The following is a 70,764-nucleotide window of genomic DNA, read 5'->3' on the forward strand; positions in this document are numbered from 1 at the left end:
ACACGATGACCAAAAAGCAAGTCAGAGAGAAAAGGGTTTATTTCCCTTACATTTCAGCATTGCCATACATCACTGAAGAAAGTCAAGACAGGAACTCAAATGGCACATATTGATGAAATTGAACATCTAATGATAGTAAATGTGCTGGAAGCCTCAAATTTTCATTAAAAAAACACCATGTTAACAGCAAAAGTTTGAAGAAGATTTTTCTACTCTTGGCAACAAGGCAAAGAAATTATCAGGAATTGTGCTACATTTTCTTTGTATAACTATGCTCCACTAGCTGCAGAAGTAACCCAAAAGGTAACCAAAGAAATGAAATTTGGAAATGGATGTGTTTACTTTTGCAGATTTTGGAAAATTAAAGTATGTGCACCATACCATAGATATAGATTCAGGATGTCAATGAACAACTGCCTTAAGTTTTGAAAAATGATTCTATAATTACACATTAATTATAACCTATTACTATTTTGGGGTACCTGTACAAATTAAGACTGACATTGCTCCAGAATTTGTCTCTAATAAAATTTAACAGGTTTTTCATATTACAACATAAAACATACTACAGGTATACAACCTAATTGTACAGGATGAGCAGTTATAGAAAGATCTAATCACACTCTAAAAGAAATGCTTCAAAAGCAGAAAGAGGTAAGTAAGACCCCTCATGTAGGAGGAGGACCTGCTTGTTCATCCCGGCTAGCTTAGCCCTGAAATAACCACAAAGAAATTGTATTCATTAAAACACTGTATGGCCCATTAGCTCTAGTTTCTTATTGGCTAACTCTTATATTAATTTAACCCATTCCAATTCATTTGTATAGTGCCACGTGGCTTACCAGCAAAGATTCTAACCCACATCTGTCTCAAGCAGAAGATCCATGGCTTCTCTCTGACTCTGTCCTTCTTCCTCTCAGAATTCATTTCCATCTTCCTCGCCTACCTAAGTTCTGCCCTATCAACAGGCCAAGGCAGTTTCTTTATTCATTAAACAATGAAAGCAATACATAGACGGAAGGACCTCCTATATCATTTCCCCTTTTTCTGTTTAAACAAAAAGGAAGGCTTTAACTTTAACATAGCAAAACTATATATAACAAAACAGGTATCAAGCAAGACCTACAATTACAATATTTATATCTACTTTATCTTTTATCATAACTAAAGAAAACTATAACTATAAATTCTTCAACTCCATCAAAGACTCCAGAAGGATATAGTATTACCTAAGTAAACAGGAAGTGCATTGTAAGCAACTTCTAAAACTCTAGAATGACAGAGATATCTTGCCACCTGGATAGTCACCCAAAGTTTTTCTGTACGATTGTGACATTCATCTTCAGCCTATAGGCCCATAGTATCCAGCAGACTCTTTTATGAAGCAGGAACCTTGAAGGATCATCTCACCTTTAGGCAAGTTCAGCCATCATTTCTCTGCAGGTCCTACACGTCCACTGAAGCAATCTAGGCATGAGTAGTCTCTTGCCCATGGCTATCAAACTCCATAGGAAGTCTCTTCAATGCCCATCTTCCTCTTGAAGAAATTGGTGCTGCCAGGAGTAGACATATCTCACTGACATGAAAAGTTGTAAGTTCTTAAACATTTTAAATGCCATATTCTGAAGGTCTCTGAAAGATTTGAATACCTATTTAGCTGAAATATATCTCTATACATCTAGAAAACCTAACTAACATGACTACAAGCTTGACTATTGTAGATGATTATCTATTAACCTATATTTCTTAATTATACATTACAATTTTAAATGAGCTACACAAACACGATACCTTAATCAAGAGCAGAAATATACATATAACAAAATTGACCATAAATTTATATCAATAAACCAAGATCCATACCAATGCAAATTATTCTTATCTATATTATATCCCCCCCTTAAATGTAAACAAACAATTATAAACAATAGTTGGGAATATGAGCATAGTTCTATCCATACTACTTCCTACTGTTTGGGGGCACTGTTAATCAGATCTTTTATGCTGTATCTTGTGTGATAGTTTCTTCTCAGTCAGTAGTTGGGCAAAGTAATTTTTTGAGACTGTTCACAGCAACCTTTCAGAGGGACATGCTCTATCAAACCATATTGATCTAGAAGCAATCTACAGGTTCTCATCTTCTGTGAAAACAAAAGAAGAACCTCTTTTCCAAAGCACCATATTTTTAAACCCAAATTTTGAAGTCAAGATACCTATATAATATACATGCTGGTTTAGCTTAGCAGCCCATACAATAAAATGTCTCTCTCTGTACTTAGCTCATTCAAAGTCAAAAAATTCAAAGAAAACACAATAAGGGAGTGAGAGGGAAATGGGAGGAGGGAAGAAAGTGGAAATTTTGAATGGTATTGTTTATAAAGCAATAAAAATAAAAAAGAAAAAGGAAAAATAGAAAAAGGAATTTTTCTTTGGTACCATGACCTCTGACATCAACATGGAAAGATTCTGCCAACAGTATATATTGTCACTAGTTTTATTTACATAGTCACAGGTACATCATGACAAAATGGTTTTTGGCAAGTTGGAGAGGATGAGAAATAAGTAACTAGTGGCTTCCAAATCCAAAAAACCTGAAAGTCTTGAGATAAAGACTTATGATGCATATTGTGCTTGAATACCTGAAAGTCTCCTGCAGAGATGGAGAGAGCTGGGGTGTGATGGTCATGAATAGAGAGAATAACACAGTCACAGGTGCTCAGGAAGTCTCAGGCTTACCAAGTTCCAAGAGTCGACCAAATGGATGCTATCAACTCTGTTCAGGACAGGTCTTTCTTCTCAGTTCAATGAACCACATGCCAGTTATCTCTGAAATGACTTTCACAGACAGACTTTGATTTTGTAGACATCTCTCAGTCAAGATGCTCACTGACTTGGCTATTGTTCTGTTGCTATGAAGACACACAATCATCAAGGCAACTATTATTTATTTATTTAGTATTCATTTTAGATTCCAATCACAGTTTTTCCCCCCACTCCTCCTCCCCGCCTCGCATCACTTCCCCCACAGCACACCCCTCTTTGACACCTCCCAAAAGATAAGACCTTCCATGTGGAGTCAACAAAGCCTAACACATTAAGTTGAAGCAGGATCATGTCCCCTCCCTCACTGTATCACTTGACCCTAGGTACACCAAAAGTCAGCTGACAAAGTAACTTCTGTTTTTGTCCTTCAGTAAAGAGAGCTAGCCTGGGAGAAAAATTGGCCAGGTCTGAGCTATTCATTTTCTTCACTGCTCTTATGCAAAAATTTACCTTCAAGCCCCCAGTCAATGAGAAACTGAGCCTGATATTCAGAATGGATCTCACCCTGACACCAGTCAATCACCGCATCTGTGCTATACCCAGACTATGATTCTGGAGAAAGAAACAGTAAAGAAAAGAAGAAAGAGTGGCATGCACCTCAAATTCACTGATGCTTACATACACAATAGGACAAAGGCAACTGAGAAAAGACGGATGGAATCAAATTGATACTGGTTATGGGACTGATGAGCTCATAAAGGTTCCTAAAGTAATAATGACTGTTAGGAATCACGCATTATGCTGGCCTGCCCTGTCTTCTGGAAGGATGTACTCAGGCAATGCCCTGGCCAGACAAAGGCCTTAGTTTGTATGCAGATGTGGAGGTCTTTTTAAGAGACAAGTTCTGGGGGCTGGAGAGATAGCTCAGAGGTTAAGAGCACCACACTGGCTACTTTTCCTAAGGTCCTGAGTTCAATTCCCAGCGCCCACATGGTAGCTCACAGCCATTGGTAATGATATCTGGTATTTTCTTCTGGTGTGCAGACATACATGCAAACAGACAACTGTATACATAATAAATAAGTTTGAGAGAGAGAGAGAGAGAGAGAAAGAAAGAGAGAGAGAGAGAAGCTCTGAAGTCAGAGACTTCAGGGGCTCCCTGAGACACAAATAGTTACAGTACAGAACAGACCAAGGACAGTTCCCAAAGACACAGATAGCAACTGCAAGGATTGTAACAAGAGGCAAAGGTACTGCCAGCACCAATTGGAGGAAGAGATGGCTAGGCATCAATGCAAGAATTCATTCAACAACCTAAAAAGCAACAAGGTAACACCAAAACCCGGTGGTCATTCAACAGGAAGGCTATACAATCCTATCCCAGAAGAAGCAGAAAAAAAAATTTTTGAATGCAATTTTATGAGGATGATGGAGATCTTTAATGAAAACATAAAAAATTCCCTTAAATGGAGGAATAGACAAACAAAAAATTGAAAGAAATCAATAAATATTTTAAAGAAACTTCCCCAAAAGGAAAAACAATCAAACAGCTGAAGAAAACAGTTTAAATATTTCAAGATTTGAAGACTGAAATAAAGGCAATAAAGAAAACACACACCAAAGAAAATTCTAGAAATGGAAAATCTGGGTCAATGAATGGGAACTACAGAGGCACACATAACCAACACAATGCAAAGGATGGAAACGAGAATTTCAGGTGTTGAAGATACTATAGAGGACATAGAATCATTGGTCAAAAAAACCATTAAATCCAACAAATTCTTAACACAAAATATCCAGAAAATCTGGGAAACCATGAGGGGACCAAACCTAAGAATCATGGGGATAGGAAGAGAAAAACTACATCTCAAAGGCTTGGAAAATATATTCAACAAATATAGAAGAAAACTCTCCCAATCTAAAGAAGAACATACCTATGAAAGTACAAGAAGTTTACAGAACACCAAATAAACTAAACCAAAAAAAAGCGCCCTTGCAATATAATAATGAAAACACAAAACATACAGACTAAAGAAAGAATATTAAGAGCAGCAAAGTAAAAAGGTCAAGTTACATATAAAGGCAAACCTATCAGAATTACGCCTGACTTCGTAGTAGAAACAATGAAAGCCAGAAGGTACTGGACAGATGGGCTGCAGACACTAAGAGACCACAGATGCAAGCCCAGACTATTATAACCCAGCAAAGATTTCAATCATCATCGATGGAGAAAGCAAGACATTTCATAACAAAACCAAATTTAAACACTACCTATCCACAAATCCAGCCATGCAGAAAGTACTAGAAGGAAAACTCCAACCCAAGAAAACTAACTGCACCCATAAAAACACAGGTAACAGATAACATCACACCAGCAAACCCCAAAGACAGAAACACACAAACACTACCACCAAAATAATAATAAGAAGAATTAACAATCACTGATCATTAATATCCCTTAAATTCACTGGACTCAATTCACCTATAAAAAGACACAGGCCAAGATAATGGATGTGAAAGCAGGATTCATCCTTCTGCTGTATACAAGAAACACACCTCAACCTCAAAAATAGACATCACCTCAGAGTAAAGGGTAGAGAAAAGATTCTCCAATCAAATGGACCTAAGAAACAAGCAGATGTAGCTGTTCTAATATCTAATAAAACAGACTCGAAACTAAAATAAATCAGAAGAGATGGAGAAGGACACTTTGTACTCATCACAGGAACAAACTGTCAAGCTGAAGTATCAATCCTGAACATCTATGCCAAAAATACAAGAACACCCACATATGTAAAAGAAACATTACTAAAGCTTAAATCACACATCAAACCCCACACACTAATAGTAGGAGACTTCAACACTCCCCTCTCTCCGATGGACAGGTCACAGAAAGAAGCTTAACAGAGAAAAAAGAGAACTAACAGATGTCATGACTCAAATGGACTACAGAACATTTCACCCAAACACAAAAGAATATACCTTTCTCTCAGTGCCTCATGGAACCTTCTCTAAAATTAACCACATACTCAGTAACAAAGCAAACCTTAACAGATACAAAAGCATTGAAATTATCCCTGTATCTTGTTCAATTACCATCGTTGAAAGTTAGAATTTAACAACAACACTAATTGCAGAAAGCCTATGAATTCATGAAAATTGAACAGTGCTCAATTGAATCACCACTGGGTCATTGAAGAAATAAAGAAATAAATTAAACTTCCTAGAATTCAACAAAAATTAAAGGCACAATGTAACCAAAACCTATGGGGCACTATGAAAGCAGTGCTAAGAGGAAAGTTTATAGCACTAAGTGCCCACATAAAGAAAGTGGAAAAATCTCATACTAGCAACTTAACAGCACACCTGAAAGCTCTAGAACAAAAAGAAGCAAAGTCACCCAGGAGGACTAGATGACAGGAAATAATCAAATTGAAGGCTGAAATCAATAAAATAGAAACAAAGAAAAGAATACAAAGAATCAATGAAACAAAGAGCTGGTTCTTAGGGAAACTCAACAAAATAGACAAGCCCATATCCAAACTAATCAAAAGGCAAAGAGAAAACATCCAAATTAACAAAATAAGAAATGAAAAGAGAGACATAACACAGACACTGAGGAAAACCAGAGACTCATTAGGTCATACTACAAAAACCTGTATTTTACAAAATCAGAAAATGGACAATTTTCTGGATAGTTACCACATACCAAAATTAAATCAAGGCCCGGTGAACAGTTTAAATAGACCTATAACCTACAAGGAAATAGAAGCGGCCATCAAAATCCTCCCAACCAAGATAGCTTCAGGGCCAAATGGTTTTAATGCAGAATTCTACCAGAACTTCAAGAACTAAAACCTATACTCCTCAAAGTGTTCCACATAGTAGAAACAGAAGGAACATTGTCAAACCCTGTGTATGAGGCTACAGTTACCCTGATAATGAAACCACACAAAGACTTAGCCAAGAAAGATAATTATAGATCAGTCTCCCTCATAAATATTGATGCAAAAATACTAAATAAAATACTGGCAAACTGAATTCAAGAACACATCCAAAAAATTATCCACCATGATCAAGTCAGCTTCATCCCAGAGATGCAGGAATGGTTCAACATAGAGAAATCTTTCAATGTAAACCACCATATAAACAAATTGGAAAAAAAAATACATCCTTCTCAATAGATGCTGAAAAAGTCTTCAACAAAATAGAAATTCCATGATACAGATCTTGGAGAGAGCAGGTTACAAGGAACATACCTAAATATAATAAAGGCAATACACAACAAGGCAACAGACAGTATTTAACTAAATGCAGAGAAATTCAAAGTGATCCCACTGAAATCAGGAACAAGACAAGGTTGTCCACTCTCTCCATATCTATTCAATATAGTACTTGAGGGCCTAGCTACAGCAATAAAACAACAACCTAAAAAAAAGGATATACCTATGAAGATACAAGACACATACAGAACAACAAACAGACTGGATAACAAAAAAAAGTCTCCTTGCCACATAATAATCAAAATATTAAACATACAGAGTAAAAAAAAAAAGAGTATTAAGAGCTGCAAAGGAAAAAGGCCAAATAACATATAAAGGCAGACCTATCAGAATTAGGCCTGACTTCTCACTGGAGACAATAAAAGCCAGAAGGTCATGGTCTAGCATTATGCAGACATTAAAAGACCATGGATGCCAGCGCAGACTACTATACTCAGCAAAACTTTCAATCACTGTAGACAAAGAAAACAAGCTATTCCATGACAGAATTAGATTTAGCCAATACCTAGCCACAAACACAGCCCTACACAAAGTGCTAGAAGGAAAACTCCAACTCAAGGAAATTAACTACATCCACAAAAACACAGACAATAGATCATCTCACAGGAGCAAATTCCAAAGAAGGGAAAAACACACACAATAGCATCACCAAATGAAAACAAAAATAATAGGAACTAGCAATCACTGGTCATTAATATCTTTTAATGTAAATGGACTCGACTCACCTATAAGAAGACACAGGCTAGCAGATTCGATAGGAAAACGGAATCCATCCTCTGCTGCATACAAGAAACACGTCTCAACCTCAAAGACAGACATTGCCCCAGGGTAAAGGGTTGGGGAAAAAATTCTAATCCAATGGACCTTAGAAATAAGCTGGTGCAGCTATTCTAATATCTAACAAAATCAACTTAAAACTAAAATCAATCAAAAGAGACAAAGAAGGATATTTCACATTAGTCACAGGAAAAATCCATCAAGATGAAATCTCAATACTGAACATCTATGCCCCAAATACAAGGGCACCCTCATATGTAAAAGAAACACTACTAAAGCTTAAATAACACATTAAACTGCAACTGCAAATGCCAATAGTGGGAGACTTTAGCACCCCACTCTCAACATTGGACAGGTCTACCAAACAGAAACTTAACAGAGAAATAAGGAATTAACAGATGTTATGACTCAAATGGTGTTAACAGACATATATAGAACATTCCATCCAAACATAAATAAATATTCCTTCTTCTCAGCACCTCAAGGAACATTTTCAAAAATTGACTACATACTAGGTAATGAAACAAACTTCAACAGATTAAAAAAATATTGGAATAACCCCATGTAGCCTATCAGATCACAGTGGATTGAAATTAGAATTCAACAGCAACACCAATTTCAGAAAGCCCAAAAACACTTTGAAATTAAACAATATTCACCTGAATCACCAATGGGTCAAGGAAGAAAGAAAGAAAGAAATTAAAGACTTCCTAAAATTCAATGAAAATGGCCACACAACATACAAAATTTATGGAACACAATGGACACAATGTTAAGAGGAAAGTTCACAGCACTAAATGCCTACAAAAAAAAGCTGGGGAAATCCCACACTAGTGAGTTAACAGAACACCTGAAACCTCTTAAACAAAAAAAGCAAACTCACCCAGGAGGGCCACACAACAGGAAATAATCAAATTGAGAGCTGAAATAAACAAAATAGAAATAAAACAATAGAAAGAATCAAGGAGACAAAGAGTTGGTTCTTTGAGAAAAATTAACAAAATAAACAAATATTTATCCAAATTAACCAAAAGGCAGAGAGAGAATATTCAAATTAACATAATCAGAAATGAAAAGGGAGACACAACATCATACAAAGAACTCAAGAAATTGATGGTCAAAAGAAAAATATTCCAATAAAAAATGGGGTACAGACTTAAACAGAGAACTCTCAACAGTTAAGTATTAAATGGCTGAAAGACACTTAAGGAAATGCTCAACTTTGTTAGCCATCAGAAAAAAGCAAATCAAAACAACTCTGAGATTCTATTTTACACCTGTAAAAATGACCAAGATCAAAAACACTAATGACAACTTGTGCTGGAGAGGACCTGGGGTAAAGGGCACGCTCCTCCATTACTGGTGGGATTGCAAACTGGTACAACTGTTTTGGAAATCAGTATGGCAATTTCTCAGAAAATAGTAAATAACGTACCTCAAATCCCAGAAATTCCACTTTTAGGTATATACCCAAAGGATGTTCAATCATACCACAAGGACAAGTGCTCAACTATGTTCACAGCAGCATTATTTGTCATAGCCAGTACCTGGAAACAACCTAAATGACCCTCAATGAAAGAATTGATAAGGAAGATGTGGTACACTTACACAGTGGAGTACTACATATTAGAAAAAAATGGTATCTTGAAATTTGCAGGCAAAGGGATGGATCTAGAAAACATCATATTGAGTGAGGTAACCCAGATGCAGAAAGACAAATATAATATTTACACACACATAAGTGGCTTTTAGACAAGAAGCAAAGAAAAACTAGCCTATAATTCACAATTTCAAAGAACCTAGACAGCAAAAAGGACCCTAAGAGAGACATACATGGATCTAATCTACATGGGAAGTAGAAAAAGATAAGATCTTCTGAGTAAATAGAAAGCATATGGAACATGAAAGAGGGTAAAAGATGATGGGGGTAGGGGGAAGAGGGAGAGAGAAGAAAAATATATAGTTCAATAAAAGCAATTAAAAAGGAACATATCAAAACATAATAAAAGCAGTAAACAGCAAGCCGACAACCAACATCAAATTATATGGAGAGAAACTCAAAGTGATTCCACTAAAATCAGAAACAAGACAAGGCTGTCCACCAATTCAGTATCTGTTTAACATAGTTCTTGAAGTTTTGACTAGAGCAATAAGACAACAAAAGGAGATCAAGGGAATACTAATCGGAAAGGAAGAAGTTAAACTTTTGCTCTTTGCAGATGATATGATAGTATACAAATGTAATCCCCAAAACTCTACCAGGGAACTTCTACAGCTGATGAATACCTTCAGTAATATGTCACAGTACAAGATCAACTCAAAACAATCAGTAGTCTTCCTATATACAAATGATAAAGAAGCTGAAGAAGAAATCAGTGAAACACCACCCTTCACAATAACCACAATAACATAAAATATCTTGTGGTAACCCTAACCAAAGAATAGAAGACCAGTTCTACCAGAACTTTCAATCTTTGAAGAAAGAAATTGAAGAAGATACCAGAAAATGAAAAGATCTCCCAAGCTCTTGGATAGGAAGGATCATCATAATAAAAATGGCGATGCTATTAAAAGCAATCTATAGATTCAATGCAATCCCCATCAACATATCAACACCATTCTTCACAGACCTTGAAAGAAAAATACTCAACCTCACATGGAAAAATAAAAACCCAAGATAGCCAAAACATTCCTGTCTGTTATCTTTGCTATGGGCGACCACATTACCTACTGCCCCTGATCAAATCAGCCCCAGGTGACAACTGGGACTTGGATGGGGAGGAGCTGCGGACTCATGTGGTTCCACTCCTAATCAAGTGCCACAGCAGTCTACCCCCACACAGGGATCCTGCTCGCCTGTAACAGCTTCCTCACACCTACAACAAGTCTTTTCCTTTTATTCAGTGCTGGCAGCTGGGTCTGCAACATGGAAATCAGAAATGGAAAAGCCAAGCGCCCTCACTCTTACTGTTCATATGAGTTTTCAGCAACTTTATCACGGTATGTGTGTGTATTCATATGAAACTTAAATTCAACTGCTGTATGTGCACATTCAGCTAGAGTTTAGAAAAATGCTTTAAATAGCCGCAGTGGTTTCTTAATGCTAAGGAACTCTGTTCAATGTGTCTTCTTCTACTAAGGGAGCAAAAGTCTCAAATATTTTAAATTAGTATAAACTTTTAAATGATGATAAATATATGGTTAGATCTGTTCCAACACTCTTTGTGATTCAACCAAGCTTTAAAATATATTCTACATAATAATAAAAATTTAAGGTTATAAAGACCTATTTCAGATTAACAAAAGCTAACCTAGAAATTTCCTATAAGCTGTTCTTCATTGTTGTCAGTTTTACTGTTAAGTTTCTATTAAAAAGCAATTTTCTTTTTCTTTGTCCTTGGCAAATATAAATCTCACCTGTTAAGCTAAATCCAGTTACAGTCAAGCTGGAAGACTCTGGGCAAAACGTTCCTCCACAATCTCTCAACTTGTATGTACTTCTCCAGGCAGATCCTATACTATAGTCATAACTCATATATACCCAATAGACATCCCTCAAATGCTCAGAGAACTTGGAAATATGGCATTTAAATGTTTAATTAAAAAGGCTTTTTGTAACAGAGAAACAAGTTGGCTCCTGGCAACAACTCCTCCTTCCTTCAAAGAAGATGAGAGAGCAAAGAACTTCCATCTGTAACTCACTTCATCAAGAGAAAGCACTAGGCACTGAAATAAACCACCTTTCACCTCAACTCCTGAAAAGCTCTTCAGACTGGGGACAGCAGGACACTGAGGAATTAACTGACAAATTGCCCAGGGCTCGCCTTCCTACAAACTCCTAATTCATAGGATCTCCGAAGTCTGTCAGGCCCCGCGCTTCCAGTCAGAAGATGGAAGCTGCCCTAAGACTTGCCTTCAATGACCACGGACGTCCCCAGGGTGGCTGCTTAGGCATCCAGTCAAGTAAGTTCTCTGTCATTTTATCCTTCTTGAAAACTCTGGTTCATTTTGAAGGCTGGGAGGTTTGCCAGTTTAAAAAAAAAAAAAAAAAAAAAAAAAACTTACAAAATAGATTTCAGCCTAACTTCCTACCATGTTTAAATAAAAGGTGTTTTCCCGTACAAAGCTGAAGATGTGAGGATCTAAGAATTTTTAGGGTCTAATAAGGTAGGTTTTAAGGCATGTAAGGCATATTAAGGTGTGTACATGCAAGTTATAAAGGTCTGCGGATCAGAATGTTTCAGAGTACAAGAAAGTGACTTAAGGTGCATACAGGCAAGTTAAAAAAAAAAAAGACTAAGACTAAGAATAAGAAGCTTAAGTAACGACAAATGTGATTTTAGATGTCTGAAAGAATAAAAAATGTTCCGGATTTCTCTTTCATTACGCTACTGCTATATTAGGACTTCAAGGGTCCATAATGTTAATATTAATCAATAAAATTCTGATAAGCTATTAATCTAGCCCTGGAAGAGTACTCTAACTATCGTAACTGTAAGATCAAGATTTTAAATTCTCTTTGATTGTTTTCTAACTCCAAACAAAAAGGATACTTTTCATTGTGCAGAAAACATTTTTCACCATTATTTCTGCCATGAATATACTGCCATTTCTAGAAAACAAATTTCAATGCAAATTATAAACAGTGGAAATGCTAATGGGTCTACAGCTTATGTTTTCACAAACTCAAAGAATTCCTGTAAGTTCCAGGGAGCCAACCTGGAGGATTCACTTCGAACAAGTCAGAACCCTCCCTCAATTACAAGGCTCTAAGAACCCAAGTCTCCCCGCTTCACTGTGGTCCTGACATGGTCCCCAATCACCAGACCCTAAAGAAAAAAATATTTGTCCTACACTTAACCTTGTCCTCTACTCTGCCAGAACTCTCCCAGGTTCAAGAGACACTGGACAGTCCCATATAGCCTGGATAGCAGTGAGGCAACCAGATACTCCAGGACATGGTCAGCAACCCAGCTTTCTCAGGCCCAAGGTTTCAATGCCCACAAATTAGCAGGAAACAGTTCTGAGAACCTGACTTCCTTATCCCTGTCCACCTGCAACCCCCTTTAATTTCTCTACCTTTTATCATAAAGAAAAGATTGGAATGTTAGGACTCAGGCATTATTCTACCCTGCCCTGTTATCTGGCAGGATGTACCCAGGCAGTACCCTGGCCAGTCCAGTGTCCTGGTTTGTACACAGTTGCAAATGTCCCTTTAAGAGAGACAAGCTCTGTTTACTTCTGTTCTCTTTCCCACTGTTCCTGCTTCTTCTTCTGTTCTCTCTCTCTCTCTCTCTCTCTCTCTCTCTCTCTCTCTCTCTCTCTCTCTTTCTCTCTGTCATTTTATCTTCTCATCCCATTTCCTTTATATCAGTAGACTCCGCACTCAAAGTCTGTCTGCATGGCGTATTTGTCTCTCTCAGTTCCTACTCTCCATGGTACCTGCCAAGGTCTCTCTAGTGCCTTTTTATGACAATGATTATTTCTATTATTTAATTATATGTAAAATGAAATAATTATTAAAATGCTGTTTAAGTCATAACTCACAGTTCAAGAGTGTACCTTCAAGGCTTTTTCCTTCCTGCTGTTGTAGACACAGATTTTCTTTTGGACTGTTTAAATGGTTCATTTGTAAATGGTACCAACAATGCATAAAAATTAGAACTGGACTTCTGGGGGCAGCCACAGAAACGTGACTTGAAGACTCTTCTTTTTGCTTTATCTTGCTCTACCTCTGAGTATTCCTCCTGGGAGTCAGGTCGAAAAGGATGATTCACTGGTCTCAAATAAAAAAAGGCAAACAGCAGTGAAGTAGTTTATATGACTTATTTATTATAGCTGGATCATGACCTCTGACCTAGCACCAGGTCATAGCTACCAGAAAGCAACCCCTAGAAGTGAATTTTTGTGGAAAATGCTGAACATTTTCTGTCTTCCGATACATGAGCCAACCTGAGGTCTTTGGGATTGTTGAAAGTTATCTGTCTGTTGGTCCTTGATGCTGTCTGTTGAACTGGGTGTAAAAATCATGGCTCTCATCTTAAAGGGACTAAGAAATGATTTATTATGGATCCATTTTGAGTGATCATGGCCCAGGAACACAGGTTTGCATTACCACAAATTCCATGATCTAATTCAGAAGCAGTTGTGTCGAGTTTTATGGTTTTACAAAACAAAAATGGCTTGTGTCAAGACAAGTTTAAAATACTTCAGTGGCACATCAGAGAAGTGATTATAGCAAGATGGTTTCTCTATAGGCCTTAGAAGCTTTTTGATGACATCTTAGCTTTTAAGTTGGTGGAAACCAGTGGCTCTGAAAAATCCATAAACCCCAAATATTTTATCTATTCATCAGGATGTGTTGGTTTGACTTGCTGGATCTTGTATGCTTCCATAGAATTTTATGATTTTTCCCCTATAACAATATGGCCATTATTGGAAGTTTCAGGGAGATCACACAGAATGATTTTTGTAATATAACCAATTTCAAAATACTAATTATTCTAGTTCATCAACATGAAGGATCTTTCCAATGTCTAGTATCTTCTTTAATTTCTTCCTTCTTGATATTGAAGCATCTTTACTCCATTCCATAATTGACTTATTCCTAGGTCTGTTGTTTCTGGTGTTATTGTGGTTGGAATTATTTCCCTAAAATTAGCACCAGCCTTCCTTGTTAAGCAATTGCCTTTTGGGGACAAACAATCTCTTGGACTTTCTCCTTCCACAGGTTGGTCACTTTCTAGGTGGCTATTGTTCTTCAACACCCTTCCTGCTGTTACAGCACAGAGCAACAAGCCTCTTTTAAGAGTGGTAACCATCTTAACTATTACAGCCTCTCTTTCAGCACATGCCTTAACCTAACATTCAGCCTCCTAATGTTCTTTTGCTCTCCAAATTATTTTTTGTGCTTATTTCTGGGCTACTTCATCCTTTTTATGGTAGACCTATATAAGAGTTATCAGTAATATCCACAGACTTAATATCATGCTGTTTTGAAATCTTTTCTGTCAGAAAAATGAATACACTGCTTTTAAATTTAGCTTCACACAAGTTCTTTTTTTTTTTAGTAATTTTATTAAATTATAAAAAGTTTCCATTTACGCCCCTCCTCCCAACGCCCTCCCACTCCCCCCCTCCCTCTCCTCCTCCCTCTTTGTCCCCAAGGGAAGTCAGGGTCTCCTGCCCTGTGGGAAGTCCAAGTTCCTCCCCCCTCACTCCAGGTCCAGGAAGGTGAGCATCCAAACAGACTGGATCCCAAAAATCGAGTATATGCAAGTTCTTATGACAAGGACATATGGCAGTCAGACTCTTTCAAAAAATATCATACAATGGTCTCTACCCCAGTAGTTACACACACTGCTTCTCTATGAAAGCTCATGAGCTGCAGCCTCACTGTGTATTATACTCAGTACTACAGTCTTCTAGGCTACTGCTTGACTGGCTTCTTAAGCTCTAAGTACAATAATGAATCAATTTAATATTAATAACATCCGATATCTTCTGCACTTCTCCAAAAAGAAATGTATGTTTTTCTTATCAAAAGTTCAATTCCAGTATCAATATCAGTTACTTTCCTTTGTTGTAACAGAACTCTGTGACCAAAGATAACTTAAGAATTAAAGAGTCTATTTTGGCTATGTTTCCAAAGGGAGACTCCAATACTGTAGGGAAAGCATGGCAGCAGAGACCAGAGCAAGAAACTGAGAAATCATAGTTTTATCAACATGAAGAAGGAAAGAGAGAAAACTGGGGTGGACTGAGGCTATAAACTTACTCAAAGCCCATCCCCAGAAACATTCATCCCTCACCTTCCTAAATGTTTCATTACTTCACAATCAGCACTATCAAATGATGTGGGATTCCCCTCTGTATGCTATGAATATATTTTATTACCATTGGTTATTAAAGAAGCTGTATTGGCCAATGGCTTAGTAGCGTAAAGCCAGGCAGGAAATCTGAACAGAGATATAGAAAGAAAGTAGGAGGAGTCGAGGAGACACCATGTAGCTGTCAAAGGTAAAAGTGGCCATCTACCATCCAGAACCTTACCGATAGGCCACAGCCTCGTGATGACTCACAGATTAATAGAAATAGGTTAATGGAAGAGTTAACTAGAAATATGCTTAAGCTATGGTCAAACAGTGTTGTAATTCATATAGTTTCTGTGTTATAGTTTGGGTCTAGGTGGCCATGAAATGAACAAGCAGTCTCTGCTTAAAATCAACCAGAGACTAAATATTCAAATATGTAAGGCTATAAGAGATATTTCTCATCTAAAACACTACAGATACCAGTAATGCCCAAGTATTCTCAGCCTGCCATCCTCTGATAATATTTCTACTCTGCATGTTTCTTCAGATATTAGATGACACAGAGTATCCTTGGGAACTCCTGATCTGCATGTAGTCCGAGAATTGAGCCAAGAAAGCTGGAGAGTGGGCTCTGCCTTGCCCAACCATCCAGGTGTCTATATCATCTTACAACCCTCAATTCAGGTTGTCTCAGCCACTGTTTCTGGTCAGGGTGGTGACCCTGATCTCTGCTAGACAAATTTAGACTTCAGCTTCTGGGTCCATCTATGTAACTTAACATTCCATGATCAATCTGATCTGATCAATCAAGCTCAGATTGGTCCCAGAATTGTGGGAGTCAGAAGATGATACCCAGCAACTCCTAGCAAGATCTTGTCCACCCTCTTCCTCAACCAGCTATATAAATAAGACTTCATAAAAAGAAAGGAAAGGTTTTCAATGTAGACACATTAAGAGGAGGATTAAAGAGGTCCATTGTCCCCAGCTCCAAATCCATCATTAGAGTCCTAACATGAGGTTTGATTTAAAGATGAACGCAGAGATATGAATAGCTGGGTAACAATGGGATCCCACTGCTAGTTCATTTTTGTAGCTTCAGTATCTATCTAAGGTGGCTAGACAAGCTGTGAAATAACTTTCTGAGAGCAAACCCCTTCTCTCCTTACATTTAGCACCTACTCTTTTCCTTCCTGGAGAAGGTTCAATTCCTTAGAATGCATTATCTCAGTGATTTGATAATGGATGGAGAGTCGCAACTGTCTCTTGAATTTCTTCATTTTGACCAGGATAGTTCCATTTCCCTACTCTTGGTTCTTACAACTCAGCCTTGTGAAATATACCTCACCAATAAATATTGCAAATAACACAAGCAAGAACGCGGTTAGAGCATATTCAGTTAGTGTTTGATTTTCATGGACAAAATTTACATGCCTTTAATTCTGGTAATTTTTACATAATACAAAAAGTTTATACACACAGATTTATATATTTCTATAGAGATTGGAAGATACATAGATAAAAAGTACTGAATCATTTTTAAAAACATTTCTTTTTAATCTTATGTATATGTCTCTGTATGGGCATATGCATGTTCAGGGAACTGCAGAGGCCAAGGCATCAATATCTCTTGCAGCTGGAGGTACAGGTGGTTGAGCCACCTGATATGGGCTATCAGAACCAAAGTTTCGCCTTCTGTAAAAATAATCAATGCTCTTGACCACTTAGTCACCATCCATCCCCCAAATTACTTTACAATACTTGCTTATTAATCATTATTTCAACCACTTGCAAAGGAAAAGTCAGATTTCTTCAATAGAGTCTCACTGGATATATAAATCATACTTAAAGCCAGGTCCTATACCCAGTAGTATATGGCCAACACCAAATGAGCTTAATGTGTTTTTATAGGACTTTTAGTCTCATAATGCTTTCTTGAGGCTTTGTTGTTGTTGTTGTTGTTGTTACTAGTGTTTTGCTTGTATATTAGTGTCTGATTGTGTTTTTATGGAGTGTGTGTATTTCTTAAGCTTTGCTTAAGTTTAAAAATTCTCACTTGTTTTCTTTTTATATTTCTGTTTGTTTTTATAAAGATTTAAAATAAAGGCATAGATTCGGATGGGTGGGAAGTCAGGAGGACCTAGGAGTAGATGGATGGGGGAAACTACCACCAGGGTGTGTTTTATGAATTTTCAATATAAAACATGTGAATGTATTTAAAATTACTGAACTGTATCTTCTGAAGTGCTTAAGATGGTTTACTTCATGATTCATATATACATCATAAAGCACTTAAAATGGTCATTTACAATACTGTAATATAAGCTAACACTTAAATAAGCCTTGACTCTGTCCAATGTCTGATAAAATTAGTATTACACATAGAGTATTAAATAGATTTTATTACTTTTAATTTGTTGAATGGTATGTGTATAGGTGTGTGTGTGTGTGTGTGTGTGTGTGTGTGTGTGTGTGCATGTACCCATTTCTGTAAATAACTTCTACCACTGAGATCTCAGGGATCCAGTTTAGGTTGTCAAACTTGGAGGCAAGTGCCTTTACCATAGAGCCAACATCCTAACCTCTAAAGTCTCTTTTAAAGATAACCCTTCTCAGCTAGGTGGTGGTGACACGTGCCTTTAATCCCAGCACTCAGGGAGGCAGAGACAGGTGGATCTCTTTGAGTTCGAGGACAACCTAGTCTACAGAGTGAGTTCCAGGACAGCCAGAGATACACAGAGAAATCTTGTCTTGGGGAAAAAAAATACATAACTCTTTTCCTATCTAATTAAAGAAAACCAATATTCTAAGTCTAATTGCTTTAAATATAAAGCAGAAAAAAATCTTAAAAAAGCACTTTTATTATGGTCAACCTAATTACATATAATCCTTTTAAGATTTAGTTTTCTGTAGTTTCTATTTTTCAGACAAATAGTGAATGGCATTTATAGATATAGCTACTGTACATTCAGTAGAAGTTTATCTGAAAACTGAAAAATAAACAATCTTTTTACATTTTGTCATGTTATATCTGTCACCATTATGGAGATTATTTTGTATGTTATTTTATATGTGTATATTTCATGTGTGTATATCTGTATATGTGTGTATATACATATATACATACATACATACATACACATACAATTCTATGCATATTACAAGAACATTTTCTGTTGCAAACACAAATATTCTTTTTAGAGATACAATGAAACAGAGATCCTAAAACCTAACATTGCACTTTTGTAATCCAAGTTTTATCTCTGTAATCTTACAATTTTTACACCAAGATAAATGTTAAAATATTGATTCATAAATTTACTTACAACAAAATATATTATCAATTAAACAATTATCTCATGTAATATGGACAAAACACATATCAATACAGACAAGATGTATGTCCACCTCAATAGACAAAAGCCCAGAAATCACATAAAGGTAGTGTAGAAGGTAGTTCAATTCGGGAAATAACCAGGCTAGCTAAAAGATAAAACAATTATATTTTTAATTATTATAAGAGGAAAACTCATGAAACAGGAATGAGAAGTCCAAGCTCAGCTGACCTACAAGGGAATCACACAGAATGAGGGCACCTGGGCTGTGTACTTTTTCTCCAGGTCCCAGAAAGCCGCACCCTAACTTGGTCCCACCTCTTAAAGATAATTGGTTGGCAAAGATTCCCCATCACCTCCCCCTTTTGTCTAAACAAGAACAATCCAAACCAAATACAAAACTATATACAATAGGAACAGATATCAAGTATAAAATTACAACTAACATAAACAATATTAAGCAAGGAACACATAATAAATGTTGTAGGAAGGTCTTCTTTCTATACGTTGCTTTCATTGGTTAAATAAAGAGACAGCCTTGGTCTTTTGATAGGACAGAAGTTTAGATAGGCAGAGTAGACAGAACAGAATGCTGGGAGAAAGGAGGCGGAGACAGAGAGCTGCCCGCCATGAAGCTGCCAGGTCAGACATGCTGAATCTTTCCCTGTAAACCATGAGCTCGTGGTAACATACAGATTATTAGAAATGGATTAATTAAGATGTGAGAGTTAGCCAATATGAGGCTAGAACTAAAGGGCCAGGCAGTGTTTAAATGAATACAGTTTCTGTATAATTATTTCGGGTGTAAAGCTAACCGGGAGCAAGATGGCGGGAAGCGGACCGCCACTCTCCTTTTACTACAAAATATTTTAATAGACATTCTATCCCAAAGAGTCTAAGTCTTACAAGAGAAATAGGCTTGACTAAATCATAAGAGGATGATAACTGTGACTATCTAATCTTCAACCCCGTCAAAGGCATGAGAATGGAGATAATATTACTTGAGTAGGCAGGAAGTGCAATCAAGCAGCTTCCAAAGTGAACAGTATATGTCAGAGACAATTGGCTACCTGAGCAATCACCTAAAGTCTCATTTGCAATGTTGTAGCAACCAACTTTGGCTAAGGCCTAGAATAACTAACAGACCATTTTCAGAGGCAGGAAATTTTTAAAATCCATCTTACCCTGTCTTGGCAAGGTTTGGTGATCTTTTTCCTTGTGTCCTGCTTGTCCAGTCCAGATACCATGTACTTTGTCAGTGATTGAGGCATGGGCAGTTTCTTGCCCAAAGATCAACTGTGCCAAGAAGGGAACAAACTCCAAGTAGATTGTCTTTGGTGCTCAACATTCTCTCTGGAATAGATTGATGCTGTCAGGAGCAATCATGTCTCACTTCAACAGAACCCTAAGCTATTTAAATGTCATGTTCCATAGATCCCTGAAGTGATTGACGATTACCTATATATGCAGAATACAATCTCTATGTATCTAAAGACCCTAATTAATCTGACTATATGTATAACAAACATGAACAACTATTGACCTATAATATTTAATACCTGTGTAACTTAAAGACTAAGACTTCATATCAGAATATTAAATAATCTGCAAACAAATGTGCAGGAAATGAGGACAATAACCTCAAAATATAAACAATGTGTAAGTATCTTGATCAAAGATAAGAATAATATATAGTGCAATGCAAAAGTATATCCTTAAAGTTGTATCAATATACAAAATATCCTAAACAGATGTAAAAACAGGCTTGTATACAATCTGAAAAAATAACCTTGCATAGGTGTACAAATATTGTAAACAGAAATAACAAATATAATTTGAACTTGTATCAATATACAAAAAAACTATACCAATGTAAATTATCCATGAATAATACCTCACAAGTATTCATTCTATTGCCCACTATTATTATTAGTGTGAATAAGTTCACCCTAAATTATCTATTATCCCATTCAATTTTTTCTTTTTTCTTTTTTTTTTTGAGCCTACATAGTGTACATCCCAACCTTCTACCTTATACAACTAATAATCAACAACCCCTAAGCAGTGTTCCCAACCCTGAGGATAAACTTTGTTGGGAGAGGGGATGCCGTCTTCTAGAATTGCTTCCAGCTGTCATGGGGGTAATGTTCTTTTTATGGGATCCTTTAAATGTAAGATAACGGTTAAGTTTCAAGATCACTATCTACTATAGCTGCAAACCATTTCTGAGCAGTTGATAGGGCTTTTTCCAAAGTTCTCATTTGGAATTCTGGCCAGAATGTCATGAGAAGGTGTACCATTTCAGCAGCTGGTACCCAAAAAACAATCTTGTAGTAGCACTATCAGGATCATGAAAATTCATTAGTACCATAAGAAAAGCATATAATTCTGTCTTCTTGACAGAAAATGATAAGGGCTTTGTTTCACCTTACTTATTTCTTCTGATTTGTAGCCTGCCTTCCCTGATTTATTTGCATCAATATAAAATGTATGGACTCCAGTTATTGATGTGTCACATACAATTTGGAGAAGAATCCAAGAAATTCTCTTTATAAGACTAAGTCTATTGCTTTTGGGATAAATGCTATTAATTTCTCCCAAAAAATTTAGCACAAGCTCTTTCCATGGTTTATTATCTTTCCATATCTTTTTTTATTTCATCAGAAGTAAAAGGCACTATAATCTCTGCTGGGTCTATACATTGGTGCTGATCTGACCTTTAAAGGCCCAAGGATCTTTGTGTGTTCTAAGTTGGCATTCTCAAAAACCAAAGATTCGATTGGTACATGTCTATATTCTGGGTCTGTTACTCCTATTTGTACAGCCTGAGTTAATCTTTGTAAAAAGTCACTAAAGGGTTCCCTCTGACCCTGTTTAACTCTAATGTAGGATTCAATTCTCTTTCCTAGTTTCTGAATTCTGTCCCAAACATTTAAAGCTGCTGTGCTACATAGGGACAGGTGTGTTCATTATAAAGTGCCTGATCTTGAGGAGCAGAGTAATGTCCACCACTCAGAATTTGATCTTGGGAAATCTCAAGTCCTTTTGTTTTTTTTCCCTGTTGCTCTAAAATTTTTGCTTCTTCTCTCACAGTAGCACTTTCAAAGCAGCTGAGGTCCATTTTCTAGGACCGCTTAGATTAACTGAATCTAATCTTGTGGCATTGCCTTGTAACTTGAAGTCCACGTTTTGACCATTTCCCTAATGAAGAACGAATGTATTTCATAATATACATTTGCTGTTTTAATTTCCTTTAGATCAGTCATATGTAGGAGCTCCCATGTATATTTTTTGACTACCTTAGGGTATTGGTGCCAGATGCTCTTTTTGATGATATCACCAGAAAGGCAGGTAGAACTCTGGGTAAGCTATCCTGGAGTTTGCTACGTACTGATGAGGCTACATTTTGTCTTTGTACCTTTTGTCCCTGATCATCAAATTCGATAAATTTCTCAATCTTTTCAAATCTTTTTACCACTGCCTTTTGTAAAGTCTGGATCTCCTGTCCAATGTTCTGTTCTAAGACCCTCATCAAGGATTCCAAGGTGTGATGTCTGTCCAGTAAAGATAATGTCTCATCCTTGGACATAATTTTTATAGCATGCATATTACCTTCCTGGAGAGACATTCTAACAATCAATCTATCATAACCATTCAACAGAGTCTGATTAATGCATTCAACAGTACGAATTCTCTCAGATAATGCCTGAGGATCCTGTCATTGATTGGGTTTTGTTTGTCAAATTGGTTGTATCCTTCTCCAGAGTGCTGAATTTTCTTTTTAGTTGATCATTATCAGTTTGTAAAGACTGTATCATTTCGAAATGTGGCTCATTCTTGGCCCTATTATCAAATCATGTTTTTAAGGAGAAAATATGAAGGACAAAGCTAATCCCCAGAATCAAATAGAGGGATGTAGGAGAAAAATCATATAAACCTTGCATAACATCATACATAGTATAGGTTAAAAAAAAGCTATTGAATTCTAGGATTGTTAAATTGTCCATCATCTTACCCTTTTAAATTATAACTTTATAATTTATGTTTTAAATTATATATCTTACGGGTGGTTGAGTCTGAGCTGGAGTAGGTGCAGTAACCGTCACATGCCAGTAGGTGTTGCATCTTGAATATGATTTTAGCATTAAATACTGAAAGATATGCTCAGATTGAAAACAGTTATTTAGTGTAAATCACAGACCATACAACTCCACGGAAGTCCCTGACTGGTCAGCAGCAGCAAGAGCACACAGAGAGCAAGAAAGCAATGCTGAACAGAGACAACCAAAGAAGCCTGTGTCCTGCCTGAGCTTCCTTCCATGAGTGCCAGAAAACCTGGACTCAAAAGCCAACCACCCACTTGAGGGTGGCAAAGGTGCCTGAAGACTTGGAGTGGCTCTGAGGTGAATAATGAGAAAATATGAAGGATGTATACCCAGATGAATGACATGGAGCCTGACGGTGGCTGGCTAGAGCCGCTGGAGACCCAAGCCCCACACTGTGCATCAACTGTAGAGGTTAACTCAATTCAGGAAACAACCAGGCTAGCTAAAAGATAAAACAATTATATTTTTATTTATTATCAGGAGAAAACTCACAAAACAGGAATGAGAAGTCCAAGCACAGCTGTGCTGTGAGGGAATCACATGTGCCATCTCTGGGTCCCAGAAAGCTGCACCCTAACTTGATCCCACCTTTTAAAGGTAATTGGTTGGCAAAGATTCCCCAACAAGGTAGCTCTACACACAGGCTGATTCGAAAATTAATCTTTCAAATATACAGACTAAGTTTGTCAGGCAGAAAACATTTTAGTAACTACATTACTTCCATTTCTTTTGCTGAGATAAACTATTTTGACCCTTGTTGAGGACTGGCCTCAACAAAAAAAAAAACACTTCCTGCCCAGGGTAGAGGCATGGGAATAGCACAAACCACAAGATAGTATTGGGAGGGAGTATCAGGGATCATTCAAATCCTGAAATCATGGCATTGATTTTTCCACAGCATTTATATGAATATAAACTGGGGGAGTAGGTAACAAAAAGTTTCATTAACATTCTGTTGCCTAGGCAATGGGATGACTCATCATGTGTATTTGGTCAATGCTTGGTCCCTAGGAAGAAAACACCTCCTGTAGGGCCTGCTCTACAGGGACAGAGAACTAGGCTGGAGACTTAAAAACACACGCATACACAGACAGACAGAGACACGGGGACACAGGTCATCCTTGATACAAGAATGACAACTTTATTGTGCTCAGGGGCAGCTTATATAGGGTTCTGGCAACGCCCCAACTCTCGGGATCTTTCAGCCACAGCCCACTAGAAATCACTCCCCTGTCATCAGGGTCTCAAGCTCAGAGCAGCTGCAGGCTGCTCAGAACACAGGAAAGCAAGTTGTTTATAAGAAATTCAGGGTCTGGTGGTCCACAGTCCCTAACAACCTCCTCCCCAGGAGAACTCAGAGTTACAATGAAGGAGTCGAATCATACTAGCATTTCCTGACCACCTGTCAGGATGGCACTGAGTTTACTTAACTTCAAAAGAGCCAGGAGACCACCTCATGTGTTGGAAGGTATAAATTGTGCTTGTTTATCTCTCAAATTCTCTGACCAACAGACAATGGTGAGAAATGGGCCTACATTTCTCAGCTCCTCCAATTCCTCCCTTTCTATTAATTTTAATAAATCCTGTGTTTCTGCAACAGGACAGATTATCATGTCTGCCTTAGGCGAAGACTTCCTCAATTTCCCAGACTTACCCATCCTCAGAACAGGAATTCTAATTATGCAAATCCCTGTCTTAGGTGCTTGAGAGAAAGAAAATTCAAACCCATCTCCAACTGCTGACCTCTGTGAACAAAAGTGATTAAGGGATAAAAATCCCTCTGGGTTCTGTGTCTCAGAAACAAAGTTTTTTTGTCAAGAGAGTTCATCTGCAATTAGATAATATTTTAAGAATTTCATGCTCCTAATAGCTACAGTCTCCTAATTAAAGGAGAGGAGGATCACCTAGATTGGGAAAGTAAAATAGTCAAATATTCATGCTGTGTTTCTAGTCTGGCTCCAAGGTAAACAGGATTCAGACTGCAGCAAATTGTAGTCAGAATTTCGACAGCAGCAGCAGGGCCTCAAAGGCAGTTGGGTACCAAGTATCTGTGTTCCAGTGTGCTGCAACACAGAAGGGCGGCAGCAAGTCGAGGCCCGCCATGTGCATCTTAAGCTTGGTCTTGTGGATCAGGAGCTCCTCTCCATGGGGGCAGAGGAGGCAGGACTATGAGCTCTCATTCAGACTCCTCTGTGGAGGCATTTGCAGCTACGATATCATCAGGTCTGCCACTCCTTTACTGTATATGCAGACATCTCACCCAGCTTTATTTTCTTTCTGTGAAAAAAAAAAAAACACATCCTCGACCCCAAATTAATATAGGGTTGGGTCTTTTTATAATCCAGTGCAACGCTTTGTCCCCTTACCTTAGCAAAGATCACCTTGGTGCCATCATGTCAAAATCTGTCTGCAGCAGACTGTTCATGTACATCCATAAAAGGTGCATGACTTTTTATGCACTATGTGGCGATTTTTAATTCTCTTGTTTTTATCTGTTTTAAGTTGTTCTCAAGGAGTTATGGACATGGTCCCCAATTCCTTTTCACCATTACCCATGTGTGCAGTTCCTCTATTGGAAGAGCCATCTGGAAAATTCAGCATAACATCCTTTAAGGAATCTTTTGCTATAACATCATGAAAAATAAATGAACAGAGTTGTGTGAATTTCAGTAATGATCAGCTGGGAAAAGATTATTAATCTGGCCTTTAAATTGAGCAAATGCAATTGCCCAAGAATCACTATTTTAAAATTATCAATTAATCTGTTGCTTAGTATAGAGAAATGTTGACCATAACTGCTTCCTTGCCAAAATATCTCCCAGATTCCACACTGTTCTGTACTAAGCAATCTAGTGCTTCAAAATAAGAGTTTAATATCCGAATTGGCAAAAAAAGGAAGATGCAGTCATAGAAAGCAGACTGTTTTGCCCATAAGGTGCTTTAGGATAAGTTTTATAAGTAATATACATGCTTGCTAAAGCTGAATCATAGTTAAAATAAGGTACTTGCTGTTTTCAATAGCATACTCTACCTGCTTGAGTACCTGTCTGGCAGCTTATGTAAACTGCCTACTGGAATTTGGATCAAGAATTTTTACTTAGTGGCTCAAAGCCTCTCATAGGAAATTTTAAATAACGTTTTTAGCAAGCTGTCTTTCTAAGCCAAGTTACAAGTCTGCCTAGCTGACAGAAAAATAGAAAAGGGAAAGAATATTCAAGAAATGGTGCTGGCCTAACTGGATATCAACATGTAGCAGAATGAAAATAGAACCATAACTATTGCCATGCATAAAACTCAAGTCCAAATGGATTAAAACCTCAATAGAAAACCAACCACACCGAACATCATACAAAAGAAAATAAGAAGTACACTTGAATGCATTGGCACAGGAGGCCACTTCCTAAATATAAACACAGTGGCACAGACACTGAGAGAAACAGTAAGTGGGACCTCCTAAAACTGAAAAGCTTCTGTAAAGCAAAGGACACAGTCAACAAGACTAAACGTTAGCCTGCAGAATGGGAAAAGATCTTCACCTATTCCATACTGAACAGAGGGCTGATCCCCAAAATATGTGAAGAACTCAAGAAAATGATCATCAAAAGAACAAATAATCGAAAAAAATATAGGGTACAGACCTAAACAGAGAATTCTCAACAGATGCTTCTAAAATGACTAAAAGACTCTTAAGAAATGCTCACCATCCTTAGCTATTAGAGAAATGCAAATCAAAACAACTCTTCATCTTATACCTGTAAGAATGGCCAAGATCAAAAACACTGATGACAATTTATGTTGCAGGGGATGTGGGGTAAAAAGGGAACACTCCTCCATTGCAGGTGGGAGTAGAAACTGGTTCAGCCACCCTGAATACCAGTATGGCGACTTCTCAGAAAATTAGGCAACAATCTACCTCAAGACTCAGCAATATCACCTTTGCGTATATATGCCAAAGATGCTCAATCATACCACAAGGACTTGTGCTCAGCCATGCCCATAGCAGAATCACAGTCACAGCCCGAACCTGGAAATCTTCCAAATGCACCTCTTTTACACAGATGATAATTGAGTTGAGAAAGAAATCAGAGAAACATCACCTTTCACAATAGCCATAAATAAAATATCTCAGAGTAACTATAACCAAACAAATGGAAGATCTATATGACAAGAACTTTAGACCTTTGAAGAAAGCAATTAAGGAGATACCAGAAAATGGAAAGATTTCCTATGCTCTTCAGTAGGTAGAATTAACATAGTAAAAATGACAGCCTTACCAAAAGCAAGCTACAGATTCAATGCAATGCCCATTAAAATCGCAGCAAAATTCCTCACAGACCTCAAAAGAAAAATACTCAATTTCATAAGGAGAAGCAAAAAACCCAGAATAGCCTAGACAGTCCTGTACAATAAACTTCTGGAGGCATCACAGTCCCTGACTTTAAACAGTACAGAAAACAGCCTGATATTGACATAAAAACAGACACGAGGGTCAATGGGACTGCATCAAACACCCCGGATATCAATCCGCATGCCTACGAACACCAGCTTTTTTTTTAACAAAGAAGTACAAAATGAAAATGGAAGTTGGACTGCTTTTTTTTAATATGTACACAGACAACGACAGGCCTGAAGCTGCAGTTCTCTGCCACTACCTATTTTGTATTTTGACTGTTAGCTCTTAGCTGAAGCCGGTGGGGGACAAGCCACGCTCCCTCCAATGCTTGGCTGGCCTGCCTGGGACAAGCCAGTCAGTCCCTCAATCAGTCGGGCTGCCGATTCGATTCTATTATCCTTGCTTTAAAAAAAAAAAAAAAATCTTGTAATCATAATTTTAAGAGAATCTCTGAATTCTCTCCTCTGTTAAAAGCTCTAAAATTATCCATATAGGTTCCTTGGCTCACCAGCCAATTAGTTTCTATGCATTTCAACTGACCGACTCTGTTCACTGACGGTCAGAGGTAAAGATAGTCCTTTAAACTTCTTTTGTCTCCTGCTTACGGATCTCAGCGGTAACCTAGGAGATCACTAGGCAAAACACTGCACAAACGCTTCACTCGCTTCACTCTTCCTGTCCGTTCTGTAGCGTTAGAAACTGCAGCTCCGTGACCATAGCATTGCTGTATTCTGGGGAAGGTGGGCCAGAATTGGCTTCCTCAAATTCCGAATTCCGGTGCAGTCCGAAGGCAGCTGCAGCACCGCCATTGCGGCCAGCTGTATTGCGGTGGCATCGCATAGCATCGCGGCAGAATCGCGGCTGCAGGAATATGCTATTTAAAACCTCTAAATTTCTCAGCGGTGTTTCTGCGCCATTTTAGCTTCTCTAGTGATCAAAATATATCCAAGCAACTGTACCGATACATGAATAGTATTTCCTTGTCACATAGTTACAATTATGTACAGTTTTTCTTTCCCACTTCTCTTTTTCTTCTTTTCTTTTATTGATATTTACTGAGCTCTACATTTTTCTCTGTTCCCCTCCCTGCCTCTCCCCTCCCCCCTTCAATTCTCCACCTAGGTCTCCATGCTCCCAATCTACTCAGGAGATCTTGTCTTTTTCTAATTTCTACTTTCCATGTAGATTAGATCTATGTTAGCCTCTCTTAGTGTCCACATTGTTGTTTAAGCTCTTTGGGATTGTGGTTTGTAAGCTGGCTTTCGTTGCTTTATGTTTAAAACCATCTATGAGTGAGTACATGTGATAATTGTCTTTCTGTGTCTAGGTTATTTCACTCAAAATAATGTTTTCTAGCTCTATCCATTTTCCTGCAAAATTCAAGATGTCATTATTTTTTTCTGCTGTGTAGTACTCCATTGTGTAAATGTACCACATTTTTCTTATCCATTCTTTGATTGAGGGGCATTTAGGTTGTTTTCAGGTTCTGGCTATGACAAACATGCTGCTATGAACATGGTTGAGCACATGTTCTTGTGGCACAATTGAGCATCCTTTGGGTATATACCCAAAAGTGATTTTACTGGGTCTTGAGGAAGGTTGTTTCCTACTTTTCTGAGAAATCGCCACACTGACATCCAAAGGGGTTGTACCAGCTTGCATTCCCACCAGAAATGCAGAAGTGTTCCCTTTTCCCCACAACCTCTCCAGTATAAGTTGTCATTAGTGTTTTTGATCTTGGCCATTCTTACAGGTGTAAGATGGAATCTCAGAGTTGTTTTGATTTGCATTTCTCTGATGACTAAGGATGTTAAACATTTCCTTAAGTGTCTTTCAGTCATTTTAGATTCCTCTGTGGAGAGTTCTCTGTTTAGGTCTGTACTCCAATTTTTTATTGGATTATGTGATCTTTTGGTGTCCAATTTCTTGAGTTCTTTGTATATTTTGGAGATCAGACTTCTGTCTGATGTGGCGTTAGTGAAGATCTTTTCCCATTCTGTAGGCTGTCGTTTTGTCTTGTTGACCGTGTCCTTTGCTTTACAGAAGCTTTTCAGTTACAGAAGGTTCCATTTATTAATTGTTTCTCTCAGTGTCTCTTCTGCTGGGGTTATATTTAGGAAGTGGTTCCCTGTGCCAATGCGTTCAAGTGTACTTCCCACTTTCTCTTCTATAAGGTTCAGTGTGGCTGGCTTTATGTTGAGGTCTTTGATCCATTTGGATTTGAGTTTTGTGCATGGTGATAGATATGGGTCTATTTTAATTTTTCTACATGTTGATATCCAGTTATGCCAGTACCACTTGTTAAATATGCTTACTTTTTTCCATTTGATATTTTTTGCTTCTTTATCAAAGATCAGGTGTTCGAAGACATAGGATGCTCAATTAAACTGCACAAGTGCATATTTAGAAATGTGAGTTTGAGTTATTTTTAGAAGACTTAGTGAATGTTCGCTGCCTTATACAGGTAGGCTAAAATCTTCAAATATTAGAGTAATATTTGTGGTCTGTTAAGTGTTTTATAAAACCTTAATATGATATTTGTTTATATAAAACACCACTCATTGGAATTGTAGGACTAATGTTTCCTAAAGTTATAAAATTTAATGGTATACACATAGATTTTGAATAGGATTTTCTTCCAAAATAGGCTATAATGAAAAAAATCATTTAAATTTTTATTTCAATTAACTAATGATCATGAGAAAAATAAGAACTATATGGTATAAAATGCTTTATGTTAATCAGAATGCTTCTTAGGAATATATCTTAGAAATCCTTATTAAAATGTCTTCAAAAATATTCTTACCATATATATAATAAGAATATTTTTGAAGACATTTTAATATATATTATTTTTGAAGACACACACACACACACACACACACACACACACATATATATATATATATATATATATATATATATATGGTAAGGGAGGCTCTTACTGAACTGTAATACATGTAAAAAGGACAAATTTCTTTACAAAGATCTATTTTAAAATTTTCTTTTTCATGATTAGGATTTCAGGAGGGAGATAGAATCCCCAAAACCAGTCACATTCAAAAACCTAAATATTTCAAAGTTCTTATCTTTTCCAATTTAAACTGGAGGAAAAACATTATTTTAAAACCAGCCTGTCAGTCACTGCTCACCCTGCCTAAAGCCTCATCACTGCTCAGGCTAAGTTCTGTGTCTTTAAAAATAAAGGTTTCTGTTTAATATTGGCTCATACTTTTAAGAGGATAAATTTGCAATTAGCAGTTGCTTAGAGCTACGAAAATAAAACCAGATGGTGTAACCTTAAAACTGGCAAGTTATAGATCTAAATAGAAGCTACAAAAATCAGATTTTAGAACAAATAATACACCTTCAGTTACAGCTATGTGTATCTATGTAATTTCTACAGGTACTTGGCTTTTTATATCATGTACATAATACCAACGTAGTTTATAAGTAAGTGCAAGTTATATCGACCAAATTAAACCCAAATTCTTTTTAGGTCGTAGTGTAACTGTCATTTAAGGGAAAAGCCACAACTCCAAATGTCTGTCTTGTCTGGTTAAGCTAGTAAGGGGGCAGGGAGGAGAGCTCTGAGCATAAGGGCTAGGGCTATGTGCTAATTGAAAGGCGTGGCTAAGACCTCTGCTTAGTAAGGGAGGACTGGGGCTTTACGTGTGGGGGTGTTTGTGCTCTCCGGGTCCTAGGGCCTCCAAGTTGAACGGAGGGGTGTGATTGGTAGGAGGCAGGATCAGATTTAGCTGAGATCTCTATAAAACGAGGAGCCCTGAGCCTCAGCTCAGACCCTCATTCCTTTGAAGAGTCTGCTGGGATAACAACCATGCTTGCAGCCGCGTTCTCCCTTGTGGCCGCCATCTGGGCAGCGATCCATCTCAGGACACTGCTGCTGGCTGCTGTCACCTTCTTGTTCCTGGCTGACTACCTCAAAAGCAGGCGCCCAAAAAATTATCCACCAGGGCCACGACGTCTACCCTTTGTGGGCAACATGTTGCAATTGGACTTGGAGCAGCCACACCTGGCAGTGCAGCAGGTAGGAAGGGACAATGTTGTCTGGGGGTGCAGTGACATAATCCTAAAATGCTAGACTGGCGACATCCGGGAACACAGGTGGGGGTGGGGTGGGCCTAGCCTAAAGGCTTATGCTCACAATCGCGAATTTTAGGCCAAATAATTAAATTTTAAACATGCTCTTTTAAGAAATATGCAGATCAACAGGGCAGTGGTGGCGAATCTCTGTAAATTTGATGCCTGCCTAGACTACAGACCGAATTTCAAGGCAGCCATGGTTACACTGAGAATCCGAGAGAGAGAGAGAGAGAGAGAGAGAGAGAGAGAGAGACTGAAAGCTATTTAGATGTTAGCTCTCTCTTACTAAGCCTTAGGTTTTGTTTTGTTTTGTTTTTACATCCTTGCTAACTGCTTACCTACTGATACTATCAGTTACTAAGAAACCCAGAAAAAAGTCTCTATCTAGCTCCATCAGGAGAGTGCCCATTTCTCCACTCAGTTCTGGAAGCTCTCCCCATTAAGTTGGGAAATCTCTTCGGTATACACAGTGCATATTTAAGATTGCCAGGTCGTTTGATGACTTAGCCATGTGATCATGTACTATCCCTCTTTATCCAGAGTAAATTTGTTTTGCCTGAATTTTCTCTGATGTCTTAAACCCTGCAAGCCCCCTTTTGGTCAGTATGTGAAAGGCATATGCCTTTCAGTTCTTTTATTTTTACCTACGCATGATACTACAATTGCATTCATCTGGATTGCATATACTTGGGCATTTTTTTATTATTCAAGTCTCATCATTAATAGGGACACATCTGTTTACAACTTATATATAAGCATTAAACAAAAGGTTTAATTTTTGTGGTTGTCTATTTGCTCTATTTTCATTCTTTCATTTTTGGTTTTGATCTTCCCAGACTAGGAAGTTTCCACCATTTTTTATGTGTTTTCTCATCTACACATTCCTGTTTTCAGGACATTGGTGCACAGCCATGACATCTATGGTGCTGGGTCTTGCTGTTTGCCATTGGCTTCCTCTGTGCTGTGCATGGGAGAGCTGCCTCTCACCTCCGCACTGCTTCTCTGCCAAGCTCTGCTGTGCAGGTCTCCACAGAGGCCATGGCAGCTTCTGTCCTCAAATTGATCTCTTTTCTGCTTATCTATCTTTACTCTGTTAAGATTTGGAATAATTTTGTAATAACCTCTTGTAAATATTTTTTTTTCCATTTTACCAACATCTGCGCCATCTCAACAAAACAGGTTCTCTTGTTTCTTAATGAATAAACTAAGCAATGTCAGACTGGACATTTTGTGTAATGTGCTGTAAAACTGATGCACACACTAGGTCCATGCTTTACTTGTACAGTCAGCTTTAGGGGCTCAGAGAACTCACTTTTGTGAATGGCATTTCAAATGGAAATTTCAGTTCTGAATCAGAATAACTCGTTTGTGCTTGCCACGTCTGCCTCCTCAGCATGAGCTGGCATGGCAAGAAGGAAGATGGCTGCAAATTTCAGGACCCCATCAGTTTAGTGCAGCTGCACCTCACTATAGGAGGATGAACACCAGCAATCTTCCCATAATTGTCTCATAGGGAAGGGGTGTGTTTATTGCTGCTAAAGAAGAGTGGGAAGCGAATTCTCTCCCAGGCTTTTTTGAAAATTCTCTTCACAGCAATTCAGCTGGAGAAGTCACAGGCTCAGCCCAAGGGACACATAGCAAGTGACAAGATAGCATAGATAAACCCCTCCACTGTAACCCTTTGTAGGGTACCATCGTAATGTTGCTTGACTTCATAAGCAAAAATGTTTAAAAAAAAGAGAGAGAGAGAGATTTCTGGCCTGTTGAGCCTCATTTTTCTTGTATTTTGGCAAAAGAGAGTAAACGTTGGTTGGAGTTTGCTTCTGGCAAATGATATCATAAGTTGGAATAGTAAAAAAACATGCTTTTATTTTATCTTGTCAGGGTTAAAATATTCGATCTATATCTTGCTGCACAGTCATGTGAGGTTGGCTGATATGTCTGGTGTCAGAGCAATAGGTCATGGTGACACTGAGGATGGAAACATCATGCCAGTCCAGTAATTTTTTTCATTCCTTTATTTTATATTTTCTATGTGTTTACATTTTGATATCAGGGTATAAACAAATGAAGTTAAATGATACAACTTAGACATAATTAAATTTTAATTCTTGCTATTTTAAATAATGCCACAAGCTGATACATGGCTTTCCGTTTGCTGCTTATGCCCCCTTCATTCAGACTCCATGATCAACACACATGGAGTCACGTTAGCAAACATCTCTTAGCATAGCATTCCATTTTCCACGGTCAAGGAAAGGGGTAATCTGATTTCCCCAGGTTGCTCAGTGGGATAATGGCAAAATAAGGGCTTGAACCCTACAAGATTTAACTCGGTACAATAACTTAAAACATATATCCTAATAGAATAAAATGGCTTATAATAACTAGATATATTTTCTCACAGACTCATTCACGTAAGAGACACTAAACAAATGCTTAGCATGACAGGCACAACACAGGACAGTCTATGGTCCAATGAGTCCTATGGATTCTGCTAATCAATTCTGATATCATATGAAATCTAGATGGCCGGGCAGCTCTGGGCCAAGCCTTTGATAGAATGGTGCCGCCCGTTGTACTGTGCCTAGAAAGAATGTTTAACAAGGGTCTAGTGAAGTAAAGGGGTGGACATTTTAGATCAGTTTAAGTGACATCATTGAAAACAGGATGAGGACAGGGAAGAAGGTGGCTCCTTGGTGAGCACATGGAGACTCTACTTCCTGCCACATCACAGTTCCTTAGCTTTCTCTGTAGTAGTTCACAGAATTCTTACAAGAACGTTACTTAAATAAAAGAAAGTCTTGTCAGACTTTAGTGGTCATGTGATACACAACTTAGATATTAGCATGTACTTCATGCTAGCTGTAACGATGAGACCCCAACATACAATGGCCTTAAGCACACCTCCTATGATCATTGTATGTATAAAATTACTCAATATATTCCAAGTCACTGTTCAGATGTCTCCTATGAGTTGAAGCTCATTCCCTTTTCTTTCTTTTCCTTTTATTCATCTGTTAAATATTATCAGAGCAGACCCCTGAGAACCCAGTTCGATTTTTACACATCAGCCAGGATTTTTGCGTCATGAATGCTGCATGAGCCCAGCAGCACTGTCTCTGGGTTCTGCCCCTCCATCTTTTGTTGCTTCCATTACCAAAGCCCTCTTCTTACTCACATTCTAATATTTAAATAGTCACAGTTATTTTGCTATTGCTTCTGTTATCATAGCTATTTATACAAAAAAGCCATCAATAGATATTTTCATTTACTGTGAATTCCATGCTTGCAGGCCATAGAGGTTTTCCAGTGGGTAAGGGCACATGCTGAAATACTTGGTAACCTGAATTTGATCACCTGGACTTACATGGTAAGAGGAGAGAACAGACTCCCCAATGATGTCCATTGAAATACTCATGTGCAACACCACCCTTTACATACAACATATGCACACACACACAAAATGAATAAAATGATGTAAAAATATTTTTTTCTTATTCTGTGCTACCTACAGCAGACTCACACAGACACACCTTGGTCTTTACCAGGTGGCATACACTGTGTTCTGCCTGTCCTACATTGCAGAATGCCAGAGTTAGAGAATTTGCTCATTTATTGAAATCTATGTACTAAAATCTTCATATAGGGATACACACTATAACATCATCCACTCATTGATTTAATGATTTGTATTGGTAAATCTCATTCTTGAAGTTTATTTGAGATTTGGACAGTTCAAAGAAAAGAAAATCAAAACCTTTTCCACATGCCAAGGTGTATCATTCACAGGGAAATAAAGACATTTCAATATGATTACCATTTGCTACACATATGTCTGCCATCCCTGGACACAGAGATATGAGCACACTCGCCGCTAACTATTGAAATATGTTTCAGCTTGTGAAGAAGTATGGGAATGTTATCAGTCTGGATTTTGGAATCATGTCTTCAGTGATTGTAAGCGGTCTGCCTTTAATCAAAGAAGCCTTTACTCAACTAGAGGAAAACTTTATGAGTCGCCCTAAATTTCCTATTCACAAGCATATTTTTAAGGAAAATGGTAAGTCTTTTTTGTGTTGTCAGATATGCACTGTAGTTTTTAAGATACATAAAAGGCACCTCTATGTCGTTTGTATCCATCACTCTCATAAGCCAACACCTTCATGAAATGCCATCATTAATGGGTGCTGGATACCAAATTGCTTGACTGAAAGCACTCATAAGATAGTTTATAGTCTGTCCTAGCAGAGACCAGAGAAACCACATGTTTGGAAAAACTAACTCTATATACTTTGATAGGAAATAACCACAGCACCCAAACGCAGCCCGACTCTGTGCCCACTCTCCTTTCCCCACACCAACCCTAGGAAAATGGATGTAAGTCAGCTTTTCCTTTGTACTGCATCTTGCTTATAGCTTCTGAAACCCAAACCAATATTATAATTTATTAGTATGAATACTTTATATTGTCGTCAAATAAAGTCATAAGTTGAACACGGGATTTGAAATCTATTAATCCAACAAAATAGCATTTTATGTGCGTTCTAATTTCTCTTCAAAATAATTCTATATCAGCACACTGTGTTGTTTGCTTTGAGAACAGTACTAGACATCTGTCTTAGAGTTACTTTACAGTGATGAAATACCATGATTAAAGAAACTTGAGGAGGAAAAGGTTTATTTGGCTTATGCTCCTATATGTGGCTGTTCATCATCAAAGGAAGTCAGGACAGAAACTCGGGGCAAGAACCTGGAAGCAGGAGCTGATGCAGAGGCCATGGAGGAATATTGCTTTCTGTCTTCTCCTCATGGCTTATTCAGTCTGCTTTCTTATAGAAACCAGGACCACCAGCCCAGGATTTGCACTAACCACATGGAGATGGACCCTCCCACACCAAACATTAATTAAGAAAACGCCCTACAGGCTTGCCTATAGCCCTATGTTATGTAGGCATTTTCTCAATTGAGACTCCCCCTTCTACAATGAGTTTAGCTTAAGTCACATTGACATAAAACCAGCCAACACAGTATAAGTTAATGCCAGGGATTCAAATAGTAAAGCAGTATCAATGCAGAAGGCTTTTAATCAGAGATATCTAACACTGTATGAGGATTCTGGAAACTCTTCTCTGAGTAAATGACATTCATTTAATGACCTGAAAAATACTTAGTCAAGGGGATATAATATCCTTTAAGGACAAAAAGGAGAGATGTCTTGAGGAATGGAAAGACATCCAGTGTAGCAAGCGTGGTATTTAAAGGACATAGTTAAGGGCCCTTGATACTTCTGAGCTTGATCAGATAGAGCACAGACAGTGTTTGCTAAATGCTGATTTTTATTCTAACAGCCAGGAAAACTTCTGAGTGGTTTTGAGCAGAGGGGATCTTATGATATCAGGTAGAGAATGGAGGAAAGACATTAACAAGTGTAGTTTGGACACTGGTATGAAACACAATGTAAATATCTGATATTTCCAATGGTCTTAGGTGACCCCTGTGAAAGTTCTGTTCCACCCCCAAGAGAGTGGTGACCAACAAGTTGAGAACCACTGCTCTAAAGGATCAGAAGTACTAGAAAGAATCTAGAGATATTAAAGGCAAACTTGTTTTAGATATGAAGGGTGGGAGCTTAACACTCTCCAGATGCAACACCACACTGTGGGTTAGACCAGGGCGATGGCATTGAATCCTTATAAACAGAAGTCCAGGCATGCCAGAGAAAAGGCAACATGAAGCCATGATCTAGATGCCAGGAGAGCAGGAAGCTGAGAAAACTCCACCAGCAGTTTGATGGCTAACCTTGGTTGTAACTTAACTGCATTTGGAATCAATTAAAATCCTAGAAACTGGGCAAACAAATGAGGAGTTTTGATTCATGGGAATTTTTGAGGTGAGAAGATCTACACTAAATCTGCATCACTTGGGATCAGAAGGCCCACCCTAAATTTGGGCCAAACCTTCTACTGGCAGCCCATATAAAAGGACATGGAAAAAGGAAGCTTTTGCCTTTTGCTTTCTTGTCCCCATTGTCACTGGCAAGTTCACCTATCCTACTGATGAAGAATTCCTTCACTGGTATTAGAGTTTACTTTTTTAGGATTCCAGTGTATAAAGTAGACTAACTGAGGCATCCAACCTCATAGATTGAACAATCATAGCTTTATTGGCCTTTCTATCAAAAGACAGTCATTTTTAGACGAGCTTATAAGTCACCTTACTAAATATCCTTTAATATCTCTAGATCCATTCTAGTACTTCTAGATTTTAGTGCAGTGATTCTCAACTTGTGGGTCATTACCCTCTTGGGGGTGGAACAAACCTTTCACAGAGGTCACCTAAGACCATTGGAAATATCAGATATTTACATTATGTTTCATACCAGTGTCCAAACTACACTTGTCAATTAGCAACAAAAATAATTGTATGGTTGGGGGTCATGACAACACGAGGAACTGTATTAAATTAATTACAGCATTAGGAAGGTTGAAAACCACTGTTTTAGAGAACTCTAACTAATTCAGATTGTGGTGCCAGGAGTAGTAGTATTTAGCTTGCCATAGATAACAAGACATACATATACTAATTAAAACTGTGGATTGATGTGGGAATCCCCCCTCTGTATGCTGTGAATATGTTTTGTTACCATTAGCTAATAAAGAAGCTGGTTTAGCCCATGTCAGGGAAGAATAAGTCAGGCAGGAAATCTGAGCAGAGATAAATAGAAAGAGTAGGCAGAGTCAAGGAGATGCCATGTAGCTGCCAAAGGAGAAAGATGCTAAACTTTACCAATAAACCACAGCCTCATGGTGATATACAGATGAATAGAAATTGGTTTACTTAAGATATAAGAACTATCTAGGAATATCCTTGAGTCATTGGCCAAACAGTGTTATAATTAATATACTTTCTGTGTGATTATTTGGGTCTAGGTGGCTAGGAAACAAAAGAGCACTCTCTGCTTACAAAATGGTGCCCACTGTCTGGGGCATGGATCCACATAAGACCTAAAAGAGGTTGAGAAAAAAAAAAACTGCTTCTAGACTCACAAAAACGGAAGCCAAACACGGTTTGTTGGTAGCTTCATTTTATTTATTTATTTTTAGATAGGCTGTTTGCATGCCTCAAGCAGAGGAGCGGCTTCTGTAAGTGAAGGCTTCCTTATTCCTTGAATGGCTCTGGATCTTTTGGGAGGTTGTTCTACAGAGCACTGAGGGTTTGCTTAATGGCAATATAGACCTGCTGTGTCCCAAGAGTTGTCGTTAAAAACACCTCTGCCATAGGAAAGGCCAAGAGAAGTAGAACCAGCATCCACAGCTGCTGCAACCAACCTGCTTACTGTTTTAGAAACACTCCTGGTTCGAAAATGGTGGCAAATATAAAATAAAGACAGATTCATATAGAAATGATTCAATGAAAGGGTCATAGTGTATTTAAAAATGTACGTAGACTTGGGAGAGAGAAGAAAAAGAGTATAGACAGTTATAAAAAGAAATCATTTTAAAAATAAAGCAAAGTCTTTAAAGAGACAGTGTCATAGCTTAAAGAAGTAAAGAAAATTAAGACACAAAAAGATGGAATATACACAGAGACGTGGAGGGACACTTAAAAGAAATCCCACACTAGCTCAGAATTGAGAAAACAGATGGTTGTTTATTTAGGAGTAGACTCACAAATCAGAATCTTCTGCTTGAACAAAGATCAGAAACCAAAATTGGCAACCAGAATAGAGAGGCCAGAAAAGAGAGCAGACACATGCTCTATATCCACTTATATAGTATAAGAGGCCACGCCCCCATGGGCAAGTAACCACTGGCTGTAAGACTTCCTACAGCATAGAGAGTCTGGATTATGTATATTATTGTGTTTTCTTTGAATTTTTTTAACTGCAGAGAGACATTTGATACTGGAGGCTACTAAGTTAAGCCAATAAAGATATCTTGATTTTGCAATTTGGTTCTAGGGACCTGTTGCTTTGGAAAAGAGGTTCTGCTTTTGTTTCCATAGACGATGAGAACCTGTGGGTTCCTTTCAGTCTAATGTGATTTGTGGAACAAGAACCCCTGAAAGTCTCCATGAACCCTAAAAATACTTTGCTCAACAAACAGCAGGAAGCAGTTTGGAGAAAACAATGTCCAAATTCCCAAAATGATTGCTTATAAATATTTGTTTTTATTTAAAGGGGGATATGATATAGAGACGAATACTTTGCATTGGTTTGGAACTTGATACAAATTTAAGGTCGATTTTGTTACATTGTGTATATGTATGTCTGCTCTTGTTTAAGGTATTAAATTTTTGTTCAGCTAATTTAAAAATGTAATATATAATTAAGAAATATAGATTAAGATGTAATCATCTACAATAATCAAACTTTTAGTCATGCTAGTTTTTCTAGATATACAGAGATATAGTTGAGTTAAATAGATAACCTTCAGCACTTCAAGATCTATGGAATATGGCATGTAAATGTTTTAAGAACTTAAACTTTTCTCAACAGTGAGACTTATCTGCTTCTGGCAGTACCAATTACTTCAGAGAGATTAATGGGCATTAAAGAAATGCATTATTTAATTTGCCTTCAGTGTGACAAAACTAGCTATTTGGGTAAGAAACTGTTCTTGCCTGGACTACTTGGTGGTTGCTGTATGAAGTGGGCATTCAGGACCCACAGAAAAGTGACTGCTGAGCTTTACAAAAGATGGGATGGTCCTGCAGGGTTCCTGCTTCACAGAAGAAACTGCCAGACATTCTGCAAGACACAGAAAAAAAAAAACAACTGATGAATTTTGTCATTAGAAGGCAGAACAGATCTTCAAATTCCCTGCTTCACTAAAAAGTCTGCCAGATAATATGGGTCTGTAGGCTGAAGATTGATAACCCAATCTTCAATTACAGAAGAACTTTGGTAGACTGTCTATTCAGGGAGATGTCTCTGTCAATTCTAGAGTTTTGGAAGTTACTTACAATGCCCTTCCCGTTTACTTAGGTAATATTATATCCTTCTGGGGTCTATGAAGAGTTGAACACACATAGTTATAGTTATTGTTTTCCTTAGTTTTGATAAAAGATAAATTAAATATAAAACTTTAGACTCAGCTGGGCAGTGGTGGTGCATGCCTTTAATCCCAGCACTCAGAAGGCAGAGGCAGGTGGATCTCTGTGAGTTCGAGGCAAACCTGGTTTATAAGAGCTAATTCCAGAACAGGCCCCAAAACTACAGAGAAACCCTGTCTCAAAAAAACAAAAAAACTAAGATAGAATAGATAATAGAGTATTTTCTTTAATTTGCCAAATGTAGATGAACTAAATATTGTAACTATATTTCTTGCTTAACAACTGTTTTGTATATATAATTATGCTGTGTACCTAGTTCCCTTAAAAATTATACTTTATCCTTGCATCTCATTTTTCTACCCATTGTAATAGATCTGGAATGTTCTGATAATAAGCCTTTCAATTTCCTAAGAGTATTAATATAAGGAATATATTAGAAATACTGACTAAACTCTGGTGTTGCAAGTCACCAGGAGATGCCAGCCACTATGCTCCTTGTTTTGTGATATTCTCTCTCCTTAGACAGCTGTCAAGTCCATTATTGGCTCTTCTTCTTTCCATCATATATGAGGCCATTCTGTTTGTTATGTAATTTTAAACCAGAATCACAGTGTCGTAAGGCTGAATTGCTTGTTTCCAGGATTGGTCTTCGCCAGTGGCCAAACATGGAAGGAGCAGAGAAGGTTTGCCATGATGACCCTGAGGAATTTTGGATTGGGAAAGAAGAGCATAGAGCATCGCATCCAGGAAGAAGCTCGCCACCTTGTAGGGGCCATGAAAGAGGAGAAAGGTGGGCATTCCACAGGACAGGTGTGGGAGGCTGTGGCCCTTTCATTCATTGAGCAGATTCTTCCTAAATGTCTAAGTGCTTGGCTTGACCTTTGCACTGTGCTGAGCACTGAGGATAGAGCAGTAAACATGTAGCCATGACCTTACCCCTGGAGTTCTGAAACTAAGCACACAAACAGTCATGAGACACACTGGTCATCAGTCTGGCTTCACAGATACTGACAGATTTTTTTGGTATATGCTAAATCTCATAGCAAACTAACCCAGAGCCTCTTACATGGCTCTCTGTTATGTATCTTTCTCTGTCATATGGAATTAACAAACCAATATCTTTGAAAGATGCATCTTTTTCTTTATTCATCTTCAGGGCAGCCTTTTGACCCTCACTTGAAGATACACAACGCTGTTTCCAATGTCATTTGCAACATCACCTTTGGTGAGCGTTTTGATTACCATGACGAGCAGTTTCAGGAGCTGCTGAGGTTATTGGATGAGGCCATGTATTTGGGTTCCTCAATAATGGTCCATGTAAGTATTCTTGTTTCTTTTATTTTGGGAGAAATTGGACGGGGGATAATTCAAGTACAAGTAGGCTCTTTCTTTTGGTTCCCGGCACTTTTTGAAGCTGAAACATAATGTCTTTTAATTGAGTTTGGTACAAATTAATCCGCTGATTTAGAAGTATTTAATAAGAAAACTTACTGTGTACAAAATGCTTCAAATATTTTAATGAAGTCCCAACATTTATGTGATAGCCATGCATGTCCAAATGCTTCTCTTTTTTAGGTATGAAGATCTTATTGCTGACTTTGACTTTATTTCTCTCTTGCCACTTCACACCTCACATGCAAACTACAGACATACTTTCTAGCTATAATCCTGTGTACGTGCTTCTCTTTGCTAACCTGTTGTTATTGTTCGTTAATCGTTTCTCAGTTGTTTCTCAGCTAAAGTTTGTATTAATAACACTGTTGTGAATATTCTAATTGTTCATGCTGCCACATCCACTCGTTTTTCTTGTGTTTTCATTTAGACATAAATCTTTACCCCCCCACCCCGCTATGTTGTTGGTTGTCTGTCCCTGTGCTCATTCCTATACAAATGTTCCTCTTAGAATTGCCTTGGCTCTCTCAGAAATGATCTGGTAGGTTGAACTTTCATCTTTATTTGGTTCTAGGAGCTTGACAATTTTCCCATGTTTTTTTTTCAATGAGATATGTTCATTCAACAATTTATTAGTCTATGTACTTATGTAGTTTCTGTAGTGTTTCTTGCTATTGATTTTTTAATTTTTTTTTTACACTATAGTCTATTTGGATATAGCAGATTATTTCATTCTTTTGTATTTGCTAAGATTTGGGTCTTATTTTAGAGGAAAATTCCAGGTTTAGCTAAGAAGCAAATATTCTTGGTTTCATTTGGATGTCTGTTAAGTGTATTTGATTCATGCAGTTTAGCTCTGAGGTTTCTCTGTTGGATTTTGCTTGGGATGACCTATGCAGGAATGGGAGTACTGACATTACCATAATTATTTCATGAGAATCTGTCTGAACTTTGTGTTCATTGTGATTTGTCTTATGAAATTAGGAGTCACAAATTATGATGCATGCATATTTACAATTATTCTAACTGATGAATTGTTCCTTTTATGAGCAGGTAGTGACTTTCTTTATCTCCTCTAGCTAATTTTGTTTTAACATCAGAATAGCTTATTTCCAGTTGCTCTTTGCTTCCTTCATTGTTTCAGGTTATTATGGAGAGATTATGGAGAGAGGTTGATTAGTCATGGTAATTCCGTCAGGTTTTTTGTTTTTTGTATTTTGTTTTTGTTTTTGTTTTCTGGCTGCTTGGATTATTTGGTTTTTACTTTCCATCAACTACTACTAAGAATTTGCTTGTTGGGGCTGGAGAGATGGCTCAGCGGTTAAGAGCGTTGCCTGCTCTTCCGAAGGTCCTGAGTTCAATTCCCAGGAACCACATGGTGGCTCACAACCATCCGAAATGAAGTCTGGTGCCCTCTTCTGGCCTTCAGGCATACACGCAGAAAGATTATTGTATACATAAAAAATAAATAAATAAATAAATATTTTTTAAAAGAGAATTTGCTTGTTTACTGTGCCAGACACGATGGATTCCTTCCTGGCTTCTTTATCCAGCTGTTCTCATACTGCCTATTCTTCCCTGTGCTCTCATGATTGAGACTCATCTTTCTTCCTTCTCTGTGTCCAGCCCTCACTTAAGTATCTTCTTCAGCGCTGTCTTGATGGTCATTTCAGTCATTGCATGTCAGTGGGAATATTTCCATTAGGACTTAATTTTTGAAGTTTAATTACATCTCTGTGGGGGGTGAGTGTGTATGTGGGTGTCAGGTTCGTGCAGCCGTCCCTTTTACTAACTGAACCATCTCCTTTAAGACATAAATATTCCTGCTTTCCTTTACAGTTTTGATGGAGATGTTCTTATTTCCTCATGTTTATTTGGGGATCTAAATGACTCTTGTATTTGAATGTCTTTTCATTTCTCTGACTTGGGAAACTTTCTCCTGTAAGTTCATTGAATTCATTTTTCATCCCTTTACTTTTTTGCTCAGCTTCGGAAATAATGTCCTGCGCATTCCTAGGTCTCTTGATCATATCACAGTTCTTCATTCTGCCTGTCAGCATTATTTATATTCTGAGTTATTGGCCTTAGAGTGCAGCTTCTCTTCAGCAATTCTCCCTTCCGGATCTTCTCTTGGGTGGAGACTGTTGTTGGTATTTTCCACTGTGGGTTTTTTTGTTTGTTTGTTTTGTCTTGTTTTTGTTTTTGATTCAACTTTAAAATTGCCAACACTTCTACTTGTTTGCTGTCTGTGTTGATGAAATCTCAGTTTCCTTGCTGTCTTTTCTCCTGTCCTGCCCAGTTTTCATCTTTATGCTGCCTCTCCTCCTCTCCCCTGCTTCCTCCACTCGACTGACTTTCACCTCTAGAGCCCACACTGGACTTCTCTACCTCTTTGTATTTCCTTTCAATCTCTGATCATCTTGATCAGAAAATGCTTGGGCACCCAACATTTGACATACTTCAGTGTCTTTCAAATATGTGTTGAGTTATGATTTTTTTGAGGCATCATCTTTTTCTTTTTGTTTCATGCATTTGTTTTAATGTGCACATCTATTGATAGGGATATCTCTTCTGGATTCTTTGAAAGGATCTTCATATTGAGCAGCCTGTTCTCAAAGGCAAGTATTATTTTGCAAATAGAAACAAACTCCTCTAGCAACAATATTAAACTGTACAGATCTAAAAGCACACTTAAAATCGTTGAGAGTTCTCTATAATGTCTCTGTTGAAATGATAACACGAAGGCTCCTTGTAATTTGCTAGAAAGACAAAATTATTGAAGGTAAGTATGGAAAGAGTGAGTGAGATAAAGGGAGGAGATCAGGAAATGGAGAAAAAGAAGACGGGCAAGGTTCAATAATAAGGAGTGGAGAGAAATGTTATGAGAGAGAAGAGAAAAATACAAGCGACTTAAGGGGGCATCAAAAATGTTGCTCGGTAATGAAAAAGTTGAGAAATAAAATAAGATAAATATAAAAAATAAAATATAAGATATTATTTTAAAAACTCAATAAATTCAAAATACTACTAAATGCAAGGGAATATCATAGCTTATAAAAATGATTTATGAATGAGAAATGTTATTGATAAATGGTGTTAGATGAATTCACGAAAAAGAATAAAAACTAAAAACGTAATAATAACAATTAAAGAAAAACATTGTCCACTTAAAAAATTTGCAAATGTAAAGGAAAAAAGACAAAAAAGAAACCATAAAGAAAAGACAACTAAACCAATTGCATTCTGGGTCATAAATTTGGAGGCTGCTGGTTACATGCATGGAAGAGATGAGCTGAGCCTGTGGGCTCCTGTTTTTCCTTTAGCTGATTACATGCAGGGAGGAGGTGAGATGAGTCCGTGGGCTCTTGTTTGGCCTTTGACACATGTTGTTGCTGAGTCTGTACTGGAGCAAGCATCTCCTATCTTCAGAACTGTCTTCAGGGATGCTCTTTTCATTCTGTAGGTAACAATATCCTCTACAAGCCAGAATTACCTTAACATTTTCTGATTAGGGCACATATTCTCACACCATCGAGACTTCCTACATTAAGCCCCCTGCTAAGAATCTCAGCTGGGGATGTATCCCAAGTGTATGGGAAGCAAGAGGACCTGCTGTTAGTACTCAGGCATCTGTACTGGCCTGACGTTGGGGTATAAGTCTCAGCTGTAACCACTAAGAGCACCTCCTGTGCACATTCACTATGTTGCCTTTTAAAAGGGCCTTGCCCATCTCCCATCTCTCTCTGTCTCTCTCTCTCTGTATCTCTCTCTTTCTCTCTCTCTTCTTTTCTGCCACTCCTGTTCTCAGAGGGCGGTCTCTGCTCTCCCCTCCCCCCTTTCCCATTTACTTTGCCCCCAACTAAAAATAAATAAATAAATAAAAACCTCTTCACCTGGGCTCTTTCACATGGCATCTTTCTCTTGGGTGTCACTTTTTCTAAATTACAACACCTGCTTTCGCTCATTCAGGGACCCCTGAGTACCAATCACCATGCTGTAGCAGGAATAGCCCTCTGCATGTCACATGCACCCCTGTAATGTCAGAATTTCTCGATTCTACAGCAATGAACCACAGAAGGTTAGCTCCATAATCCAGACTCAGAAATATCAAATTTCAGGGTTACTTTCAGTTGGTAAGTTCAGTTTGTAGCCACTGCAGGTGGGGCTATCTCCCCGACCTTATATGCTTCCCAGTCTGATCTCACATTCCAACAATTTTATCCTTGGACCCTTCAGTGTCTTTGATGACATTAGAATCAAAATTGAGACATCTACTGAATGCTATGTCAATGTGTGTCCTAGATAGGAAAGAGTTGGACCAGTGAGAAGTGATCTGAACCTGGTATACTTTGCATGGGAGTACTGATATGCCCACCAGTGGGTATGAAGAAAAACAGCAGTCCAGATGTTCAATGTAGGAGATTAAGAGGTAAAGACTGTCTTAAAACGCAAAGTGATTTTATGTTTTCTCCATGATCATTTTCTTCTCCCTATTTAGCTCTATAACATCTTCCCATGGCTAATGAGATATCTTCCTGGATCACACCAAACAACACTGGCTACCTGGAGAGAACTGAAATCATATGTTTCTGATATAGTTGACAAACACCGCCGAAACTGGAACCCTGATGAGCCGAAAGACTTCATTGATGCTTTTCTCAAGGAAATGACCAAGGTGGGGAAGACAGTCCCTGAGTCTTCTTACAGAAAGGGTGGTGTATAATAGCTTCCAATTGATTGAGCAGCAGGCTAGCACAAAGGTAGGGTTTTAGCATAGCAGAGATTTATTCTCTCATAGTTCTAGATCGTTCCTGTAATCCTGCCAGCCAGGTAGCCGACTTTGGGAAACAATAGAAACATCATTGTCTTATGTCTCCCATCTCCTAGGGGACATTGATGTTTGTTGCTGTGGTTCCCTGCTCCATCTTCAGTGCCGAGATTATATCATCTCTTTCCTTTCTGATCCTTTTACATCTCATTTCTCCTGTTCTAACCATGGAGGCCCCTCTCATAAAGATAACTCAGGATAACCTTTTCTCCTGAAATGAATCATGTCCTCAAGATCTGTTTTTGTGCATCAGGTAACATACCATGGTTGCAAAGATGACAAGATGAACATCTTTGTAGATCATTACTTAACACACCCTTAGAAGTAAAACAGGAATAACATTTTATAAATGCATGGTCACGTAACGTTGGGTTGTTTGGGTCTTTAGAATAAAGATTTAGAATAAAGAATTTGCTGCCATTTGGCTTGAGGTCCTAGAAATACCCAGATTCTTTCATATTATTTACTTCGTTGGTCCTTCTCCCATATTTGAAGGAGTTAGATAAAAAATAAATGTAGCAGTTAAATGTTAGAGCTTTATTTTATTACGAGTTGGTCCAGGCCTGGTTACCTCCCCAACTGGGACTCCACTGAAACAGACTAACTTCAGTTAAGTAAATCATAGAGTTTAACTTTCATATATAGGTGAGACACATACCCTTCCCTGGACTCCATGTGAACACTATTCAATAATAGAACAAGGCAAGAAGACACTGAGGGAACATATTAGCTAGTTTTGCATCACTGTAGCAACAATATTTGGGAGCAACAACTGAATAAAGCAAAACTGTCATCTGGCCAAGTTTCAGAACATTTCAGTTCATCAAAGTGAATGGCAAAGCAGTTCAGCTCATGGGGCAGAAGGCTATGATGGAGGCTTTCACATCACAATGCTTTAGAAAACAGCAAGTAAGGAAGGAGCCATGGGTTGGGTGTAACTCTAGGAGCTACCATCCCTCCCGTCAGTTAGATGCTACCTTCCTATTTCTAAGAACTTCCTCAAATACTATCAGTGCAAGGAACCAGTATTTAAATCATGAATGTATGGGGGAACATGTTGAATTCAAACCATACTGTAAAATGTAAGTTTTGATCCTGTTGATCCTAGCAGGCCTCTGGCAAATACATATCACTGAATTTGTCACGGAAGCTTCAACTCTCTGGATTATGGGCTCCTCCTCTGGCTGGGGCACAATGGTAAATGTGTGTGTATGTGTACGTGTGTGTGTGTGTGTGTGTGTGTGTGTTTATTATCTTTTCTGTTATTTCATCTTCCTAGCATAATATTGATATAAGCAATATTTATGCTCAGAGGAGAAGACAAATCCTTTACCATATGAAGTACAGGTATCAGAACAACAACATTAAGCAGTATTAACAAACTGGTGCTTCTAGAGAAAGTGAGAAAAGTTATATTTTGTCATAAAAATCATTGATGGATTCAGTGCAGTTTGATTTTGCAACATGATGCAGATTAGAGAATCAATGAACACAGAAAATTCATATTCATGTTTCTGGTATCGGCAAAGTCACCTGTAGAATATCAAAGGGAGCATCAGTCTGAATGACTTAATGCAATTGATTCCTCAGGGTGTTATGAGACAATCAAAAATCTTATGATTGAACAAATCCACCCTGTCTTTTCTAGCATCCCGACAAAACTACTACAAGTTTCAATGAAGAAAACCTCATCTGCAGCACTCTGGACCTCTTCCTTGCTGGAACTGAGACAACATCCACGACCCTGCGCTGGGCTCTGCTCTACATGGCGGTCTACCCAGAAATCCAAGGTGAGATGTGGTGACAGCATCTAACCAAGGCAGAATGGGTTCAGAAGATAGGATGGGGGAATAGGAAGAGGAGGAGCATATGTGAGGCGATGTGCACATGGGAAACAGCACATCCTTCACATGTTCTGTGAGGACTATGATGATTCCAGGAGTGTAGACAATACAGTCTGTACCTTCAACAAGCTTGGAGCTCAGAAGCAAGAGAGAAGTCAATTCACATTGTGGTATGCTTCAGCAGAGAGTGAATTTACTACACAACATTCATTCACACCCTTTCACACCCTCCTTCCTTTGTAACAATCCTTTCCAGTTAGAGTACTGCCCTAATTATTTATTCTGGTATCTAATGTCTTTTCATGCGTGCCCCTCTGCCAGACCAGGGATAGATATTCCTGTCTCTGCCTCCCAAGTGCTAAGATAACAAACAAGTACAGGCTACCATACCTGACTTTCTTCACTCTGTTCTGTAATCCCGACTTGTTCTCATGCTTGCATGGTAGCCAACTTACTCTAAATCATATATATACACACACATTATATTAATACATATTAATATACCATCTGTATCTATATTATGCATATCTGGGTTACTATCTAAAATGCCTTTCTTCGTGAAAGTTCCATTTTTAAGATTTTTAAAGCCTATTAATTTATGTTTCAGGCTAACATTCTGAAACACAGATTCCAGAATATCACTATATTTCAAAAAGCTTTTTAAATATATATGTGTACATATGTATATTTTATTTTTTCTGCATATATGCACACTGTATGCTGTCTTTCGCTGTGTACATATGAAGATTAAAGAACAGTTTATGGAAGTTGATCTTTCCAAGCATGTGGTTTCCCAAGCTCAATCACACATCATCCAGTTTGGCCATAAGTGCTAAGCCCTCTCCCCATCCAGTATATTAATTGATAAAAGTTTAATTTGTGTTCATTTTATAGTATTAATAGTAGTCAACAGTTAAGGCATCCATGATACTCATGGGCCATGAGTGAAGTTCAGTCCTCGAGGAAAAACATCTTGATGCATACATGAATATGGAAGACAAAAGTTCTGTATATTTAATGATACAAATTCTCTAGAATAGTTCAATTTGTAGACATGGAAGGTAGAATATAAGAGGGATAAGGCATAAATTGTGAAGAAATAGTTTGCTCTGCAAGCTCCACTGGTCCTGCCATTACTTATACAACAATGTAGATAAATGTGTTGTTTCAACTTCAGCACAGTAGCTGCCCCTCAATCTACTGCCTTTTCAGTCAGCAGCTCAATTCAGTTACCTTCCTGCTTCTGTGTCAGTAGCCCAGGCACTCAGGGCACAGCCTGCAGGAATTCTGTTCCCACAGGCACTGGCTCTGCCACTGCTGCTAAATGTAGCTTTAGCTACATCTCTATCATTCTATTTAGAAGTAAAATTCCAGAGTCAAAGACTGAGGTGAAAACCTGCAAGCTCAGAGAGGTTGAGTAGCAGCTAGATAACCTTCTCTCATAGCTAGTGTCTCCCAAAAGCACATTCCTCTCTTCCATCAAAACAAAAAATATCAAACCACTCAAAACCCCTCTAAACTACTTCCGGTGCATCTCTCTATCTCTTCGAGATGAACTCTGATAATCTATTTTTTTTAAGATTTAATTATTTATTATGTATACAACATTCTGCCTCCATGTATGCAAGCAGACCAGAAGAGGGCACCAGATCTCATTACAGATGGCTATGAGCCACCATGTGGTTGCTCAGAATTGAACTCAGGACCTCTGGAAGAGCAGCCAGTGCTCTTAACCTCTGAGCCATCTCTTCAGTCCCTGATAATCTATTATTACTTTCTGTGAACTAGTTGATAACTCAGCCTCCAAACCTAAGGTTAATTTTATTTAATTAATGCAAATGCAAACTTGGGATTCACAGTATGATCGAATATCCCCCAACATATATTTAATCTTATATCAATATACAACTAAAAACTGAAAGAAGAGCTATGATTAACAACCCACATCATTAATCAAAATACTTAAGAGACGGAGGCAAGAAGGTTGAAAATTAAAGGCGATCGTGAACATGAATTTGCCCTAACTCAAAATCATCAGAGTTGTTAAAATCTGATTTATATAAATTTATTCCCATTTAATTATTTTATATGTACAGTACTGCCAACATTAAACATTTATATACCTCTCTTAGGAGAAAGAGCCATGCTGGACCTTGTAAAAGATCTAGAATCCCAAATTCTTTTACCTTGTGGCAGTGGTGAGCTCAGATGAGGCTCGCAGACTCTGCAGTGGCTCCCATGAGAACAGCCTTTGCACCCCAGGGAGGGAACTGGAGAAGGAAGGGGACTTTGTCTCTACAAGCTTTGTCCCAATGATAAAACACCATGTCTGCTATGTGTTAGTCATGTCACATTTCCTCTGTAAGGAATCTGGGAAATGATTTCTTTAGCTAGAGAAGCAGGTAAACAGCTGAGTCTCTACTGCTCTAAGACAGTGAAGATATTGAGAGGAAGCGTCCACCATGTGTTATAATGATTATACCAATTTATGTAAAATTTAAAATTCCCTTGTGATAAGACGGATTTTTTTTTCTCAATAATCAGATGAAGAAACCGATGCTCATAAAATATTCCTAGTTTGTACATATCAATGCTGCCCAGACATGCACTGCAATTCACTGCCCATGATAGCACATATCCTTGAGAAATTAGTCTGTAGATATGCTTTGAAACTTACTTACCAATGTGTTGGTGTGAGGATGTAATTTCCTGTTATGAAGGGAATTCATGCTTTAGAAAGAGGAGCTAGACTGGTTCTTCCCACCTTGTGACACGATGATACAACAAAGATTTCCCAACTCTGATAAAGGAAATTGGTCCTTACCAGACAAGAACTCTATTGATGTCCTTATCTTGGAATTCACAGTCTCTGCAAGGAGAAAAAACCAGAAGTGTACTGGTGATGATCTATTCAGTAAAAAGTATTTATTTATGGAAGTCTGCATAGATATGAGCTTAGCCATGGCCATCCTGATGATTACTTCAGGATATATAGAAATTCATAGTTATGCTGTAGGCTTGAAGAAAGTTATAGAGTTTATAGTTTTCTAAATTAGGCTTCCTGAGGGATAGGGAATTTTTAATTCATCACAATCAGGCCACTAGATGAAATAAAAGCAAATAAGTTTGGAAGATGGCTTTTTCTATCTTTGGAAGAAAGCATTCAAGTTTAAAGTTTAAAACTTAATGGAGCCTCCCGTTTCCTTGAAGAAAAAGTCCAGGCTGAAATTGACAAAGTGATTGGCCCGAAGAAGCAGCCCAGCCTGAATGACCGAGACTCCATGCCCTACACCAATGCTGTTGTCCATGAGGTGCAGAGGATGGGGAATATCATCCCTCTAAATCTTCCCAGGGAAGTGACAGTTGACACTACGCTGGCTGGATTCTATCTGCCGAAGGTAAGTAGACTGAGGCTTGGAAGTTTGTCAACAACCAAACCTCTGTGTGTCTAGTCCATACATTATTTGTGTCTTTGTTGCCTTCCCTAGGGCTCCATACTGCAGACCAATTTGACTGCACTGCACATGGACCCCAACGAATGGGCCACCCCAGACGTTTTCAATCCGGAGCACTTTTTGGAGAATGGAGAGTTTAGAAAGAGAGAATCTTTTCTGCCATTCTCAATGGGTGAGTTGTGATGAGCAGGAGGGGGTTCAGAGCTCCACCTTATCCCTTCTCTTCTTTCTGGAATCCTTACAGATGGGCCTTTCCATATATCTCCATTTTTCAGCTGGTTTTAGTCCACCCACATACATACATTCACACACACACACACACACACACACACACACACACAGTGTCAACCCCTCCTTGCTTCTGATGGAGATTTCAACTTCCTCTTCTCTGTTTCCTACCTCCTGACAACAAAGACCTAATCCGTGCCTCTTGCTGAGAACAACAAAGCTGAATTCCTGCCATTGTGTAGACATTGTGAGTGTCACAGTTCTTTTTAAAGGATGCCTCCTTACATAGAAGAGAGTTGAATTTTAATGTTTTTAGTTGTTAGGTAGTTTTAACTGGTATTTGCTTAAGTAACTAGGCTTCTATCCCATGAACCCTCCCTGAATAGGTCTTCTTTTTAAATTGGAATGCCTTTGTTAATTGTAGTTAGTACGTGCATCTGCTGCACTACCTGACATGCAGGAAAGGGTATGCCGTGATGACTTTTTCTAAAGACTGCAGTGGTAGTGGTGTGGAATTCATAATCAAATGTTCTGGTATATTCTGAATATTGACTTACATACGTTGCATGTGTTTTGTCAAGTCATTTTGCGATTCTTTAATTTTATAACTGTGTTCTAAGCATTAACCTAGAAAAACAAACAACCCGAGAGCAGGAAAGTGTGGGACAGGAGATGAAGCAGAGCTGCCCCTTGGAGCATGCGTCCCACTGCAGCCTTCCAAGCTGCAGTCAGTGAGCCCTGCAGAGAAAAGGACGCAGACCTAGGCAAATGTGCTTCTCCCAGAGTCAGTGTCCACCAGGTTTCTTCACACAGAAGCTGTGTTTCCTAACACTGTCTGCAGAGGGTGACAAATGCTGCACAGAAGGCACTGAAATGCTTGATATGATCATTACGTTTGCCTGATTACCTAAGGCAGTGTCGCTTTTCGTGATGCAGAGGTTCAGACCAGGAGACTGCATTTGTCTGCACAGCTAGTGTTGATCCAGAGCTGGTGTTTCTTGAGGCTGGGCTGCCCTGGGTTTGCTCTGACCTCTTTGTTTTTCCATCTGGGACTGTCTGTCCCTTTGCTCACTGTGCATAACTCACTTTAATAGGAGAGCTGATAAGATACAAGACTTTGTCCTTTCTTCCTATTTATAAAAATTATAATATATAATATAAAATTATAAAGACAAAACCTCAGACACATATATCACTTATTCAACTATTCTACGTTAATGAATCAGATCCATAAAATATGGAGAGACTAGAAATGTGGTCCTTTTTACATTTCAATTAATTGCCCTGTGTGATAATTGCTAGGACTATGGTGAGAAGAATGAGAGTAGATCATCATCACGACTTCCATAGGAACATATTCCTCCATATTGACAGAGGTTTCTGTCCCTGCCTGGTCGCCCAGCCATTCAGTCCCAAAGAAACACACAGAGCTTCCATTAATTATAAACTGTTGGCCTATTAGCTCAGGCTTCTTATTAACTAACTCTTACATCCTAAATTAACCCATAATTCTTGTCTGTGTTAGCCACGTGGCTTGGTACCTTTTATCAGTGAGGCATTCTCATCTTGCTTCCTCTGCATCTGGGTGATGACTGCAGACTGAGCCTTTCCTCTTCCCAGAATTTTACTATTCTCTTCACCCAACTTATATTTCCTGCCTGGCTACTGGCCAATCAGCATTTTATTAAACCAATGCAAGTGACAAATCTTTACAGGGTACAAGACCATTGTTCTACAGTACCTCCAGGCCCATTGCTGGCCATAAACCAGCTTCTCCTCACTAAAGTGCAAAATTCTTTTCCCATAAGGCCTCTTGCCTCACCCAGTTTAAAGAATTCTCCCATCTACACCAGTTGTAAAATAAAAGTAACAACCAACAGAGACCACAGCTACAGTTACTTAAAATGTTGCCATTTAGTCTAAACTACACACTTCATTTGGCAGGCCAATTGTGTCAGATAATCACCACAGCAAAATAGTTATTAATACTCGGGAAGAAAATGAATAAATGTTTACTTTCACCCCATAAGCAGATTACAAAGAAGAGAGATAAATAGGGGGTTCTTTCTTATTCAAGATCACAGTTACCAAGAACTGATAAAGCAGGGTCTTATGTTTTTATTGTAGTTTAGTTCTCTTTGTGATACATCCAGACCTTGACTTGTCAACCAAAGTTATGGACTCATCCATTGGAAGTTTTCCCACGTTCATGTCCTTTCTATCAGTTAGCATCACAAACTGCATCCTTTGGTAAGAACCTGTTACTTCTCACGGGTTTCCACATGAGATCAGTGCCTTAGGTGATCTTTGCTCCCCTGCTTTACATCTCATCCTGTGCTCTGATTGGTGGTGATCAAGATCTCACGAGACAGAGTAGAGGACAGAGCAGTGATTAGTCCAAGCTGGGAACTGTCACGCCATAACTGACACTGTAAGCCTCATGACCAGCTGTTTCCTATTGCATTCTACATATTATTGTTTGATTAAAAAAGAACAGGGACTTATGGAAAACAACAAAATTTAGTCTTGGAGAAGGAAAATCTGTATGTTTGGAATACACTGTTATTCAAAATCAGGAAACACCAGCTTGAATGGTCAAGTCTGAAATGTTTATGCTTTGAAAACAAGTTCTGGTCAGCAGTGGGTTGTAACACTTCCTGATGAACTTGAGTGATTAAATATAGAGGGACGAGTAATATTGGAATGTCAACACAGGGCCAGGAGAGGTGATTGGGTTAAAAGCACTAGATACTCTTCCAGAAGACTCGGTTTCATTCTCAACACGTACATGGCAGCTCACAACCATCTCAGGGATCTGATCCATTCTTTTGAACACAATGGGCACTACACACATGTGATATAAAGGCATACTTACAGACAAAGCATCCATATACATAAAATCAAAATAAAGGTTGGTTTTTTTAAGAGAGAGAGAGAGAGATGTGATATAATTTCTACTGTCATACTTTGGTAACCAGATGCAGAATGTGGGAGAGAAATACCAATAGGAACATGCAGATGAAAGGTTAGCTTATTAACAGTCACAAAATGTGTTCACTTACAAAAATTAAAGCATTGCTTAAGGGAAAACGTGGTAAATACCACCATCGTCAAATGTTCCCCAACCATAAAATCTCAAATTCAACCACCAGCAGAGGTTAGATGAGAATACCATGTAAGTGACATCCTCCCAATAGGGCAGATGCTCACGGCCCCAGTCTGCCCATTAGGTAAAAAAGAAGATACTTAGAACAACACCTTCCATAATGATTAAGAAAAATAGTCTTGAAAGGTATTTTTAAAAAGTTGGGTGATCAGGTCCGTGTGAAGAGGACAAAAGAGACACCACAATTAAGCCTAGCATGTGACATTAAGGGTGTCATGGGCACAGGTGGCAAACCTAATGGGATCTGCTCGCCATCTGTATCATAAGGTCTCTAAGATGAAGGACAATGTCACCAGAATTCTAAGTCAGGAAATGATTTGGAGCATAAGTCCTACTAATATTTTCTCCGGGAATTAAGCAAAATATAATGAATCAAGACAAATGACTAATTTTATATTTCCTATGATGATTCAGGGGAGTAGAGGAACAGACAGCTTCCTGACACATCTTCAGATTTCTGTACTCCGGCCAACATAGTCTTTGTCACACTGAATCTTGCTGATGATTATCGCAGTTCTGGTCACACAGGACGTTAGTGTCCAGAAAATGATTGCTTCTAGGGGTGGAGCGATTTGCACTTGGTGCTGAGCAAATCTCCACTGCTCGTGGAGACATTTTCCTTGCAGGATGTGGACCTCTCAGAGCAGAGATTCTAAAAGGAAAGCTCAGCGGTTGTCCTCTATGAGATGACAGGCTCTGCTTAGGGACCATGTAAGGCTCTGGTAGTCTTAGATGCTCTAAGAGAATGACTGAAAACTTCTGGGTACTACTGCAGGGCTTTGTATGAGGATCACTGGCCATTCTCAGTTTGATAGCTGTACCATAGGTCCTCACATCTCAGCATCTTCATCCTTGAAAGGGATGATGGCCAGGTTTAGATGTGTACTTATTAATGATGGACATGCCTGTCTGTAGAGTTGAGCAGGAATCTGATTCAATGTTTGAGACAAGAGACAAGTACCAAATTAAGGCAGAGATGTCAAGCCTTTATCTGTTTCTAATCGTCTATCAGGGATGAGCAAACCCAATTAACAAGCTAGAACCTTTGCAAGGGAAAGGTTGCATTGTTGTCCAGTCACTTCATAATGGGGAAAGGTTGAAACATTGGCTGTCCAGTCTCTGTGTAATGGGAAAATATCTCAAGTCCCAGATAGAGTGGTCTGTTAGCCTGAATCATCTCATCTAGACACCTCAAAATTGTCTTGAGCTGTTTGTAGTCCAAAGCCAATCTTTAAATGGTGCTATCAACTGAATGGCATCATATGAAACCGTGGGGGGTGTCTTTGTAGCAGGGCCCCATCTTCCTGATGCCTTCAGTGATTACTATAGGAAAATTTATTGTTCACTCTGGAAGAGTTAAACATTATTCATATCAAAAGAGAAAGGTTTGAATTTTGATAGATGTATATTCAAAGAAAAGTATCATAGAGACAAAAACAGGTATGGGGAGAAGTAGAAATTTTGATAGCAGAGTTTTGATAACCTTAGTCCCTAGATTTTTATTTTCCCTCTGTCCCATACCAGGTGGCTCTCCTGATATGAGACCAAAACTCTGAATTTTTCTTCTAAAACCATGCTTAGATGGAGAGCCACAATCTCAAACCAAATGCAGTTTTGATTTTTAAGTGAGTCAGGGCCACCTTTATATTGAGAAGTAAGGAGATATATATGTGTTGGTAGTGAGATTTTACCCTGCAGAGAATATTGGTATCATAAGTCTTTTGGATCTCGAGTTGCAGGTGTGTGTGCACCTCTTGATATGGATGTTGAAATCTGATCTCCAGTGCTTTGAAAGTAACCTTAATCATTTATTGAGCTCTTCCTCAAAAGGGTTACAAGGCAGTTCATGATTTTGCGGCTCAGCCATTGTGTGGTATATCATATATGTTTATTAAATGAATTTGAAAAACCTTGAGACTAGTCATGCCTTCGTTCGTCTAGTTTGGGCGTCTCTCCCAGTCCAGGAAGCAAGCTCTCAGAACTTCACTAGGGCTGGAGAAAGGATGCCTTTGAAGTAGCGAGGGTTTTGTATCTGAGAGTCTTTAGGAAAAGGCTTACACATCCCGAAGGTAACTCTCTTTATTACTGCAACTTGAAAATTTCTCTCTCTGAGTGCTAAACTTTTTCTATCTGAGGGTAACAGGGAAACACACACTTTCTGATGGTAACCTAAGAAAAAAGGAACAAGCACACACTGCCTGATAGTAACCGTCTCTTTTACTTCATCGTGAACAATCTCTGGTTCTTGACATTTTCTCTGCAGAGTTGCATCTTTCTTTTTATATACATCTCGCTCCCCAGGTACATCTACCTTCTACACAGACACACATCTCTATGCAGTTACACTTAGTTTCACACAGATATATTCTCCATTCAGCTACAATCTTCACACTTTGTAATTAGTTTGCTTTCCACATAGTTGCATTCTCCACACAGCCATATACTTCACATACATCTCTTTTTTATACAGCTATATCTTCCATATCCATCCACTCACTCAGTTATATCTCTTCACCTCTCTCACAAACTACACATTCAGCTACATCTCCCTTTCATCATATGCACACACACACACACACACACATACACACATACACACACATACACACACACACTTCTCTCACATCCCTCCAATTTCACCCATACTTTTCTCTCACACCTTCAGATATATCTCTCACATTTCTCTCCTACTTTCCTTACAGCAAACCCTCTGGGCAAATATGAGTCACATTTTCAGGGTTACACAGCACTTCTTGAGTAAACAATAAAAAACAGAGCCATAATGATCACACAGTTTCTTTCTGACTAGGGAGGTAGCACTGACTGGGCCTAGTTAGTAAAGTAAGCACATAGCTCTGAATGATCAGAGTTCTCAAACAGAAAGGGACATTGAAATTCAGGACTAAACCTTAAGGTTGCAAATACATAGTGAAGTCCTTTGTGGAGAAAGTTATGTCTACTAAAATTGCTTTATGCCTGACCTTGAATTAGCAATAGAGACTTGGGAAATTGTCCTTTTATGTTCATCTAGGGGCAACTAGATATTCATCTGGGGGCAACCAGTTTGCTTTAAATGTGTTCTGAAGTCTAAAATTAGCTGTTATTGTGAGAAGACACTATTACTTTCCTATGTCAGTCTGAGTAATGAAAGTATCCTAGTAATAGTTCTATTTATCAGGATGATGCAGATTAAGCCTAAATTATTTTCCTGACCATCCACAGCTATAGGTATGCCTGGTAGATGGAATTTTTTCATGAGATAAACGCACAAGCAGTGGGGAAAATACCCATAGCTGATACATGAGAAAAACTACAGACAAAAACCACCAGTCATCTACAGCCAGTGACCCCACGGTCTTTTCCAAGTGGGGCTTCCATTCAGAGAGTCATTCTTGTGGTATGTCGACCTCTTAAATACTAGCTGTCATCATCTGCGATAAGTATATTATCACCTGTGACACCTCTCATTGCTATTGTATCACATGAAAACCTGTGATCCGGGAGTTCCACATTCTGACACATGTGAAACAAACATAAACAGCCAGACACAAAGCCCAGTGACAGTTCAGAATATCCAGGGTGAACATGACAATACCAGTCCGTGCAGGCACCAAGGGCAGCTGGCAATGTACCTCATCTTCTGTTTTATTTCTGCAGGAAAGCGAGCCTGCCTTGGAGAACAACTGGCCAGGTCTGAGCTCTTTCTTCTCTTCACTGCTCTTGTGCAAAAATTTACCTTCAAGCCGCCAGTCAATGAGAAGCTGAGCCTGAACTTCAGAATGGGTGTCACCGTTTCCCCAGTCAGCCACCAGCTCCGTGCTGTCCCTAGATTCTAATTTCAGAGGCAGAAAGAGAAAGGAGAAAGGAATAACTGCGTGATGCTCTGAACCACTGGGGTCACTCCTATGTAAAGGGAGAGAAAGAAGGTAACCAGGGAAGGATAGGAAGATTAGGCTACCGTTATTGGATACATGTCCTGGATTGCTGTGTCCTCTGAATTGGTCATATATACATCACTTATAAATCTTTCCATCTAGGAGTTGCAAAGAAAATGATGGTTCCTCCTGTAAAGAAAGTGCTTGTAAATATGAAAGGTGGGTTAGAGACAGCATGGAAATCATTAAAGTCATATCATAAAATTGTACCTTCAGTTCGCTTCCTGCTTCCTTCATAAATGTGCAATTGCTTCTAGATGTTAAATTGGTTCTTGTGAAACTGGTACAGAGATCTTTTCTCCATCTCGTAGCCTGTGAACTCTTACTGTGAATAAAACTGATAAGCAACTATGTCTGTGAGACTGTGCTATGATGTCATTTTCCTGACTCTAAGTGGAGTCTCCAAAAGGAAAGAAAGCACAAGGCTCTTCTGAACATTAAAAGTGTTCAAACCCAAGATGAGAGCAAATTTTACTCGGGAAAAAGTTGTACTTCTGTACACAAAGTGAACACATATGTCCCAATATGATTCCTAGATATCCTTGTGGCCCCACAGTACCAGCTTATACCAATACATCGATAGGGTGGTTTGCTTTCTGCACTCTGGCATCAGACAGTAATCAGTCATTGCTCTATGAGTGGTGGCGGAGAGATGATCTCGTTCATATGTTCACCCAGCTACACAGTTAATTCTCCATTCAAAATGGAGCGGAAACTTGCTTGTAAAATGAAGAGTATCAGGGAAAGGTGCCTGTTGAAAAACCTCTGTTCTGCGCGGCACGGAGTAACTGAGAGCAGGGCAGAACACACCGCATGATTTATTAACAAACCCAAGTATCATGTTTCCACAATGAGCCAGCAGTGTTTAGAGAAGTTGACTCTGGCTCCTCATAGAAATGTCTACCAATGAATCATGTATCTTATTTTTAATTGTTCATAGAAAATTATATGAACTCAGTCTCCTGCCAAGATTTTGATGTTACACCTTACAACCACGATTCCTCACTGATTCCGTATGCCCCAGTGCTCCTTCCCTTTTCATGATGCTCTAACATTCCCTCCCAGCTTTACTTCTACCTGATACATTGGGTACAAGCCATAGGGCAGGAAAGGATGTACTTTATTAAATGCATCTCAGAAAGTGGATTTTCTCTTAACATGTCCTACAAGGTGAAATAAAAGTAGTTGTGCTACCATGAACATTTAAAATGGGACAGGATTTTGTGGGACAGGAAGCAGCACAGTCAGAACAGAACAGATCAGAATGTTCAGTCTTTATCCCTTGTCCAATCCCAAGCCTACCGGTCCTGCTACTGCGCTAAGCATTAAAGGGGAAAGTAGGAAAAAAATTAGGATAATGGGCTTGAGGACAGCAACATGGGTCATGTGACTTCATGAAGACATTTAAACCTGTATTCTTGGGTTTTCTCCCTTTAAAATAGGGTCCATGGGACTGAAAAGATGGTTCATGGATGAAAGATACTTGATGCTTTTCCAGGGGACTCAGTTCTGATACCTAGCACTCAACTGCAACCATTTGTAAACACGGCTTCCAGGGTATCTGATTCCCTCTTTTGGTCTCCACAAATACCATTCTCATACATGGTACACAGATGTTCAGACAAAACACCAATACACATTTTTTTTTATAAAAAATAAAATGGGGTATAAGAGAAGAAATCTGGCCATCTGGTGGAAATGTTACACCATGGTGAAAAATCTTACAGAGTAAAGCACTTGCTGTTGTAGGACTCCATAAGGAAACAAGACAAGGTTGTTCTCTCCCCAATCTACCTGTCACATGGCATTCCTTGAAACATCTATGTCTATTCATCCCAGTTAGACAGAACACCAATCGACCACAGAAGGTCCAGCTTGGTGAGTCAGTAATTGGGGGTGGAATATGAAAGAAGCATGGTTGATTCTAAGGCATCTGAACCAAAGAGTGCCCTGTTTAATTGGTGGATAGCTTTAATAACAACTGAAGAATCCCATTCCCAGACCCAACAACTGATTCTTGTCTGTGTAACCTGGGGAGTGTGGCTGGTGAGCCTTCTCACTTCTCTGAGGCAATATTAATACCCTCTCCTCCAAGAGTTGTCCAAGCTATGATGAATCACCATGACCCTTGGGAGTGGAGTGGTTTGAATACAAGTCACCAAGAAGTGAAACTGTTGAAAAAGATAAGAAAGTGTGGGTGTTTTTGAGTAATTATAGCCTTATTTGGAGGAAATGTGTCACCAGAGTGGGCTTTGGAGTTTCAAAAGCCCAAAACAAAATCAGTCTCTCTCTCTCTCTCTCTCTCTCTCTCTCTCTCTCTCTCTCTCTCTCTCTCTCTCTCTTTCTCTCTCTCTCCCTTCATGTATACCAGCAAGTAAAGCTCTCTCAGATATTTCTCCAGAACTATGCCTTCCTTCCTGCAACCACACTCCCCACCATTCCTACCTGCTGCCACACTCCCACCATGATGATGATGAATTAACACTCAGAAAGTAGAAGAAATCCCCCAGTTAAGGACTTTCCTTTATAAGAGTTGTCTTGTGGTATTTTGTCATAGCAATAGAACACCAAGAAAAAGAGGAAAGGGTTTATTTGACTTATATGTCCATTGAAGGAATCCAAGGGAGAAGCTGAAACTGGGCGGGAATATAGGACTAGGAGCGGATAAAAAGGATTTGGGGGATTCCAGTTTATTGGCTTGCTACTCATTCCTTGCTCAGTTACCATCCTTGTAGAACCAGGACCACCAGCGCAGAGGTGACAACACCCACAATAAGCTGGGCCCTTCCGCATCAATTAAGAAATTGCTCTAAAGGTTTGCCTACAGCCTGATCTTCTGGAGCCATTTTACCAATTGTGTTTCCTCTCTCTCATATGACTCTAGCTAGTGTCAAGTTGATAAAAAAAAAAACTAGTCACCACAATTAACCCTTGATCAACTTGGCACACAAGCACATCACTTTTAAACTATAACCTTTTTTTTTCCTATTCATCCCCAGGATGACACATTAATTAATATCAACATCAGAACATAAGACATTTTACAAATTTTAAAGACCCACAATCTTTACAAATTCAAATAGTTTAAAATTTGGTCTCTTTCAAATGCCAAAGTGTCTTCCAAAGTCCAACATTTCTTTAAAATTTTAAAGTCCCTTAACTGTAGGCTCTTGAAAAATCAAAAATAAAATAATCACCTTCCTATTTCAAGAAGGAAGAACCAGGGCACTGTCTGAGTCTGAACAAAGCAAAATCAAAATCCAACTGTGTAAATAACTCAGTGTCCAATGCCTGGAATTCGTTCATTATCTTCTGAAGTTTAATAGGCTTGTACACCTATTCAAAGCACAAGACACTTTTCTTCTTGGCTTAGACTGGCTCCAGTCCACAGCTGCTGCTGTCCCTGTAAGTTTCCCCATGGTCCTGGCTTATCCAAAATGTTGTGGTCTCCTGTAAATGAGCTGCAATTTGACCAATACCTCTCCTGAATTTTCTTCATGGTGCCGAGCTTCAACTTTTCTGTATGACTGCATTAAATCTAGGCGTTCCGCTGCTACTGAGGCTGCACTTTAACCAATAGCCTCTCCTGACACCTTACTGTTCCAAGACTCAGCTGCTCACCATGAACCCTTCATGCCTTCAAAACCAGTATCAACTGGGAGAATCTTACACAACCAATTCTGGTTGCCAACAGGAGGTAGGTACGACCTGGCCACCTCTGGAACGGAGCTTCTGTGCATAGACTCTAAGGAAACAACCCCCCCCCCCCGGAGATTTCACCTCATTGGTGGTGATTTCTTTTTAATCCCTGTTAATTTCTCAGCTCTAGTTGACCCTCCTAGGTTGTACCAGCAAAACAAGGGGTTCATTTCAGTGGTACTGGTCTCTTGTCAATGACGATTGATTCTTCATTCCCAGATGACCACACACCACAGGTTCTTAATCCAAAATTGTGATACCCCAATAAAGTTTTTAAAATTCCCACTGAATTTCACAAGTCAGGCTTCCATCAGCTTTTTATCAACATTATCATATAAGGTCTTCCGGAATAGCCCACTGAGCTCTCAATACTCAATGGATTTTCAATCCCAAAGTTCCAAACTACTTTCACAGTCTTCCCCAAAACAACATAATTAGGTCTGCCATATCAATACCCCACTCCTGGTACCAATTTCTGTCTTACCTAGAGTTACTATTTCGATGAAGAAATACCACGACCAAAGTCAACTTGGGGAGGAAATGGTTTATTTTACTTACATTACTTGAGTCACAGTCCAGGATGAAAGCCAAGGCAGGAACTCAAACCAAGGAGAAATATGGATGCAGGAGCTTATGCAAAGACCTCGAATAATTCCTACTTAGGGGCTGACTCAGTCTGCCCAAAATGGGGCACAAAATTTACATTAAGTAAAAAGTGCTGCAGGTGAAAAAGAAAAGGTCAAGGGTGAGTTGGTAGGTCAGAGAATCTAGAATGGGTAGATTGTCATGAATCAGTGAGTATATGTTGAGCAGAGAATACTGAATCCATGGCCACCCCACCTGGGAACCCACCTTCTATAAAACTACATAAGAAAGAACTATCTGATGGAATCATGCAATTGTACACAGATTAAACTATAAAAAATGTGTCTCAGTTACAGGCTATATAGGAATATTAAGAAGATGATCAGTTTTTACACTAAAACAGAGAACTGGTAGCTCTTGCATGAAATTTTATCAGCTATTCAAACAATTAACCCCAGGAAATCAGAATTCCCCCCAGGAATCTTGTGCTGTAAGAATGGAAAGCCAGAAATGTGTAAGAATGAACACGCTTCAGGCCAGGCCTGTTATCCTATACCATTAGTCCTTGCATTCAGAAGAGGCAGGCAGACCTCTGTGCATGTGGACAAATCTGTTATATATATAGAGAGAGATCTAAGTTATTAGAGCTAAACTGTGACACCCTGTGTCAAATATATGTGTGTGTATATATATATATATATATATATATATATATATATATGTGTGTGTGTGCTTGTGTGCATGCATGCATGTGTATGTGCCTGTGGGCATGCAAACATGCATGTATGCATGTGTGCTTGTGTATGTGAGTACATACAAGTGTGCTTGCATGTATGATCACATGCATGTGTGTGTGTGTATATAGGGGGACACAATACTTTGTATAACAGATCAGAGATACTTCCCAGGATACTACCATGTGATCCTGGCATTAATAACTCCTTTAATAAAGTCCTCACCTGTGAGTCAGTTTGTCAAAATAATTTTTTATTAAATTTGCCTCTTCTCCTCTCAATCTCTAAAATCTATTACATTCTAAATCACTTCTCTGAAAACTTCAATATTACATTGTGTCTTGAATTCTGTTTCATCATCATCATGAATAGTCTCATAAAAATCTTATCATGAGCATATATATACATATATATAGTGCAAAATATTGGATTGTATTATGTTTTCATGTACACAAACCACATCCCTTTCTCACATCCTTCACCAGTCCTAGTTTGCTTTCTGCTATGTGATAAACACCATGACCAGAAGCAGCATAGGGGAAGAAAGGGGTGGTTTCAGCTCCCACTTGCAGATGACAGGCTCTCATTGAGATTCAGGAACTCCAGCAGGAACTGGAACAGAAGCTGTGACAGAAAGCTGCTTCCTGGCTTTCAGGTGTTCCCCTTCCCTCTCTGTCACTCTGCTAGTATTATTCTTTAACTCAGACCTGAGAGTTGGTCTAAAGTGTTCTCTCTCTCTCTCTCTCTCTCTCTCTCTCTCTCTCTCTCTCTCTCTGTGTGTGTGTGTGTGTGTGTGTGTCTTCTCTCTGTCCTGAAGTTGGTGCATTTTGAATGGGAGTGTTGAAAAGCCTTCAAGTGTGTAGGTATAAAAGAAAACAGGAGTCCACATGTTCCCACAATTCTACTGCAGGAGATGAAGAGGGAAAGTCAAGACTGTCCTGAAACAGGAAGTGATTTTGTGTTGTCTCCATGATCATCTTCTTGTTCCTAATTAGCCCTACAGCATCTTCCCATGGATAAGGAAACATTGTCCCGGACAACACCAAAAAATGATAGTTACCTGTGGAAAAGCGAATTCAAATGCTTCTGATATAACTGACCATCACCACAGAGACTGGAACCCTGATGAGACAAGAGACTGAGAGACTTCACTGATGCTTTCCTCAAGGAAATGACAAAGGTGTGGAAAGAAATGTGGTGTAGAATAATGTCCAGTTGACAATGCAGAATGAGATTAGTGATTTACTATAGCTAAATGCCATAAGAAAGAAAAAGAGAGAGAGAGAGAGAGAGAGAGAGAGAGAGAGAGAGAGAGAAAGGATAGATAGATAGAAAGAAAGAATGGCTACCATAAATAATAAATAAATACCATAGGATTTATTCTCTCACAGTTCTCCGTGATTCTGTATTACTGTTGGCCAGGCAAGCTTCTTTGGGGAACTATAGACACTTCATTCCCATGCCTCTCCCCATTTCTAGAAGAAACTGATCATCTTTGTTCATTATTCCATCTTCAATGTCAATGCTGCAGCATCTCTCTCTGCTATTTGCTTCTATTGTTACATTCCATTTCTCTGGTTCTTATCTTTTATGGCTGTCATGGAAGGGTAATTCAGGGTAGTATTCCCTCTTGAATTCATGACAACTGCAAAGTCTGGTCTTGTTTATCAAGTAACATGTACAGACTCCAGGGTTAAGGATATAGGCATCTTTGTAGATCATTACTTAACACATGCCAGGGTAGAAATGTGCCCCTTTATGACTGTGTAGTCTTTTTCATAACTGCCCTGCACAGGGTGACCTGTTTGTATTGATTCTATGACCTCTCCTGGCTCTGTTCTTATTCTTGCCTCTCAGTCATGATTTCAAATCTTCCTTTTACCAATAATGTTCTGTCTCCCAAATTTCTCTCTCCTAGAACAATCTGATCAAGTACTACTTCTGTAAGACACTGTTTTTCACTACTCCATGAATCATTGTCACAGTCTTCTTCCATTACAACGTGACTTCCTTACTGTTCAATTGCTGTGAAGAAACACCGTAACAGAGGCAACTCTTACAAAATAAAGTATTTAGTTGGCACCTTGCTTGCAGGTTAGAGGTTAAGCCCATGACTGTGGCAGGTGTTTGTTCACACTGACATTCTGAAACTGTTAATAACCATTAACCTTGAATAAGGAAGCTGTGTTAGTGACTAGTTGAATAGAATTAGCCTTAAAGATTTTGGAGTACCCGGGAAGTAGTAGGGAGGGGCTGAGAAAGATTCCCTGGATTACGTATCAGGAAAGGAGAGAGGAGGTCACTGGTTTCTTCTCCACCAGTCAGATTTTACCCTGATATTTGACTTTTCTGAGTTATAATTATTAATAATAAATTTAGATGGACTCTTCATCTGGCATCCAATGCAAGGCAAGAGATCATAAGACAGCCTCTTGCTACTGGCCTTTCAGCCACCGGAGTCACCTACTTACAGCTTGTCATTCAGGTGGCCCCAGTACCCTCTCCTAATGCCACATAGGTTTTTCCTGCCAGTTACCCTCCTAAGTCTGCTTTTCAGGTGGCATTCTCCCTCCCACCATGGGTTGCCTTCTTTCCCTGGATGTCCTTACTGGGCCACCTCGACATTCACCTGCACCCACTCATGCTTCTGCTGCTGCTGTGCTGTACACTCTGAGCCACCTCCTGCACAAAGCAGCTTCAGGTGCACTCAGCCCAGTCTGTACAGTGTAGCAGCAACCCAATGGTATCTTAGGGCCTGCCTTGCTTAGACTGGCTGCCTTGACTCTTCCCGCGCTCTAATCAAGCAGTGCTCCTGCAGCTGGTCACACTCAATCCCCATGCACGTGCACGGCCATAGCCATAGTTGCTGCTGTGGAGAAAGTGAAAAGTCATCAAATCTAGTGGGACACCTGGGAAATATTTTAAGGAAGGAACTCAGTTTTATAGATATATAATATTTATATATTGTATATATTATGTCAATATTTATTAATCTGTTATCTTATATTGTTTATTGATATCTTTATGTGTAATATTTGCATATAAACATTATATATGTCTTTTCCACATTAAGAATGGGAAATATTAGAATTCAGGAAGTTAGAACTCTGTATGGTTCCACAATAGGTGTATGGAAATGGAAAAATTGAATGAAGAGATAACCAAATTAGCTGGTGTTGACATAATGCAGACATAATTGTTTTCAGTTTGGTAACTCATATTTTATTCTTTAAGAAGTGGTTTGATATTTGTGAGAATATGAGAAAGTGATTGACAAGATAAAAGTCTTAGAAAGATGTACCAAAGAATCTAAGAAAAGTATCTACACACAGACAGAGGAATTTAGATCAGAAACTACCTCAGTATCCCATGATGACACTCAAGAAGAATAACCCAAAGTTATGAGAAAACCAACCTTAAATGATCTATTTTCCATATAAGAATGATCACCTGATGATAGGTGTAAGAGTCTGCACTTTCCAATGGATACCCACGCCCGACCCAGGCTGCGCGCTTCCTGAACTCGGGCCCACGAGAAGGGACGATTGTCCTGAGGGTTGAAAAAGAGACACACACAAAAGAGACTTGGCTCATCTACAAGAGTAAATGGCAACTTTATTAAACTCAAGTCAGGTATTTATACCAGTGGGCTAGAAGAACCGAAAATGCAAGGCCTCCTCCCATCCAGGAGCAGGAGGAGAAGATTAAAGCTTCCTCGGGCAGGGTCAGCTGGGGAGCCAGGCTAAGGGCCCACTGCTAAGACCTTGAATACAAGTGGAATTACCATAACAAAGAGAACCAGGTTCTCACTAAGTTATCCCCTCAAGCCAGAGCTAGTGCAGAGTCTCCAGGAAGCCGGAGGTCACACGGCCCTGCGAATCGCCAGGAGAAAAGGGAAGAAACTTTGGTAGCTACAGATAGGTACCCCCATAGCTACGCAGAAGTTAGCTGGAATCCTGTTAGATTTGGGAGATTCAAGGAGGCAGTCATTTTCCATATGGTATGCAATCACCACACGTAGAACAGATGGTAAATTCATAGTCAGCTCAAAACATGACTGTCCTTCAAGGCTGGAAAGATGGGAAGATTTACATCTAGCGATATTGGATGCTAGTCCTCAGTTACAATGGAAAACATGGTGGAAAGAGAAAGCTAGGGTCATAAGAAAGATATAGGGCTAAAGGTATTAATATTTCCCAAGATCAGTCTCTCAGTGAAGGTCAGTATACTGATTTGCAAAGACAGTTGATGATCACACCTCAGTCCTATGTTCTATAGCAGCTTTTTTTCCCCCTGAGACAGGGTTTCTCTGTAGCTTTGAAGCCTGTCTTGGAACTAGCTCTTGTAGACCAGACCTGGAACTCAAAGAGATCCACCTGCCTCTGCCTCCCAAGTGCTGGGATTACAGGCATGCACCACCACTGCCCAACTCTATATCAACTTTGAATGCTTGGGACAGAGTTGAGGAATCAGGAAAGAGGAATGAGTCATTTACTAAAATTATTCAAGGCTCAAAATAATCCTTCACTGTTTTTTTTTTTCAAGGATGAACTTCAGTTGTTCTAAAAGTTAGACAAAAATATTAATGGAATCTTTGACTTTGGAAAAGGCTAATTCAGGATGCAAAAGTATAATTAGGGCTTTAAAGGCAAGATCACATACGAAGATGAATGGATCTGAAGAACATCTGGTTTTGGATCTCAGTTTGTGATGGTACTTGGATAGGAGAAATGATTTCTAAAAAATATCAGATTTTTTTATTTTTTTATTTATTTATTATGTATACAATATTCTGTCTGTCTGTATGCCTACAGGCCAGAAGAGGGCACCAGAACTCATTACAGATGGTTGTGAGCCACCTTGTGGTTGCTGGGAATTGAACTCAGAACCTTTGGAAGAGCAGGCAATGCTCTTAACCTCTGAGCCATCTCTCCAGCCCAAATATCAGATGTTTTAATTGTGGCAAGCAAGGTCATCTGAAAAGGGATTGTAGGCAAGGAATTCCTAGAAACAATGTTTTTCTACAGATAATCCAAACAGAGAGCTTAACTTTCTGGAATATAGAGAAGTTTTGCTAAAGGCCAGCATTGGATTAATGAATGCAAATCAACAAGGAACAGGCAAGGTAACCCTTTGCCACCAGGAAACACCATATAGAGTATCTCACAGGCCCTGGGATCAAATTTGTTTCAATCATTCCCTGTCAGCATTGGGGAAACTCATTCACAGAGGAAATACAGAGATTCATTAGGTCATACTACAAAAACCTGTACACCACAAAATTGGAAAATATAAAAGAAATGAACAATTTTCTGAATAAGTACCACATGTCGAGAAAAGATTTTTTTTATTCCTTGGCAACAAGCGAAGAGAATTATAAGGAAATGTCCTACTTGTTTTTTTTTTCAAGGAAAACAATTTTTTATTGATTTTTATTGAGCTCTACATTTTTCTCTGCTGCCCTCCCTGCCTCTACCTTCCCCTTCAATCCTCTCCCAAGGACCCCATGCTCCCAATTTACTCAGAAGATCTTGTCTTTGTTCTTTTTATAACCAAACTCTACTAACTGCAGGAAGTAACCCAAAGCATACTCAAAGAAGTGAAACTTGGCAAATGGGTGTGTTTCATTTTGCTGAGTTCAGAAAATTAAAATATGTGCACCATTATCATAAAAACATATTCAGGATTTCAATAGGCAACTTCTTTAAGTTCTTGAAAAAGCCAATTATATAATCAAACATTTATTAAAAGTTATGGCTATTGTGGGAATACCTGTGCAAACTGAGACTGGCAATACTCCAGCATATGTCTCTACCAAAATGAAAGCTTTTTGCATATTAAAACATGAAGCATATTGCAGGTTGAAAAACATAAAAACTTAAGTTGCTTATCTAAGTAAATGCTTTAAGGCCTAAAGGATTATTTCTAGGTTGTTAATAGAAGTTTTGATAGAAAGTGAATCACTTACAAAACTTTAGACTTACCAGATAGCCTAGATAGCAGAGTACTTTCTATGAATTTGTCAAATATAAATTGATGGGACATTTTGAACCCTAATTCTTACTTGAAAATTGTTCTTACTTTATTTGGTTTTAATATGTTAGGGTTAAAATTTTCCTTTTAATTTAGACAAGTAGGGGGAATGTTGCAGGGTATTTCTTTGCACTGACAGTACGTGACTGTTAATAAAGTTTAACCTTAAAATCAGAGAGCAGAGTTAGCAACTAACTGATCAGAATTGGCCATAGAGGTTGTGGAGGATCATGGAA

At 38.6% G+C, this 70,764-nt stretch overlaps 1 protein-coding gene across 2 annotated transcripts; it reads left to right on the forward strand.

Annotated features, from left to right (window-relative positions):
• Nucleotides 1–31,106: 31,106 nt before the first annotated feature.
• On the forward strand, nucleotides 31,107–59,828 carry LOC125412379 (cytochrome P450 2J3-like). Of its 2 annotated transcripts, XM_087904855.1 has the most exons (9): nucleotides 31,108–31,516; nucleotides 35,473–35,635; nucleotides 41,270–41,419; nucleotides 41,786–41,946; nucleotides 46,520–46,696; nucleotides 48,498–48,639; nucleotides 51,904–52,091; nucleotides 52,182–52,320; nucleotides 59,200–59,828. In XM_087904855.1, exons 1-9 carry the CDS (start codon nucleotides 31,307–31,309, stop codon nucleotides 59,376–59,378), a joined length of 1,509 nt encoding a protein of 502 aa, XP_087760981.1. In that variant the 5' UTR covers nucleotides 31,108–31,306; the 3' UTR covers nucleotides 59,379–59,828. The 2 variants fall into 2 exon arrangements, with proteins under 2 accessions (XP_087760982.1, XP_087760981.1); XM_087904856.1 differs by lacking the exon at nucleotides 52,182–52,320 and having other exon boundaries at nucleotides 31,107–31,516.
• The last annotated feature ends 10,936 nt before the right edge of the window (nucleotides 59,829–70,764 follow it).

This window comes from Myodes glareolus, chromosome 3, assembly GCF_982192425.1.
Source record: "Myodes glareolus chromosome 3, mMyoGla1.1, whole genome shotgun sequence".
NCBI classification, from domain to species: Eukaryota; Metazoa; Chordata; class Mammalia; order Rodentia; family Cricetidae; genus Myodes; species Myodes glareolus.

Coding starts and splice junctions, on each gene's coding strand:
- LOC125412379 (XM_087904855.1), top strand. CDS start 31,307: ATGCTTGCAGCCGCGTTCTCCCTTGTGGCCGCCATCTGGGCAGCGATC. Junction 48,640..51,903: donor GGTCTACCCAGAAATCCAAG/GTGAGATGTGGT, acceptor GTTTCCTTGAAG/AAAAAGTCCAGGCTGAAATT. Junction 52,092..52,181: donor CTGGATTCTATCTGCCGAAG/GTAAGTAGACTG, acceptor TGCCTTCCCTAG/GGCTCCATACTGCAGACCAA.